The sequence below is a fragment of the Emydura macquarii genome, unplaced genomic scaffold (genome assembly GCF_026122565.2).
Source record: "Emydura macquarii macquarii isolate MOO-44397 ecotype Brisbane River unplaced genomic scaffold, CSIRO-AGI_Emac_v2 contig_691, whole genome shotgun sequence".
NCBI lineage: Eukaryota > Metazoa > Chordata > Testudines > Chelidae > Emydura > Emydura macquarii.
The window spans coordinates 16,012,953-16,085,041 of record NW_027130828.1 but is presented as its reverse complement, the minus strand read 5'-3'; the positions used below and the strand labels follow the sequence as shown (position 1 = coordinate 16,085,041).

General features: G+C 43.2%; 1 protein-coding gene across 1 annotated transcript; it reads right to left on the bottom strand.

Annotated features, from left to right (window-relative positions):
- Positions 1 to 40,557: 40,557 nt before the first annotated feature.
- On the bottom strand, positions 40,558 to 64,383 carry TNFSF15 (TNF superfamily member 15). The gene is made up of 4 exons (XM_067542157.1): positions 64,186 to 64,383; positions 51,931 to 51,982; positions 48,407 to 48,448; positions 40,558 to 45,395 (listed from the first exon to the last, which is right to left on the bottom strand). The coding sequence occupies exons 1-4, from the start codon at positions 64,381 to 64,383 to the stop codon at positions 44,968 to 44,970; spliced, it is 720 nt and encodes a 239-aa protein (XP_067398258.1). The 3' UTR covers positions 40,558 to 44,967.
- Positions 64,384 to 72,089: the final 7,706 nt, after the last annotated feature.

Here is a 72,089-nt window from a genome sequence, read left to right as displayed (position 1 = left end):
AGTTAATAGGTCTCCAAATGCAAATGTAAAAGGGGACTCATAACCGAATGGGTGTGTTTCTAGTGGGGTCCTGCAGGGATCAGTTCTTGGCCCTATTGCTATTTAATGTTTTTTAATGACCTGGAAGAAAACCTAAATCATCACCGATACATTTTGCACATGACACAAAAATTGAGGGAGTGGTAAATAATGAAGAGGACAGATCACTGGTATACAGTGACCTGGATGGCTTGGGTACAGTGGGTGAAAGCAATAATATGCTTTTTAATATGGCTAAATGTAAATATATACATCCACGGACAGAACATAGACCATACTTAGAGGACCATACTCTATCCTGGAGAGCAAAGACTCTGAAAAAGATTTGCTGGTTGGGGTGGATAATCAGCTGAACATGAGCTCCCAGTGCGATGCTGTGACTGAAAAGGCTAATGAAATCCTTGGATGCATAAACAGGGGAATCTTGAGTAGGAGTACAGAAGCTATTTTACTTCTGTATTTGGCCCTTGGTGCAACTGCTGCTGAAATATTGTGTCCAGTTCTGTGTTTTAATTCAAGAAAGATGTTGATAAATCGGAGTAAGTTCAGAGAAGAATCACAAGAATGATTATAAGGTATGTTTTCTAGTCTGTTAGTGATAGACACACTGGGAGCTCGTTATTTAGCTTAACAAAGAGAAGGCTATGGGTCGACTTGATCCTAGTTGACAAGTAAATACATGGACAACAAATATTTAATAGTAGGCTCTTCAGTCTAGCAGAAGAAGCTATAACATGATCCAATGGCTGGAAATTGAAGCTAGACAAATTCAGACTGGAAATGAGTGCATTTTTAACAGAGAAAGTAATTAACCATTGGAACAACTTATCAAGGACTGTGTTGGATACTCCATCATGGACTATTTTTAAATCAAGGTTGGATGTTTCTCTGAAAGATATGATCTAGGAATTATTTTGAGGAATTATTTTGAGGAAGTTGAATGCATGAAGTGTTAAGTAGATTTCCTGGGAAACTCTAGGGAAAGGTTAATGCAAATTCCCCAACTCCAGTTATGGAAATTCCCAGGCTTTTGAAACTACACTCTGAGGAGATGGTCTTTATATGCTGATTACCTATTATAGAAGGTTAAGATCACAGACCTGAGCTGTATAAAGAAATGGCTGTTCTGCCCGGCCTGTGTTCTGGTTCTGGATCTAAGTGAATTAACTTGTAACCATAGGGAAAATTCCCTTGTTGGTTTTGAATAACTAAAACCTGTCAGAGCCCTAGGCTGGAGGTGGGGGTGACCTCTGGCAAGCTTTTTAGCATGTGTATAGGTTCTTTTATTGTGTAACATATTTTCTCTGTAAGACTTTTACCTGAAGGATAAATGTGCTTGCTTAGAAGGAGTTCTGTAGTAACTTACAATGGTGGGTGAAAGCCTTCAAGAGAAAGCAAAGCACAGGTGCGGGTCTTTTGGGCAATCTGGCTTGCGGAGGATATCACAACATAAGGCAAGGAGCTGTGCAGCCTTAAAATCTCTGGTCAGAGGGAAGTGAGACAAGGATCTTCATGTCCAGGAGAAGTGACAGCTGGGAAATGGAAGCCTTTGTGTGGGTGCCCTCAAGGTACCATGGATGGTGAAATACAGGCATAGTTACCCTGAAACTGAGACAGTCAAAAGAGAGAGGAACGGGGAAATCTCCAGAAACAGAAAGATTTCTGATTTTCATTCTTTTATTTAAAATATCTGAAAATATTTATTTTTTTCATGAAAGATACTTAGCATTTTTCCACCTGCTCTGCCTTGGGAAATAGGTATCATATTCACTTTACTGATGGGGCAAATAGAGCTGCAGAGATGTTAAATGGCTTGCCCAAGATCATAACCTGTTTTAGGATTTAGCTCTCCTGACTTTCAGTCCTGCCCTACGGCCATCTTTCCCCCAAGGTTATTTATGGGAACACTTGGCAGCCGTGAGCACTGGCAGAAGGTGTGTTTGCACTTCCTTTTGTATTCTCAAACGCTAATAGAAAAGATTCAGTGAGTAATTAGTCATGGTGGAGTGGGATTTAGTAGCCAGAGGGCCTGGCAATGGGATACGCTACAGAAGCTTTTCCCCTGTAGATTAGAGCTGGTTGGGAATTTTCTGCAGAAACAGATTTTTGACAAAAAAACCAAAACCCAAAATAACTGATTAGTCAAAACCAAAATGTTACGTGGAAATGTATCAGATTCATAGATTCCAAGGCCTGAAGGGACCATTGTGATAATCTAGTCTGACCCCTGTATAACACGGGCTATAAAACGTCCCCCAAAAGAATTCCTAGATCTTTTAGAAAGACAACTAAACTTGATTTAAAAATGGTCAGTGATGGAGAATCCATCATGATGCTTGGTAAATTGTTCCAAGGTTAATTACCCTCACTCAGGGGCATAGCCAGAAGTGATTTTCGGGCAGGGCCTGTGATTGACTCAGGTGGGCTTGGGCCACTTCCTGTTTCCAGTCAAATGACCGAAGCAGGACGTTCAGGAAACAACCAGCCTGAGAAACTAAGCTGCCGGATGCCCCAATTAGCTTGCCAATTGGAGCTTCGGGCAGCTCAGTGATTCTCTGTCGGTCGCTTCCCGAACTCCCTGCTTCCAGCCACGTGACCGGAAGCGGGATGTTCGGGTAGCGACCAGCTGAAAGCTGCCTGACGTTCCAGGGTAGTTTAAGCAGAGCGTCGGCAGCAGAAGCAACAGATTGGGTGGACCTGCTTTCAAAGTGGGTGGGCTGTGGCCCACTCAGGCCCACCCATAGCTACACCCCTGCCCTCACTGTTAAAAAAACTTACCCTTTATTTCCAGTCCAGCTTCAACTTCCAGCCATTGGATCACGCTACAGCTTTCTCTACTTGATTGAAGAACCCTTTTTAAAAATGTGTTCCTCAGAGAGGAGGGAGAGAACCTTCTCTTTGTTAAGCCCAGTTTCCTGCCAGTTTGCTTGGTGGGCTGTGGGGGAGCCTGGATTTCCAGGGACTGCAGTCCTGGAGCAGCTTGCCCCGTGACTGGGGATCCTAGTACTTACTCCATGATGCAGAACCAGAAGCCCCAGATCTAGCCAGGTCTCTGCTCCAAACTCTACATCAGGGAAGCTGGAAGCCTTGATTTATCCCTGTGCAAGCCAGGGCTTTCAAGGCTTCAAGCTCTCTGTCAGTCAGAGAGAGGCATTTCCAGAAGCAGTGGAAAACAAGCTAGTATTTGTATTGGGTTTTCATTGAGAATATTCTCCTTTTGAATCTCTTCATGCCTTTTATTTCATGCCCCCCACTTGCTGATCTCACACTTCCTGGCACGAGGAGCGAGTTCCTTTTTTTTCTTTCTTCCCGGTTCTTTGTTTTCTAGCTGTTTCTTTGTGGTATGTTGGCTCCAGCCCAACACAACAACCACCTTTTGTCCAAGAGTGAGTAACAACACGCAAGACTCCTAAAGCCAGATCCTGAGTCACAAAGCTCATCTCCAAAATTTCCCATAATCCTGGGGGAGAGGGAGGAGTGGATCCAGAGTTTTGGGTTAGTCCCAAATTTCACTGAGATCCAAACTTGGAGCTCGTTCAAGTCCAGCTTCAATTTCTAATACAGGCATTTATGAGTGACTCCTCAGATTATCCCTGACTGGTAGGCATTATTATTACTGCTGTGGTAGCTACCTATTGCTATTACGGGTCCAGAGGCTCCCAGGCCCATTATGCTCAGCACCATCCAACACCCTGCCCTGAAGAATTATTACCCTCTTTTTACAGTGGCTATGCAGGAAGTCAGGGGCTGTATCAGGATTAGAACTCATGATTGCCCAGCTCTTAGCCTGGAGCTCAGTATTCCAGACCACATTAGATCTCACAGCTAGAACTAATAACAACTGGATGAAGAAGGCCCGGAAACATGTTACCTGACACCACTGTAATTGTGTTCATGTTTCATAGACGCATGCTAGTTGCCATTCCAATACCGCGATGTCCATGCATCAAGCAGTAACTCATTGCTGGGCCTGCGTTTGGGAGCCTACAGCCTGAGTGAGGATACTTTTCCCTCCTGTAGACATGTTGGCTGTGGAGTTTGCACATCATGGGCCGGATTATGCTATTGTTTAGAAGTAAAGCTAAAAGATGGTATTGTTTGAAGAGATCCACTTGCATGTTTTCTTCACTGGTGGGGCTGAGCTCGTACTTGCTTCCATCAAGTTTTGCTAAGGGGAACAGAATCAAGTTCATTGTGCGTTGTAGCCTGATTTTGGGTGTTTTAGTAATTTGAATGGGGTTATAGGCTTGCCAGTTGGTCTGATCAGAAGATAATGAGGTTCTTGTCCTGGAATCAGGCTCGAGAAGAGTTTTATAGGGACCCGAGGGTGCACTCGTGATATAGATATTCTATGGTATGCTTTGGATTAATATACTCACACCCTTCTTATACCCTGAGCAATATGGGTCCTCCTTCTAAGTCCAAACTTGGATTCTTCACCCCCAAATTATTAGGATACACTTATTCTATAAGCTGGCAGGTTTTTGCATATTAATGACATATCCACATCCTTTCCAGATGGTTCCAGACAGTTTGTTTATCTGACCATTGTTATTTCTGGCCCCTTTGTGGGTTCTGTGAAGTTTACTCGGGGCATAACCTGAGACTGACCCCCTGTTTTGATGCCTCCTGACTTATCTAGGGTAAAGGTTATAACCATCTATGTCTTACCCTTTAACTCATCATTAATTATCTGGCCAAAGATCCCAAACATATGCATGCTAACTGCCTTAGCTTTCATACAGGATATGGCCTGTAAGGTACCTTGCATTACAGCTACAATACTTTAAAATGAATCTATGATTCTATTATAATAAAACAACAATACTTAAATCTATAAGGAAAGATAGATATATATGTATAAAATATGCAAGCAAGCAGGCTAGTCCTATAGGCTACAGCATCCAGATACCAAAGCCCAAATTCTTGAGTTCCTTGCCTCATGCTTTTCTAGGTGACCTTTCTGCTCCTCTAATCCTGGGATAAGATGGGAGAGAGTTCAGCCTCTGCCATAAGTTACAGCAACTTAAGGTCAGCACTGATTTAGGTTGGCTTGAAACAGCTGCTGGTCCAGGATCACAAGGGTGCAATGTGCTCTGACCATGCCTCCCTCTCCCTATTGGCCACACACCTGACTACTTGTCCGCTCTGTGCCACTTGGGACTTCCCTCATGCAAGCCCAGGCGTCCACCAATGGCTTCACTGTGCCTGCACAGAGCAAAGCAGCCAGAAAGAGGACCACATATCTCTCCCCAAGAATTTGCTTTTCAGAAATACGGATGAGTCAACTCATTCCACTCCAAGAGGAACCCACAAAACCCTTATCATTTACCCGTACGGGGGCTGAAATCATTCCACCAGCTTTTACACACGTCTCTTGATATTTCTCATTGTTCTGAGTGACTGAGCTTCTGGGGCCAAAAGCAACAGTGTTACAGCATAGTGGAAAAACCAGTTCTTGTGGTATATCGGGCATGAACTTATGCACGAGGAAACAAACATTTCCTTAGAAGGCCTGTTCCTGTCCTGACAAGATTTCTGGAAGATTTAAGAGACTTGGTAATTATTTTTTTTTAAAATCAAGCTGTGGCTAACAGATCAGAAGTATTGGGACACTTATCACAACCAGACACATCTGCCGAGCCCTTTGAGATCCATCCATCTTTAGAGGTTGCATTTACCTTCTTCAGGAGAGTAGGTCCATCAACTAGCCTTGCTTTTTTCCTTCTGCCATTCATTCTACGGGCAGCTTGACACTTAAGCCTTTTATTTCTCTTAGGGTATATCTACACTGAAATCAAAGGTGTGATTGCAATCTGGGCAGGCATACCGCTAGCTTTAATCTAGCTAGCACAGCCAAATTTAGTGGTGAAGATGTGGCACCATGGATCCTGGCATGGGTTAGGAACATGAATATATACCCGGGGTTCTATGTGCTGCTGATATTTATTAGCCATGCTAGCTAAATAAAAGATAGTGATGGTATGCCTACCCAAGTTGCAATCCCACCTCTGATTTCAGTGTAGACAGATCTGTAGAAACAATCTTCATGAGCCAAATACTGCAGCCCTAGATCCCCTCTTATTCAGGGAAAACACCTGCTGAAGCACAAATTGGAGGGGCAAGGGGCAATCCTCTTGCTGCAAGAGGAGATCTCACTGATATCAACAGATGTTGCTTGCATACTACAGTGAGGAGATGGGGTTCCTGACGTTTTGCTTGCAAAAGGGCTGTGTGAGAATGGCAGCATTTGAGCCAATATGAACAGAAAAGGGAAGGCACCAACCACAAAAGCCTCCCTGCGCATTTAAAAATGACCCTGACCTCACTTGAGAACATTTCAAAGCAAAAACAAGAAACCAAAGTATTTAATCAGGCAAGTCCTCAGGGACAAGGGAAAAAACAACTAACGAAGGACCCAGACTGTTCTGCCAGGGCGATAGCTAAACAAGCCATAAGAGATGGTTTTTTGCATTCTAAGATTCAGACTCCCACACCCCAATAGCTCTCTTGTACCCTTGTCTGCTTATCCCTGGAATTGTCAGAGTTTGGCAGGGGTCCATTAAATTAAACTAAAAGGCACCACACTTAAAACTGATACAAGTATATGTATATATTTACACTCTGCGTGAAGTTCTGGACTCTGATTCATTTGTTTTGTTTTAACTTGTTAGGATGTAAATCAGAGCTGTTCTATTCACTCATCTCTTTTTATTTTTTTGGCAGTGGTTGGCTGAATTTATGTGTAGATTTACTGCATTAGGGGAAAAATATCTGACATATTCAAAGCACACTTTTGTGCCACAAACTGGACTTATAGAATCATAGAAGATTAGGGTTGGAAGGGACCTCAGGAGGTCCTCAAAGCAGGACCAAGCCCAAATAAATCGTCCCAGCCAGGGCTTTAAGTCGGGCCTTAAAAACCTCTATGGATGAAGACTCCATCACCTCCCTAGGTAACCCATTCCAGTGCTTCACCACCCTCCTAGTGAAAGAGTTTTTCCTAATATCCAGCCTAGACCTCCCCACTGCAACTTGAGACCATTGCTCCTTGTTCTGTCATCTGCCACCACTGAGAACAGCCTAGCTCCTTTCTCTTTGGAACCCCTCTTCAGGTAGTTAAAGGCTGCTATCAAATCCCCCTTCACTCTTTTCTTCTGCAGACTAAATAAACCCAGTTCCCCAGTGGCGTACCGAGGGGGAGGGGGGGCAAAAGGGGCCATGCCCCCGGGCGCCGGCCTGGAGAGGGGGTGCCATTTGGGCCCATGTGTGAGGTGGGGGGCAGCCACCACGCTGCTTGGGGCAGGAGCGGCTCTTGGCCAGGACGCTGGCCCCACATGGGAGAGGGACGGGGGTGAGGGGATGGGGAGAAGAGGTGGGGCCAGGAGTGGGGAGCAGCTGCCATGCTGCTTGGGGGGCAGGGCTGGTGCTGGAGCGCCTCCTGACCAGCCACTGTGAGTGTGTCGGGGGGGCGGGAGTGGGGCAGAATGGCTGGGCTGCCCTGGGCTGTGGAGGCCGCTGCACTCTGCATCTGCACGGCGGAGTGTCACTGGAGGCTCCCCAGCCGGACCCCAGAAGCACAGGTGTGTCCCCCGGCAAGGAGGGGGGGGGGGCACAAATGCCAGCATTGGTCCCTGGGTGCCAGAGACCAACAGTATGCCACTGCAGTTCCCTCAGCCTAATGGTACATTAGTAAGAGAAGGAGGAGATCCCATTGTTAGTGACAATTGTGCAAAGGATATAGGATTTAACCACTTCAATTTGTCACTGAAATGTCAGAAATGCATTGCATAAAGACATGCCTCCAGAGGTCCAGCTGGATATAATTCAAGGTGTTGTCTTACACACAGCAATACTAGCACGACAGCCCTAGAGAAAGATAAGAGAAATGGCTTATTGAAAATGAGTAAGCACAGGAGACAGAGATTTGGAGTGTGATCCCAATCTAAAGGAGCATTTAGCATTCCAAAGTTAGAGATTCTTGCTTGTAAAATGTAGCATGTAAAATTACAACCTCAGAGGGCAATTTGGGAAGGATGAATCTCAGAGGGTTGAAGTTTGGTTTGAAATAGCACCTTGGGTTTTAAATACAAATGGGGAGAAGCTACATTAAGATCTTGACTTGGATCATGGTTTCTGTGGTTCAATGGTTTTGATTCAGCGCATTTGAAAGAAAGGCACTCCTGACAAAATTCAGATTGGGATCTGGGTTCAGATATTTATTTCCTCCTGCCTACAATTTATGGGTAATTTGAATCCAGCTTTTGGTTTATAGCCTTTACATGACCCTCATGTGAACTTTCTGAGTCTCTTGTTTCTGCAGAATTGGTCTGGAAGATTTGTGAGAACAGGTGTTTGTGAGTGTGTGTGTGTGTGTGTGTGTTAGAAGAAGTTATTGGAAGCACCCACTTTTTTTTTATGACAATCATGAACTTTTGCTTCTGCTTCAAATTCTGGTTGAAACCAAGAATTTCAGAGAAAGAGAGAGAGAGAGAAGCTCATTAACAACCTTTTTGACTGTTAGAGAATGTTCTCTTCAGGTTGGTTTTGAGTTTTACACAAAGGAGGCTTGAGTACATCAGGGATTATTTGATCCCCAATGGTTTACCAGCATGGACCCAAGCCACATAAAGTGGATGTAGATCTGGATTTCAAACCTCAAAATTTGTGTGTGTTCCTATTTAGCCCATTATAAAAATAGGGACCGCTTGCAAAATTTGAACTCAAGTTACAGATCAACCTGTTGGTCCATCCGTCATGGGGTGTGTACCCTACACTGAGTCTGGCAAAGAAAGCGTTAACTGGAGCCAGGGAACAATTAGCGCACCTGAGAGAGGGAGCGGCAGACCCACTATAAAATGAGGCCCATCTGGTGAGGAAGCATGCGATCAAATTAAGGATGAGTGCCCTCTGAAAGGAAACTAATAAAGGAAAGACTCTAGGGAAGTAGAAGGAGCCTAAAGGGATATCAGCCCTTGGGATACTTTCCTCCAAAGACACCTCTGTCAGAAGACCAGGAAAGACTCTAGAAAGCAATAGGGGGGTAGTAAAGTGAGCTCCTGGGATGAGCCTGGACAAAAGGGCAAGGCCTCAGGCAGGCAGCCCAGGCTTTGGGTTTCTGGTGGAAAGCCTGGGGAGAGGCAGACAGGAGCTGGGCTTTCAGGGAGTGAAAGCCCTGGGAAGTGTTTCTCAGTATAAGAGCTAGAAAGAACTCTGCAGAGCGTGGGAAGGGGCGCAGAGTCTAGGGAGGAGTGAGTATGGGAAGGAGCTGGGGGAAAGGGCCTAGAGACAGACTGATTTTGGAAGTAGTCCGGGGAGGCAGCAAGGACTCTGAGGGAAAGACCTTAGCTGCTTGCTACAGGGTCCATGGGCTGGAACCCAGTCTAGAGGGAGGGCCTAGGTTCCCCTACTGGTAACTGAGGGAGGTGGCATGAAAGCCCCCTGATATAAAGGGTGTAAGGACCTTTGGCGGTAGGGTTGGTCTGAAGACCTGGCGTAAGGTCACTGCACTACAACTTTGTGGGACTGTTACCCCAGAGGGTCAAATGCTGAGAAGAGGCAGACCACGGCAAGGCCAAAGCAACTGTTGGCAATGGGTGCCAGAGGGGAAGCCTACTGAATCACACCCAGCCATGAAGGGGCATGCTAGTTGGTGAGTCCTTCCTCTATATCCTTCATCTGTTTGATCTAGCTAATTTGTCTAGTGCCCAGTTACGGTACTATCCTTTCAAATCCTACACCTTTACACTAAAGGTAAGTAAAGTGTGGATCTAGGCCTTTAGTTTAGACCACATCTCCAGGTCTTATTCCACTTACATTTGCCCAGGAGAATATTTTCTAGCAATCAAAAATCCCCAAGGAAAGTATTTTAAATGCACTGTTGAAACCATGTTTCTGATCTCACATTTTCCCTTTCCATCTGATTGCAGCTTTCTTTCTCTTCCTCAAAGATGTCTTGTGTTTCCATTGAGTAAAAAACAATTAGAAACAAGAAACTAATTAACAAAATAACAGCCCCTTTCATTTTAAATGAATGATTTGACAATAATTCAATGACATGGGCCTTGTCAGATCTGAGAACTAACCAGGAGCACAAAAGCAGGTTCTATAAAATTCCTAGTCAAGCACCAAACTAATGTAATTAGCTCAGCTATGCATTTTGTCACTGTCTTCCTAGTAGTTGCACATCCAATGCGAGCAGATAGGCTACCAAGGAATTGAATGAATGGTATAGTTTACTTCTCAGAACTAAGACACACTAGTTTCCGCAAAAAATAGGACTCGTAGAACTATAGTAGTTTTTCTCTTAGTTTTTATTATTCCTAACTGCTGCAGGATCATTTTAAATGTCCGAGAACATCTGACCAACAGATCTACTTAAATTCTTCCGTGTGGTGGGATTCAGTATCCTAACCATTTGTTTTCACACTAATCCAAAGCTTGCCACAATTGCCCTGGATGGAAGAAATCAAGGCTGGATCAGCGGCGGTAAATCAGTGTTGCTCCACTGCTTTCAAGTGTGACGTGCAGGCATAAGAGGCTCTATTTGGAAGATGATTCAACAGGTCTCTGTTCTGTGATGGAATTGGATAGGTGCCAGTCTCTCTCCTGTCATTTGTATTCTTTTTGATGAATGATTAATTCCTACATGGCATGAGCTTTGCAGCCGGAAGGGTGAGGCAATATGGGGCTTGACTACAAGTTTTGGTGCTCTGTCTGGATGGCACATGCATAGTTTTGCTCGTAGGTGTTAGTGGGTTTCTTTGAGGAAGCTTGCACTGGGGAAACTGAACAGATTACAGGGTGGGGTGCTCACAGCTACCTATGCACTTGTGTGTGTGGTTTCAGTCAGCACTTGACACTGTTTCTTTTCAGAAGGTGCTAAGGGTGAGACTAAAATTACCCAAATCATCCTTTTTTCTTTTCTTTTTTTTTTTTTTTTTAAATCAGGGTTATAGTTGGGTGAAATTTTTTAGATGAATAGTTTATTTGCTTAAAAAAAATGCAGTTTCAGGGCAACAAAATAATTTGGAATTGAGCCACCTAGGGTGCTGGCTTTTCTGGATCTAAGGCACTTAGCTCTCCCCACGCATGGTGCAGGGAACCTAGGCTTTGTGGAGTCCAGTGACTTTTTTTTCCCCAAGGTGTCTAAAAGTAAGGTGTTGCAATGTTGGGCATTGTGGTCTCAAAATTCCTTTAATGATCTCGGCTGTGGGTTCTATTCCTGGCTCAGTCAAGGACCCACTGTTGTGATCTTGAACAAGACATGCCTCTATCTGTGCCTCAGTTTCCCCTCCAACCTTTTTTCTATTTAGATTGTGACCAAGATCTTCAAAACTCATTACTGATTTGGGGGTATCTCAATATTTCGGGGCCCAACTAGCACTACCTTAAAGGGACCTGATCATCAAAGGGCAGGTGCTGATCACCTTCTGAAAAACAGGCCCCTTCACAGGTGTCCCAAATCTGGTACCCAAAATCTCAGGCATATGAACTTGCTGGTCGCTCATGCAAGCTCTTCAAAATAGGCTGTCACTGGGGGGATTTCTACACTGCAGCTGGAAGCACGCGTCTCAGCACTGTAGGCAGACTTGTGTTAGCTCCCCTTATGTTAGTGTGCTAAAAGTAGCAGAGTAGCTTGTGCTAGCTGGCAGAATACAAACTGGATCCCATGAACTTGAGCTGCCTTCTGTATTACCTCCCAGCCATGAGGCTCTTTTTTAGCATGCGAACTCCAGCATGTCTGCTTACGAGCACTAGAAAGCGCACTCCCAGCTGCAGTTACAGACCCTTCCTGTATGTTTGTACAGCACCTAGCACAACGAGTCCTGATTGTCACTGGGGCCTCTATAAGCTACTGTTCAGCAAGTAAGTTTGCACGAGCACTCTCTTCTTGGACTGGTCAGAGGCAGGTAGTTGACCCCAATATTTAGCTATGAGATCTTTATTTGTGACTGTTCCCATGAATTGTGCCCATTCTTGAAACGGGGGATGCCCGGGAGATGAGTTGGGACTGCCCGGCTGAGCTGACGTGTCCATGTGCATTCGATGAACCTCCTGGACACCTCACTGTGCTTGTGAGGTGGGTCTGACTGAAACAGCAATGTACATCCCAGATAGAAACAAAGGCCCAGACTTACTGCTGCTGATGCAGTGCAACATAAAGGTCCTAGCCAGCCGCCTTGTGGCTTACCCCGATGGTACTGCAGCCATCTCACCTCCCTTTGGGATTTCTATTGGGGGTGGATCGAGTCAGGTTGTTATGTGTGGACCCCCCTGGTCTCCTGCAGCAGGGGCAGCTGCTGTAGCGCTTCAGTGTCGATGGCATCAAAGCCAACGGGAGGGGTCCTCCCTTTGACGCAAGTAATCCACCTCTTCGAGAGGCGGTAGCTAGATCGAAGGGAGAAGTCTTCGGTCAGCCTAGCGCAGTCTGTGGGAGGATTAGGTCAGTTTAATTGCTCCCCTCAGGCGTGCGGATTTTCACTCCCCATAGCGACGTAGCTGGGTCAACCCAAACTTCAGTGCAAGACCAGGCCTCTGACGCTGAAGAGGGAGTATGCTGAATCCGGGCATTCCCTGCTCGTGCCTTCTTTAAGACTCGTTGGGCAGAATTGGCCCCCTGTCTGAGCAGAGGAGAGATCTCCCGTGCTTTTCTGAGATCAGCTTCCTCCCTTCAAGTGGACTTTGTGCCTGGAAGGCCCTACGCCTGGAACTTAATGAATCTGTTCCTGAGCCATGTGGTTACAGGGAGGCCTCCGATGTCCCTGTCTCATGCCCCACCTTGCTCACTCAGGGCCAGCACTCCCCTGAGTACGTTGTGCTGTAAGCTGCAGAGCATCCTGATGTAGACAGAAGGCAGCTGTTGGTGTAGCCCAGGAAGGGAGTTCACGGACAGGGAGAAGTGAGAGGCAGTGGCTCTGCAGACATGCAGAGGGCTGGGTGGGGCATTTGGTCTGTGTCACGTGGTGGACATGTGCGTCCGGCTCTATTGCCTGGCGTGGGGTTGCTGATGCCGCTTCTGGGCGGGGACTTGAATGGGGGGAAATGAGAGAGACAAGTTTTGGGCTCTCATCAATGTTCCTGAATGCTCTATGTGGCGTCTAATGAGCCAATACCTGTGTCTGTGAGCATGGTCATTCTGCATGTACTGTGTCAGGTACAGGACACCGCCGAGGGGAATCTTTGCCCACAGCTGCCATGGGCCAGAGGTCAGCTTGCTGGCTCTTCGGCTGGTAACTTCGGCTGTCACTACCTCTTCTTTGGTTTTCATCCCTTTCCTCTGTCAACCCATCCTGTGGGAAGCTTTTTGGCATCTATAGCCTTCTCATGGGGAAGAGAATGCTCCTCTCCAGAAGAGCATCCTCCTTCATCCTCCTCCTCTGCAGATTGGTGCTTGGGCCCCAGTTGATTCTGACAATACGCTCTGTGGCAACAGGTTGGAGGTTTGCAGGTAGAGAGGCACGCCTGAGTCGAGTTGGTTAGTCACGAATAAGTTATGGAGTCTGTTTTGTTGTCAATAAGTGATGCGGCAGGCAGGCAGAGTTGGGGGAAAAAGATCCTTATGGAGCATGCATCCAGGCCAGTGTTAAATATTGAGAAGTTTGTGTTTGTCTGGGAACAGCATGGCCAGCAGCTTGAATCCTGAGCTCCAGATGCACAATAAACTAGGTCCCTCCTGAAAAGTGACCCTCTTTCTCCAGTCCCATTCATCATACAGCAGGATCCCTTGACCTTCAGCATCTGGCTCCTTCAGAATGCTGCTCTTTGTCCTTTTCCACATCGAACACGTCTAATCCTGTGGCTGCAGTGGTGTCGGTCCCTGAGTCTGACCACCTGACTGACTGACAGTTTCACAGTGTCTAAGGCCGGAAAAGACCAAGGAACCATTAAATCATCTAATCTGACCTCCTATATGTCACAGGCCATTACATTTTGCCCCTGTATTGAGGCAAATAACTTGTCTGGCTAAGGCTTTGCTTCCAGAAAGATAGCCAGTCTTGATTTCAAGACTCCAAGAGATGGAGAATCCACCTCTTTGCTTCACAATTTGTTCCAATGGTTCCAGTGTTGTCCAACACTTTTAACTGTATTAAAAAATGTGTGCAGTGATGTCTAATTTGAATGTCTCTGGCTTCAGCTTCTATCCATTGGTTCTTGTTATGTCTTTCTCCACTAGATTAAAAGGCTTTTTAGTATCTGTTATTTTCTCTCCATGAAGGTACCTACAACATTATCAACTCACCTCTCAATCTTCTTTTTGATAAGCTAAATAGATGGAGCTCTTCAAGTTTTTCAGACCTTGCGTAACTTTTTGTGGCTTTCTTCTGCACCTTCTTCAATTTTTTAACACCCTTTTTAAAATTTGGACACCAGAATTGTGTGTGGTATTCCTGGATCAGTCCCACAAATGCCGTACATAGAGGTAAAATCACCTCCTCACTCCTACTTACCTGTTTATATATCCAAGGATCACATTTGACCTTATTACTACAGCATCACACTGGTAACTTTTTTTTTTAACTACATCCTTTTCAAAGTGAAAGCTGTCGAGGACACAGTCCCCTATTCTGCAGATATGTCCCAAAGTCCTTGTTCCTTGAGGTGTAACTTTGCATTTGGCTGTGTTAACATTTTGTGGGAATGGGCCCAGTTTATGAAATGACTCGGATCACACTGTATGTTTGTCCTGTCCTCCTCCGTTATTTATGGTTCTGCCAATCTTTGTCATCTGCCAGCTTTATCAACAGTGATTTTATGTTTCCAGATCACATGCTTTGGGCATGCGTCCCCACTAGAAACACCTCCATTCAGTGATGATTCCGCATTGACTACTTCTTTGAGATCTGTCCACAAGTCACTTCTTAATCCATTAATGTGTGCTTTATTGGTTTTGGATAGCGCTAATATTTTAAACAGAATGTTGCATGAGGCTAAGGCAAATACCTTATAAAAGTCTAAGCAACTTACATCTATGCAGTTACCTTTATCGACCAAATCTGCAATCTTGTCAGATCATTCTTTAACAAGGCCTATTTTCCACAAAACGGTTGACTTTTATTAATTATATTCCTATGTTATAATTCTTCATCAATTGAATCCCATGTCAGCTTTTGCAATATTTTGCCTGGGACTGATTGCGAGCTATAGCTAGCTGGATCATCCTGCTAGCCCTTTTTGAATATGGCTCAACGTTCGCACTCTTTTACGCCTCTGGAATTTCCCTGGAATTCCAAGACGTATTTAAAATGAACATCAGGTGGGCCAGAGATCCACTCAGCCAACTCTGTTAGGACTCTTAGGTGCAAGTTATCCAGGCCTGCCAATTTAAAACAGTTTGAGGCAGAGTGGCCTAGTGGATAGAACAGAGGTTGAGGTCTCAACGATCTGTTCCCTGCTAGCCTGCTGAGGAACGTTAGATAAGTCACTTCACCTTGCTGTGCCATCTGTAATAGGAGAATAATGATACTGACCTCCTTTGTAAAGCACTCTGAATTCTATGGATGAAAAGTGCAATGTGTAAGAGCTAGGTATTGTTATCCTTAGTAGATGTTGTTTAACATCCTCCTTAGTTATTAGGAATTAGTATAAACAATGCCCTGGAAAGTATGTTGTCATCATCGTGAGATACAAGTATCTCCTCCTGCTTCTTTCCAATGATTTAAGTGAAGGAAACCTTAAACAGCAAAGCAGCCAACACTCACATAACAAGTGAGGGAAGTCCAGATGTTATTACTACCGTCATAACTGGGTAAGTGTCTGTCCAGAAATACAATACACTGTAGTCGTCATGCTGATATAATGAGGACAAAAACACAGATATCATGATGAAACGATAAATTCCCCCAGAAAGTCAGTTAATTAGATTCAATATTGCATGACTTACGCTTCCCACTAACTATGGGAATTGCTGATTGCTGTGTATAGGTTTCTGTCCAGGAACCAATATATAACTGGCTTCATATTGAGTGAAGAGAAAACTTGGATAACAGCGGTGACAAAAATTTTCCTTGGAAATTTGTCTTATTTCTACTTATGTCAAGTCAAATATAAACTAATAAATAAGGCTGTTCTCAAAGAAATTACAGATAATACACATGCCAGTGCCTCCCAAAGAAAAAAACCCCAAAACAATAGAACCCTCTAAAACAAACATGGCACACATTCAATGGATTAAAAGATGGCTAATTGATCGGTCTCAAAATATAATTGTCAATGGGGAATCACAGCTCTAGGACCCCAAACTAGCTTGGATTTCTGTCTGAGCTGTAATCACACTTTATGATTGCAGTGTAGACATACCCCCAGAGAAATCCGCTGGAATTGTCTGACCATCCTGATCATATGGGATAGGTTCAGCCAATCAGGTGATACAGCAATTGACAAACATATAGAAGGCAAGGTACCGTAGAGCATATGTTGTCACTCAGGCCTAGACTTCACTTAACACATAGGTCAACACAGCTATGGCATTCATTCCTGAACACCATAGTTATGCTGACTTGACCCTCTCTGTGGACACAGCTAGGTCAATGGATGAATGCTTCCATCACTCAGGGGGTAGAGTTCCTAGTGATGGAGAAACTGCTTCTGTAAGTGTAGTCTGTGTCTACACTATGGGATTAAAGCAGCAAACCATGGCACAATAGCTATGCTGCTATAATGTCCATAGTGTAGAAATGACCTTAAACATACACAATACACCAAATAACCGTACAAATGTGTAAGAATGCAGATATCATTGGTCAGGAAATCAACACTGAAGCACTAATTGGAAGAAATGGGTTTTGAGCTAGTTTGATTCCTTTCAGTAGGGGTCAGTGATAACAAGACACCAGATACTCATTACAAATGGTGTTTTGTGAAGGCTAGCGAATGATGTTTAATTTGGGTAGCTGCAATTTTTTCAGCTATGATCTGATCAATGCCTCTGCGAACTCTTTTTTTCCCCTCAGTTCAGCTGGTTGAAAAGTGGGAACAGAAAATTTCAAAATGTCAAACTTTGCAGGGTATGAAAAGGACTCAATTTCTATTTCTTTCTGAAGCATTTTTATTGACTTTTTTTAATTGATACAAATTTCTAAATTGTGTTCAAAATAATTTTTGCTTGCCAAAACATGCAGTAAGTGAAAATTGTATCTGAACTCCTCAATTAGTTTTGTTTTCCCCTCAAAATGCTGCAATACGTTATGCTGCTCCCAAGTTCTGCATGTCATCTTCTTCAGCAGAAGTTCAATTCCAAAAATTCAGTAATTTCGTCCATTTTGAAATGGCATGCTTCCCAGCTCTCTCTAATAGATCTCGTTGTTACACGCTCAGGACTCTCTGCTGAAAGTTCTACATCTGACAAATTAAAGTGAGTCACTTTCTGGACTCTTGCCAGTGCTGTTTGGAGGGGGAGAAAAGAATAAAACAGAAAAATTCCCTATCTCCTGATGGAATGCCAAGATTTGCAGTGTTCACATAGTTATTCAATGTCATTTGGATGTTGTAATACATTTAGCAGCCACACCTCCTTCCTTGAGATGAGGATCTCAAGTCAGTTCGAGGGTAATTTCTTTGGGACAGGGACTTTATTTTTGTTGGGTGTTTTCACAGCCCCTAGCAAAATGGGGTCATGATCCATGCTGCCTTGGAGGCAGTACTAAAATATAAATAATAACAATAATTAACAAATGCATTGAATAGAGCTGGTTGAAATTGTTTGACTGACAAAAACAATTCCTAACAAAATATGGAATTGCATTGAAATCAATCTTTTTAATAGGAAAATGTAGTTTTCAACATTTAAAAAAAAAAAGTTAACCGGAAAATCCAAACTGAAACACCTCTGCATCTGACGAAGTGAGCTGAGCCTCACGAAAGCTTGTGCCTGCTAATATTAAATTTGTTAGTCTTTAAAGTGCCACAGAACTCTCGTTGTTTTTACTTTGTTTGTAAGAGGTACTTCGACATTTTGAAATGAAACTTATTGTTTCATCCGAAAATATTAATTTTTTTCACTTCAATCTTTTCAAATACAATTTTTTGTTCCATTTTGATACTTGGATTTGTCGCTCCATTTCAAGATGACAAAATAAATGTCAAAATACTGGAATTTTCTGTGAGATGGAAATTACATTTTCTGAGTTGTTGATGAACTAAACATTCCAGTCCTATCTATGAGAGATGCAAGTATTGATACCATTACAAATAATAGAAAATTAGGGTTGGACAGGACCTCAGAAGGTCCATCTAGTCCAACCCCCACGATTTTTTAAAAGAAAAAAGAAAAATCCTGTGCAAAAATGTTACCAATCCTTTCCCTTTTTTTTTTCCCCCCTCTAAAATCTGAACATTTTAAATATTTTACTCAGTAAATATAGGGAGAAAAAATTCACAAAAAATTCATTGATGATCTCTCTGTTTTATTTTTTCCAAAGTTGCGGGGGAGGGGGGGAGAAATAATCAACTGGTTCTAGTTTTTGTAAAAATAACACTGAGGTGAAATGACTTACAGGATATGACTTTGAGCATCTGTGATGGTAGAGGAAGGATAGAATCTAGCTCTTCTGAAAACCTCTTCTGTTCCTGGACCACAACACAATTTCTTCAGTATTCTCCAGTACTGCTCATGGCTTTAGGGTGTGAGTTTGAAGAAAAAGCAAATGTCAGTCTTTCAGGGAGAGAAGAGGAGAAGGTGAAGCCTTTTATTGAACCAACTTCTGTTTGTGAAAAAGAAAAGTGCCACTGAGTTCTTCAGGTCTGGGAAAGATAATCAGTGTCACAGCTCAATACAAGGTGGAACTGATTCAACATAAGGAATTAGCACGTTGCAAGAAACCATTCAAAATGAAATGAGCAATTAACACCTGCTATCATAGACCAACGGCGAGTTAGTAAGTTACAGAGTGTAATAAGAGACCAAACAGGTGTCTCTATTGAGTCCATGATTTATGGTGTGTAGCAGAACTCTGTGGAGCTTCAAAGCTTGTCTCTTTCACCAATAGAAGTTGGGTCAATAAAAAATATTACCTCACCCACCTTGTCTCTCCCATATCCTGAGACTACAGGCCTTATCTACGCTACAGAGTGTTGCCGATGATCAAAAAGTGCTAGAATTACAATGTTTGTGCCTGTTCACGCAGCACTCATTTTGTTGCCAAAGCACGTCCACAGTTGGTGCTCTGGCCTGTACAAACAATACAAGAAAGCAATACACTGTAGGCAGCTATCCAACTGTGCAACTCACCACTTTCTGCAGCTGGGAGTTGTGGGAAGGCAGAGAGGATCACAGCGCATCATGGATGCGGGCTCAACGTCCCATGATGCAGTGTTTTCCGTCCTGTCATTCCAGGGGTTTCTGACTGCGTTTCGCAGCGTTTTTCAACAGACCCTGTGTACTGTGCACCTATCATCTTTGTCTGGAAGGATGGATCATGCACTGCTCTCCACTGTTGTGGTCAGTGTTCTGAACACATCGCGGCTGGTCGCGCAGTATATCAGGAGCTCCCAACCGGAACAGGAATCCGAGGGGCCTGACCTGCTGTTTGCCATGGAAAGAAACAACAGCGGATTACTTTTGGCATTCATAGAGCAGCTGTACATGGTGCACTGCCGCTTTTGGGCACATCAAACAAGCACTGAATAGTGGGATCACATCGTTATGCAGGTCTGGGACTTTCAAATGCGCAAAGCCACCTTCATGGAACTGTGTGTGGAGCTCGCCCCTGCCCTGCAGCACAAGGACAACCAAATGAGAGCTGCCCTGTTGGTGGAGAAGCACATGGTGATGGAAGCTGGGAACTCTAGATAGCTATCAGTCGGTTGCGAATCAGTTGGAGTCAGGAAGTCCACCGGTGGGAGTGCGTTATCGCAAGCGTGCATGGCCATTCATTGTGTTCTGCTACGAAGGACTGAGTCTTGGAAATGTGTGATAAATAGTGGATGGCTTTGCAGTGATGAGATTCACTAACTCTGTTGGGACGATAGATGGCATGGAATTTTGGCCCCGGATCATCTCACAATGGGGTACATCAATAGAAAGGGATACTTCTGTATGGTACTGCAGGCGTTTGAGGATCACCATGGGCTTTTCACTGACGTCCTAGCTGGGTGGTCAAGAAAGGTGCATGACACATGCATCTTCAGGAACACTGGCCTGTACATAAAGTTGCAAGCAGGAATTTTCTTTCCAGACCAAAATATTGCAATGGAGGATATTGAAATTTCTATAGTGACCCTGGGAAACCCAGCTTACCCCTTATTCCCATGGCTCATGAAGCCTTATACAGGCAATCTGGACAGCAGCAAGGAGCACTTCAATAACAGCCTGAGCAGGTGCCAAATGACCGTGGAACGTGCACGCTGGTGATGCCTTTATGGCAGGTTAGATCTAAATGATGAAAATATTCCCATGGTTATTGCTGCCTGCTGTGTGCTCCATAATATTTGTGAAGCTAATGATGAAAAGTTTCCCCCTGGGTGGAGCGCAGAGATGGATTGCCTAGCAGCTGACTTTGAGCAACCAGATGTCAGAGCTATTAAAGGGGCACAATGGGGACCAGTCGAATAAGGGAGGTCTTGAGGAACCATTTTGACAATGAGCACCAGCAAGGTGTCTTTGAAAACAGCACAGTGCCATGCTCTGACTGCTAGTCAGCTTGCACGAACTTTTGGATGATTCCTGACCGTGATTTGTAATTTGCAAATGATCCAGTTACTACTGTGTATCATTTTAAGCAGCAACTGCCATGGGTAGGAGACAAAGATTGCTTATCTTTCAGAGCCTATCTTTATTAAATAACAATTAACACACAACACTGGAATGGAAGGGAGAAAGCAGTGAGGGGTGCAGTGTGGGCTCTCGGTTGTGTGTAACTCTAGCTATCATTTTGGAAGCTGTCTGAAGGGGTGGAATGAACAGAATACCAAGACAGACCGGGAGGTTGGAAGGAAAGTGTGGTTGGAGTTTGGGAAGGGCATGGAAAGCAGTTCTTTATTAGCTGCGAGGAGGAGTATGTGTGTGGGGGGGGAGTGAGCATTCAGTCTGCAGCATTTTTAGGGACTTTAACAGTTCTGTTTGCTCCTCCATGGCTTTTATTATCCACTCCTGAGCTGCTAACACTTGCTCCTGGTTTTCCCTCCTCTCCTGCCTATCTATTTTTGAATTTTCATTTCCATTCTGTCTCCATGCCCTGTTTCCCCCCCCGCCCTGCCCCCCACCTCTGAAGATTGGAACAGTTCTTGAAATATGTCCTCTTTGCTTCTCCATGGTTACTTTCTTCTCAATCAGAGGTGCCCTGCTGGTCTATAAGGGGGTACCCCTCAAGACCACATCGGTAGAAGCACAAGAAACAGTCAACAGAAGCATGATTGTTAGTGCATTAACAGCATGACTCATTACAGTAAAATATACCTCTTTCTCACTGTACGTTGGCAAGCACACAACTTGGCGAAAGCCCTAAACATGGTGAGTTCCTCCCTTAAATGAGGAGGGGCCCCTCAAGATGTGGTAAAGGGTCATGCTGGTTGTTAAGAGGATCACAGCAGATAGCTCTGGACGAAATTGTAAATTCTGACACCATTTTCCACAGGGAGGCGTTGTAGAAGCTGATATCTCACTCCTGAGAGTAAGCAGGGATGCTAGGGTGCATCTCCTCCATGCAAGCAGCTTCAGACAGGGTCCATATGCTGCTTGCATGTATGCCACTTTGGTCCCTGCACAAGTTATTGCTGATTGGCACAGGAAAGTTTCCTACAATGAGGGGGAGGAACAAAGCAGCTATCAAGGAACCGCCAGCAAAAGATTAGCAAGTACCTCCAAGAAAGTTTTTTTTTTTTTTTTTAGAGATCTCTCTGGAGGAGTCCCATGAAATCTGCGTATTAACACACTTTTTTGCTGCACTGCCTAGCTGAACAGGGGAATGGGAAGTACACGCAAACACAGCTAATCTTTTATGCATTTCTATCCCTTCGACCAAACTGTAAAATGCAACAAAGCAAAGTTACCTCTGGTAACTGCTGAGTAGCATCAGCTCAAAAAAATCACTTACCAGAGCTCCCTTCTCCTGCATCCTGTGTGTCAGAGCTGGAGTGCTGGGACTTGCTCAAGCCCCCCAGGGTCACAAAGAGGTCCTGGCTCCCCACAGCACTGAACAACCCTGTACCCTGCTCCGGATCATCCTCCAACTCAGCTTCCTCGTCCACAAGCTCTTCCTTGGTGATGAGCCCAGTGTTCTGCTGTCTCCAGCCCCATGGAGGTATTCATGGATCTCTTGGTGGTGGAGGCGGGGCTTCCTCCAAGGATGGCTTCCAGCTCTTTATAGAAGTGGCATGTCTTTTGATCTGCACTAGAGAGAGAGTTTGACTCCCTTGCCTTCTGGTACACCTACCACAGCTCCTTGATTTTTAGCACAGCACGTCCCATTCAAAGCACTTCTCCACCATGTCACAAGGAATCTGACCTTAGGTATTGAAGTTCCTATGGCTGGAGCAAAGCTGGGACTGCCCAGCCTCCTCTCTCCGTGCGCTCCAAGTGGGAGAAAATTTGCTGCGGGGAGCCGCCATGGTTGGCTGGGAAAATGAGATGTGAACTCTCCACGCCGAGCAAACAAGAAGTGAAATTTCTTAAGTTCCTGGCCTTCAAAGGGGAAGGGGCAGATGGCTGTAGGGCAGTGGAGTTCAAACTGCTGACCAGAGCGGTCAGGATGGGCACTGTGGGACACCTCCTGGAGGCAATTTACCACGACATAACAAAGCGTGGTTCTACACTGATGCTTTGTTGCAAAAAAACTCTACACTTCTCATCGAGGTGGCTTTATTTTGTTGCCAAATTAGGGGAATTGGGTCGGCTGTGGGGGCATTGTAGTGGGTACACCACCATTGTTTTGGCACAAAAAGCTGACTTTGGTCGACAAAACTCTGTAGTGTAGGCGAGGCGTAACACAGCTACAACAACATGCAAACAACCTCTGATGGTGTTTAGAAGAACCTTTCTTTAGGGACTGATTAAGCATGTTGCTGGCTCCTTGAAGCATCTAGTGCTGCCTACTGTGGGTATAACAATTCCTCTATTCCCATGGAAATATTTTGATGAGAATAAGCAGAGTGCTTATGTAATGAGACCTGTCTGCCCAAAACACTAAATCTATGAAGCCCAGGTTTTCTTGTGGGATTTCCAGTATTTCCTGTTTTTGAATGTGGCAGCATAAGAATCATGGCATTTCAGTAGTTGTATCTGTTAAGACAGGCATGTGAAAAAAGCACCAAAAAGATTTGGCTTCATTTTGAAATTCTGTGTAGTTTTATTTGCAGCTCAACTTGTTTGTCCATTCCTAGGAACTGGGAAAAAAGCAGTTGTTTGTTAAGGAAGGATGGTTATAAAGCAGTAGCCGGGGACTGAGCAGATTTGGGTTCAGTTTTGGCTCTCAGGGTGTGTGTATGATGTTGACCATACCAAAGCTGAGCAAATAAACTGGGTTTTGTTTGGTTTTTTCAGTCTCTTAGCAACTTTGAAAGATTGGGAGGTGGAAAGAATCATTTGAGTTAGACTGAGAAATTTCAGAGAATCAAAAAGCTAAAAAAGCTACCGTCCGACTAAACGTTTTGTTTGCATGTTGAGTGTTTTAAAACGCAAAGTCACTTTGAACCGAAAAATCGTTACATTTTGTTTTTAAAAAATGTTGAAACCAAACACTTTGTTTTATTTTTTCTGGAACAATCTGTTCAGCAAAGCCAACCCACACACAATATGCTGGTGTTGCCAAACCTACATTTTTTTTTTAATCCCAGAAATAGTTTGGATAAAAAAATGTCGCCCAGCTGTAGGCCAAACCCCATTTAACCTCTGTCTCAGTCCCCATCTGTAAAATGGGAACAGCCAATCCCTATCCACTGAGATACTTCCTGTATCTGGAGTGTCTATTAGCCCCTCTTAACCTTTTCTAACTTCTTATCTTTTATTTAACCTTAACTCTACACCTCTTTCACCCTTAGGCATACACCCCTTTATACAATTAGTTTCCCCTGGACATGAGTAGTTGTGGATGTTTGGTTTTGTTAGAAGAGGGGTAGACTGGAAAAGAGTTGTGTGGTGAAAGGCCGTGAGGGAAAGCAGATATTTCTGGGGCCTGCTATAAGAGCAGAGTTATGGTTGTGGTGCAGGGTCTGTGGTGTACAGTCGTTATGGTTCTAGTAAGGTGTGTGCCTTCAGGTGAAGGAGCAGAGGTTGTGTACTGTTGTCTTAAGTTTTAATTTCCTTGCTTTTGTGTGTGTGTGTGTGTGTGTGTGTGTGTGTGTGCGCGCGCGTGTGGCCGGCCACCCAAACTGCTTCACAACAATGGTTTCTCTGAATGGATTTCCTAGGATGGTGTTTTTATGCTTACCTGCGGGTGTGGGGTGGACAGAAGATGTTATCCACCAGAAGCAGTGTATGAATCCTTGTTCACCAGCAACTGTTAGCATAAAATCTAACAAAAGTCCTGAATCTTTCCCAAGCTGCCTTAGATTGCTCATCCCTGTCTATCCTGCTCGGCTCTTTGCGTGTCCAGTATGAGACCCATACGTTTTCTCTCTCTGAGTAGTGCTCAGAAAAAGATTCTTTCAGTCAGCCCCTATTGCATGTTCCTCCTGCTGTCCAATAGCACACCGGCCATAGCAGAAACTAAAATGGAGAAGGTTTTATTTGCAGCTCAGGCTCATCAATCAAGTCGACAGGTCACCAGGCCTAAGGTGGGTCAGAGACCTGAAGAAGGGCTCTGTCATGCGAATGCATGTCTCTCCCACCAACAGAAGTTGGTCCAATAAAAGATCACCTCACCCACCTTGTGTCGCTAATATTCTGTGTTGGTTCATTTACAATGCCCCCCCAAACAGCACACAATTAGTTCTAATCCGAATAATGGCTAAAAATTACTTTCAATCCAATATTTTCCCCCTCCCCCCAAGCCATCCATCGCACCAATTCTACTAAGGGCTCATCTCTCTGCCAACTTTTGTGGGGATGTTTTTTGTTTTTAAGACAGATCTGTCATTTCGGAGAAGCAGGCCTGCTGAGGAAAGACTTTTTCCAGATCCCAAATTCAAAGACTTCCCATTAAGAAGGTTTAAAAATATCAAACCAAAATTACATAGAAATTTCAAAGAGCATTAAAAACTAACCCTGTGTGAAATTTCATGGGGAAAATAGGAATTTATGCCTCATCATCAGGCCCCTTTAGGATTACATACTAGCTATGAAGCTGCTACCACGTGCCTCCATCATAATAGAAGGGGTATCTTTGTATCAGGCTGGTAGAGAAGGTCTGGATTCTAGTCATGGCTCTGCCATTGGACTTACTGTGCCATTGGACTTAGCTGTTGTGTACCTGTTTGTACAACTGGCACAATGTTAATTTACATACAGCAGCTCAGTATTGTCAGGAGGGATATTCAGCCAATAATCAGACAGGTTTTTGAACAAGCGAAGTAATAAGTGCTAGCGCCATTCCAGTATACTGGTTATAACAGTACATCATTGGATGTTGTCTTAGACAGTCATTTTTGTTGTCATCTAGACTCTGCAATGGAATTACAGCTTTATTATATGCAGTTGGCACTACATTACTCTCTCTGCACATTCAAGGACCTGTGATAGATGATATGAAAACTCAGATCAATAACAGTAAATCAGACCACCCAACTAGATGATGATGCTGTTTAAAAATGGCCAATGGCCAATATTCAGTCAAGAAACTGAAACAGCTTAAAATATCTAAGAAACTGAAAGCAATATTCATCATCACTCCTGTGACTTGAGTGGCAGCTGCAGGTGGTTTTGTGATAGGCGGGGGAGTAGCCAGTGAATTTCCAACCTTTTAAAAATGCTAGATACTTGGTTTTGTGTGTGGTGTTTGTGTTTGGATGCAAAATTCACTAAACATAAGGCTTTTTGCCTTTTTAATCCAGCCAGAGACAGATGACAGCTCAAGAACCAGAGATGGTTAAGAGCAGTCAAGGAACTGGATTAATATTAACTGAAGAAACCAAGGTGAATCATGTTAGCTGAAGGTGTTATCCTATACAATGAGAATCTAGCAGCTAGAAAAAACAATTGCTCAGTGCTTGCCTCTTCCCTGCCCCCACTGCCCCATCCCTCCTGAAATGCTTCCAGAAGCAAATGAGTTTCCTTTCTTAGAAGAGGAGACTGGACTCTGAATTCCAGTTTGGCAGATGGACACAGTCAGACATGAACACACAGGGAGACAGGCAGACAGACACTAACATAGACACAGAGAGATGCAGATGTTTTCATTCCTATCATAGGGCTGTGGTTTCAACATTAGCTGCTTATATTGCAGCCATGAAATAGTGGTACTTGTTGTCACTGTCCTAAGCGACTCATGACTGTGAGTGCCAATCTCATGTCAGACTGTCTGAAACAGGGCAGATGGTGAAATATTCTCTAATCAGATTTCACCAAGCCATTAACAAATGTGAACTCCTGGATCACTATATTAGTCTGACCATGGAGTCATGGGCAGTCTTATTAGGCTTTCGGGCCTATCTTACCACACAGAAAACTGGACTTTGTGCTACTGGTCTCTATGCCAAATATCACATCACATTAGGTTGCTCCCAACCCCAAAGGGTCAATCACTTACACCAACGTCAATGGATACCCTTGATTTCACACCAAAGACAATGCAGGCAGCAATTTCTCTAGTAAAGTAACTAAAGGTTTATTAGCTAAGAAAAAGAAATGTTATTGAGAGGTTAAAGCAGGTAAAATATATTAACAGGTGAGTCTAAGTTTGTAACTCCAAACTGATAGCAGAGATGTAATCTGCTAGTTTCCCATAAATCTTACATGGTTACCCATAATAACTTAGGGGATCTCTGTCTTGCATCTGGAATGCTTCCCTGTGCATGTCCAAATAGTTCAGAGATATAGGATCATTCCCTGGATCCATTCTTATAGCTCCTTCCCATGGAAAGTGATCTGGCAAGTGTTTTCATTCACAGCGTGGGCTTCTGCTTTGTTGATTAAATGCATGCTGAGTCTGTGAATTTCCATGGTTGAACACAATAACCCATGCTTTGAAGTTAGTAACCTTCTTCATTTACATTGCCAAGGTTCCAATCCTGTTTGATGGGTAAACGTAATTACTGGGATATATGCTATGTCAATTGTAATGTAACAACACACAACCATCCTTCATTAGTTTACATAAAGTTTACCTATCAAGTAAATTCTCATCTTTAACCCTGGATCAAAAGTGTGTGTTGGTATTATTAAATACAGGGATATACATAATGTAATGCGATAGGATACAGATAAGCACAAACAATACCTATTAATACGTAAGTGGATGAGTCAGTGCAGACTAGTACATTTAACATTTTGATAGTCACACACAGGTGAATTGGCTTATGGCGCTGAGCTGCTGGCCTGTCAGCGTCACACTTGTACCCATTATTCAAACAACAAATCTCTTCATGTGAAAACAGCCTCAGAACTTTACAGTCAGGGTCCCCACAGATTTCAGCATCATTCCTGACTTGCCCCCTACATGGGAGGTGGGGAGCACAATCAATGGAGAATCTGTACACAAGCTTTATCTGTGCCAGGGGATGCCTTCAGCAGTGCGAGTCCTGCTCGACGTAAAGCCTTGTTGTTTTAGCAGGGAGACATAAAAGGCCTTGGCCTCACTGAGGATCAGCCCCTTGATATCACAAGCTGAGGAGAGTGGAATACTTTCTCACCTAGTTCTGTAAAATACTGTGGCTCTGTAGACACAAGAATAAACCTCCATACTGAAAGATTTCTCTAATATTTTCACAGCTGTGGCAATGCAGAAAATTGTGGACCTAGGTTTACATTTGGATTCAGAATTTAGGGGTAGGAGGGCTTAGTGGAGAGTGTATGTTGCAAAGAGATTTAATGGATCTCCAGAGATACTGGAATACGGTGAGGTGGCCCAGTTTATAAAGTATGAGGGATTTGCTTTTCAGTTAATAGGGAGACATGGCTGAGGAGCAAGTCCCACATTGCCATTGCTAGAGAGGTGTGTGTGTGTGTGTGTGTGTGTGTGTGAATTCCAAAGAGTGTGAAGCCAGCACCAGCGGGGTTCTTCTGACTAGTTCATTATCTTATGTTGTGGCAGTTCATTATGAATTTGAAGAATGGTTCAATAACTTTGGTGCTGCAATGGGACTTGGAAAACCTAGGTTCTTGACAGTCCTCTGTTCCTATGCAAATATGTGGATGCCAATAAGCATAATGCTTTGTTTGAAGGTTATCTCAATGTGAGACACCTCTGGCCAGAAAACTGGGAGATCTTGGAAGCTCTGGTCTCTTTGTAGAATCTCACTTCCCCTTTTGTAAATGGAACACCTCCCTGCCTCACAAGTGTTGTGAGGATAAATGCATTAAGGATCAGAGATTCATAGTGGTAATGGGGGCTGGAAGGACATGTAGATACTTTACACAGACAGTCAGCTCCTTTTCTAGATAGCAAGTCCTTCATGAAGGATTTTAATTTTCTGTGAATCCATTTATTATTAATCAATATTTGCCAGATAGTTTGGATGAATAAAATGGAACCTCAGGTGTTGGCCACAAATCACTAACATCAGCTCTTTTCAATTAGCACTGTGATTGGTCACCTAAATCACATGGTGTTGTTTTATTTTCCCTGACTGGATGAATGAAACACTTCAAACACAAGGATGACAAAAAGCGAATAATGAGCAATACATTTTCCAGTGTGTGTTTCTGAATTAATAAATATTCATGCTAAAATTCTTGACTCTTCCAAGATTCATGGTGATACCCAGCAGTCATTTCAGTAATCTCAGCTGCTGAATAATATGATGCCAAGAAATAAACCGAATGAAACTCAGTGTTTTAATTTCCAAAATATTGGTGGATTAGTCAGCTCCACTAAAAATCTTGTGAGTATTACAGGTGAAAACATGAATATAAATACTGGGATACAGCATCCACACAAAGTCTTTCTGTGCCAAGACATTTATGGAAAACAATGTGCAAACCTGACCTGATTTGCGGTCTACTTTGCATCTTTTGGCTGAAAATGGGCAAAGTTTTCCTGCAACTCAGCTAAGTAGGGAGCTTACAATAGTAAATTTCACATGCGATGTTAGAGTGTAGACAGTTCCAGTGCGTGGGATTTTTGGGGTAATCCTGCACATTTCCTATCTGGCTCAGCCTTGTAGAGAGATGGTGGCTATGTCAGACAGTGATTGTAGTAGAAAGTAAAAGCCTGAAACAAAAGGCCTAACATAACAGGCCAGGTATAAGGCCTGAGACCTAGTGGAATAGGCCAAGACAAAAGGCCTAAGATGAAAGAATGGTCAAGTCTGTTATAAAGCCAAGTTAGCAGGAGTCAAGCTGTGAATTTACGATCTCACAGAAACCGGCAAGAAGTAAGCTGATACTGCAAACACATTTCAAAAACAGTAATAGGTGTAAGAGTCTAAAAATAGATGTCAGAGGCAGAAGGTGCCAGGACATCCTAACACCAAAGAGATAACAAGGGTTACCTGACCTGCTCCAATGACACTTTAATGAATAGAAATGTCTTCTTAATATAATGAATAGAGATGTTTTGCCTGAACCAGCCAATGCAAAGGTATTGGTAATAGTGGACTACACCAAGAAGGTGGCAACTACCTACATCAAAGAGGCAGAACAAAACTGTCTGTAACAGTGTATAAAAGAGGAAGTCGGAGGGAACGACTTTGTCCGGCCGAGGGGATAACGAAGAGTCCTGCCGTTAACATAGCCGTTCCATTGCAAAAGGGCACTCATGTTTTAAGTGTACTTGTAAGTTATAGGTCGCTTATCATTTTGCTCCCCTGCAACAAACCTGTCTGGGTGCCTTCATTGCTCAGTGGATCTGTGGTTGTGTCGATTCATTTGATCGTGAGCGCTGTCTCGGTTCCTACGCAAAAGCTACGATAACACATACATGGGGATACACGCACACAGATAACAACTGACGAGCACTAAACACCAACTGATAACAGTGATTACTTTCTGACTTGGTTCCAAATACGTGGGGAGTAGTATGTTCTGACAGGAAACAAGTTAAATTCTAGCTTTCTGTGCTAGCGTCGCCTAATTGCCTATAATAACGTGGACCAACATGAAAGGGGATGAGGAGGAAGGAAATGAAAACAATTAATTGTCATTAAAGAGCAGGCTGTGGAAGCCCATAATGGAAAAAATGAGAACACAAGAACTAGCTTGGGTGTACTGTATTTTATTTCTGTGTGTCATACGTTGGAATGAATGGAGTGTCAGGGGACGCTTGTTTATTTTAAATAAAGCCAAAGCAGGAAATGGTTTGAATACCATGGTTTTGATGGGTATTATTTGATAAAGGTCTGGAGGCAATTATCAACAGGAGTAGAGTGGCCTAATCTGCAGATCCTTTGTTCTGGGTTCAGTTAGAGTCTGGTTCAGCACCTTGGAGTGAGTTCAAGCAACCTTGGGGCTACAGTAATTTATGCCAGGCTTCCCACGACCTCCATGGGAATTACTAGGTGGTTCTGGTAATCACAGAGAGTCAGAGGGCAGACATTCTCCAGCTGTACTCCTACACTGGGTGGGACTGGTGAGTAGGTTGTGGATGACAGAGCAGATACACTGGTTTACACACCACCTGGGGAGGTGGATGTCCAAGATGGCCAGATCCATTGGTTTCTCTCTGGACTGCTGTGCTCTTTTGTGTCTAATGCAGGGGCTTGTGTACTGACTATATTAGAATCATAGAATATTAGGGTTGGAAGGGACCTCAGGAGGTCATCTAGTCCAACCCCCTGCTCAAAGCAGGACTAACCTCAGCTATATCATCCCAGCCAGGGCTTTGTCAAGCCTCAGCTTAAAAACCTCTTCCATGGTTAATTCATTAATATACACACCCTCACACACATTTAGCTTAAATGATGAGGATCCAGAATTTTCAGTCTTCTGCATCAGAATCCTGCACGATCCAGGAATTGCACTAAATCAGAAGTTAGCTCCAACATGTTGTGGCTACATCACCATTTTCAGCTGGGAGATCTACACCGTCATTTCCAGTTGCCAGCCTCCACAGCCACAACCACCATACTGCCTATAGATCATGCCAAGGACAAAACGTCTCCTTTCAGACCAGTGCAGTTACAACTTTGATGTGTTTGGCCCATACTATTAATACATATCTTATCTGAGCAATTGAGGTTCTTGCAGCTGGTACACTATGGTACTCTTCTAGGAGGAAGTTACTTGGAAATTCCTAAAGGTTAATTGCATACCATTTAGGACAATAATACTCAGACTGAGGATCGAAAGCTGCAAATGACTCTTTGATGTACCTCCTGTGGCTCTTTGCAGCACATGATATTAAAACACGGTGTGATTTAATTATTAGCCAATCAGGATGCTTTTACTAAATTATTAACCAATTGTAGTTGGTAAAATAATACTTGGTCAGTCGTTTTGCTGAGAGAATATATATATATATATATATATATATATATATATATATATATATAAATATAAATAATAAATGACCCAATGAATTCAAACTACTGTGGCTCGTTTGGGAGATGTTGATTGCTGATTTGGCTCCTGAATCACTGAGGTCTGAGTATCACTGATTTAGGATAATAGAAAAGTATTTATGGAAGGGACTTCAAGAGGTCATCTAGTCCATCCTCCCCAGGAAGGATTAAATATAGCTAGACCATCCCCGACAGATGTCTGTCTAACATGCTCTTAAAAACTTCCAGAAATGGGGATTCCACAACTTCCCTAGGTAACCTATTCCAGTACTTAACCATCCTTGCACTTAGAAACCTTTTCCTAATATCTAACCTAAATCTCCCTTGTTTCTAATTGAACTGATTACTTCTTGTCCTGCCCTCGATGGACCTAGAGAGCAATTCATCACCTTCCTCTTTTTAACAACCTTTTACATATTTGAAGACTGTGACATCTCCCTCCCCATCTTCTCTTCTTCAGACTGAACGTGCCTGATTTTTTTCAATCTTTCATTGCCAATCAGGTTTTCTAAACCCATCATCACTATTGTTGCTCTCCTCTGGTCTCTCTCCCATCTACTCATATCTTTCCTCATGTGTGGTGCCCAAAATTAGACCCAGTTACTCCAGCTGAGGTCTACCCAGTGCCAAGTAGAGTGGACCAATTACCTCCCATATCCTACATGCAACACTCCTGTTAATACATTCCAGGAGGCTATTTGCCTTTTCTATAACAACATGTTGCTGACTCATATTTAGTTTGTGATTTTCTATACCCTCCAAATCCTCTTCTGCAGTGCCACTGCCTTGCCAGTACTCTCCCACTTTGTATTTGTGCATTTGAATGTTTGTTTTTCTTAAGTGTAACACTTGTCCTACCCATGCGTCATATTTTTTGGTTTTAAAGAAAATATCTAATGTGCCCTTTACTATGTGTCTCCTAAAAACAATCAACTGGCTAGGAGTTTTTTTCAACACTACTGATCTGATCTCTTCTTTAAAAAGAACTGTAAGTACTATTTTTTAACAACAAACGTTAGACCAGATTCTCAGCTGGTCTTAATTAGCACAGCTCCAGTGACTTCAGTGGGGTTACTCGTATGCTTAGTTAAGCACATAGCTTTGCTGAAAAGGGATGAGATTACTCTCATGCTTAAAGTTAACAAAGTGATTGTTTGGCTGAATTCGGGTCCCAAAACAAGTCAGAAGCAAGTCAGAAGCTCTCTTTGTATGCATCCAGTCAGAACAGCTTGAATTCTGAATATCAAATACTCAGAACAGAAGTGTTTGTGAATGAGCGACAAGACCAAAGGTCCAAAGCTACAGACAGTTGCATGGGAGTAAGTTTAAGTAAACTAAGAGATGGTGCAGTGGTGGCTTGATTATAGTCTATAAGGACTTACATGGAGACCAAAACTTCGATAACGGTCTCTTTGGTCCAATAGACAAAGGTGTAACATGATCCAAAGGCAGGAAGTTGAAGCTAGACAGGGTCAGACTAGAAATAAGATGCAAGTTTTTAACAGTGAGTTATTACTGGAATAATTTATCAAGGGTTGTGGTGGCAATTTTAAACATGATTGATTCCCCCTTCCCACCCTTTCTTCCCTCCCCCCATCACCCACCCAAAGACATGCTCTCATTCAAACAGAAAATAATGTAGGGAAGTTCTATGGCCTGTGTTACGCAGGAGGTCAGGTGAGGTGATCACAGTGGTCCCTTCTGGATTTTTTATCTTAGTCCATTAATTTAATGTACATGAGCATTTGTGCCCTGAAAAGCTGCACACAACTCCAGTTCTTCCTTACTGACTTTAATAGGAGTGAGTTGTATCCTGTGTGTAAAGAACTGGCCCCATGGTATTGTTGTCCGTTTGTCCATCCCAGAAGGATGAAGAGATTAATTGACTGTACTCAACTTCACGTCTGTCTCTCTAGGGACTCTAGCTTCTTAGCTGGTGTAAATTGTCCATTGACTTTGATGGAGCTATGATAATTCACTCCAGTGGGGGGGTGACTGTCCCAAGGTATTTGAAACCTGCTCCTTAGATTCTTAAGCCATCCACTGCAGTGAAGTTTAGATGCTCTGTTGATTGTTGATTAAATAATTCAGTAACAATGGGGAATAACCTTACAGGTAGAAAATCCCACCCATTGCTCTATTATTCTTACCAGAATTGTTTCATATCTTCCTGCTTTAGGCCCAAATAGTCCCTTTGATTTACCTGTGGAATTCCCACTTCCTGTTCTTAAAATAACTAAATTGTTGGTGAGATGATTTATGGATGTGTGATGCTTTCGGAACTCAACAATTCCTCTTTGAAAGAGCATGACAAATAGGTCAATGTTTTTCTTATCCAATACTGCCAGGAACCAGTGGGAGTGGTGGATCAGAGTCAAGAAAGTGTAGTTGGATAACAGGAACATTTTGTGAATATCTATCTGGTTTCTACTAGAGTTTGGAATGGTGTTTCCAAGAGATATCATGGAATCCCCATCATCTGAGTCATTAAAAGACAAATCACTGAAAAATATTGTTTATGGAGCAATCATGTATTGGCAATGAATGGTCTAGGTGGCCTACCAAGTTTCTTCCACCTCTCATTTCTGCATTCATGTAGAACTGTGTCTCTAATTTCCAGTCAAGGACAATATTTGATGTCAGTCAGAGCCATACACATGCATCTATAAGACTTCCCTCTGTGGGTCATCACATCAGCAGGAGTTGAAGCTCTGTCCCCTAGCTCCATAAGCACAGCTGAAAAGTTAACTATTAGGTGCCAGCGATTAGCAAGCGGGTATCCTTTAATATTGCCCACTGTAGGCTGGTGGCACGGTCCAGCCGGGGGTATCGCGACCCTTCCTCGGGCCCAGGCTCCGAGGAAGACCACAGTGCCTTTGTCAAGGGAAATAAGCTCCCAGTTTATGAGTCTGTAGCCCTGGCCCCCAGGTGGGGCGGGCTTCCCTGGCACTCTGTAGCCCCCTGGCCCTCTTGTAGGGCAGGGCTGGTAAGGCGTCCATGACCCCCGGCCTTCCAACAGGCAGGGTGGGTCAGTAGTTTATTGCCCCTAGCCCTCAGGCAGGGTGGGGCAGGCAATAGAGTCTTTAGCCCCCGGCTCACAAGTGGGGCTGGAAAGTACAAAGGTCCTGTGACCCCTGGCCCTCAAACAGGGCGGGGATGGTGAGTAATCTGGTGCCCCCAGCCCTCAAGTAGGCGGGGCAGGTACTGTCTACAGTCCCCAGCCCTCAAGTCGGCAGGACTGGCAAAGTAGTCCGTAGCCCCCGGCCCTCAAGCGGGCAGGACAGGTACGCAGGTTACAGCTCCTGGCCCTCAAGCCGGGCAGGGCTGGTGCGGCAATCAATAGCCCCCAGCCCTTAAGTGGGAGGGGCAGTTACAGTGGCCTATAGCCCCCGGCCTTACAGTCAGGTGGGGCTGGCAAAGCTCGGGGTCCTCTGGCCAGCGGTGCAGAGGACGTCGTGCACTCCCGGGGTGGTTAGGGAAGGGGGGAGGGGGATGCAGGCCCACTCGACTCAACTGCATCCCAGCCCAGGGTCCATCAGTGGCGAAACACTTTGCCACTGAGTTAGCAGGGATCCAGCCGCAACACACTGATGGACTCAGTCACACTCAGCCACTCTTTAGTTAGCTGTCCCTGGGCTACTTCCTCCCACCCAATCCCCAGGTAGCTGCATCCGCTGGTCTTCCTCCGGGTCGCTGGGGTAGTCGGCAAGTGGGCATCTGGACAGTCTTTCCCCATTGACCAGTGGCAAGTTTAGAAACTCCTCGGGGTCATCCGTGGAGGGTAGTTCCTCCAGGTAACAGGGCCCTAGGGGTTCCTCCAGTCCACGAGGTTCAGTCCTCTCCGGTGTGTCCTCCACGTCAGGCAGCTCCTCCAAGTCAGGGCCGGCCTCAGTGGGTTTCTCCCACCCAGCGGGCTCGGGTAGCTGCTCCCAGTCACTCGGGCCCGGCAATTCGGGCAGGCTTTGGAGGCTCTGGTAGATGGGGCGGTTGCGCCAAACAGCCACAGGGCCTGGGTCAGGCCTAGAACGCAGCTTCTGGGAAGACATGTCTGCCTCTGGCAGCAGCTTCCCCTGACTGAGCTGCTGGGCCTGCCTTTTATACTTCCCGCCCTGGCTCCGCCCCTCTGCTTCTGGGTGGCTGGGCCTGCAGGGCCTGGTTCTGTCTAGCAGGGGTGTCGTGACCCTTCCTCGGGCCCAGGCTCCGAGGAAGGCCACAACGCCTTGTTACACCCACTAAAGGAAGACAAAGGCACCCTTGGCCAATGCACTACAGTATTTTGCCCCAGCCTCTCTGATTTCAGGGCACTGGTATTCCTACCTTACTGGGAAGGTAAAAACATCAATGTGGCTACAGTTACTACAGTGCTGTGAGATATGATTCAGTCGACTGTTGAAAAACAAATGAACAATTCAAAGAACTTCAGGGACCCACACATTTATTGTGTGACTACTTCCACAATGGGACTTTATTTCTATTGAGGGCTTCACAGAATTTTAAAAGGTAACAAAATGAAAAAATGATTCTGCATTGGATCTGGTCAAACTACTTGTTACAAATCGTATTAATTGAGTTTAGCCCCAGTTATTCTAGTGACTCGTTCACAATCAGACCTGATGATCTTGGGCCATAGTCACTGTATTTCCAATCTCAAGCTTTCAAAACTCATGAGACAGGGTACCAAACTTCATGTGATTAGTTTAAAGATCATGAAATAATAATAATAATTAATAATAATAAGGGTTCCTTTTATTCTAACACGTTCTAGCTTGTGCCTTTAGGTCACCCTCACTTCACATTTTCAAGCTTTTCTCTGCAGCCAGGAGGGCTAGAAATTTAGGGTTTGTCTATTCAGGGACACTTAAAGTTAATCTGAATTAACTTTTAAAGTAGAATGGTTAAACTATGTTAATCTCCTGGGTGGATGCTCTTATTCAGAATTAAATTGGCCCTAATTCATTAGTTTAATTCATTTTGGAAGGAGTTTAATGCAGTTTGTTTAATCCACTTTTAAAAAACTAGTTCGGATTAAGTTTCTTGAGTGTCCCTGTGTAGAAAATTCCCCCTTTCTCCCTTTAAATTGCATGAAAATCTTACCTGCCATCTCTTAATTCCACCATCTGTGGTTTTAAGAAAAACCGCTAAATATAGTAAGATTGGTGATAAAATCTGACCTCATCATTTATGACTTATAGTAAAATTCACCTTGTTGAAAGACAGCACAAGCTCTATACACAACCTAATAACCCATTAAAACTTCAGAAGAGGGTTTAAATGGAACTGAATTGGTGCCTAAGGCCTTCTGGTGTTCCTCTGCACAGGGGTGAATTTCACCATCACTGAATTGTTTGGATGAATACTTTTCAGACTGGAGGTTGCTCACGAAATCTTCACTTTCAGTATTCACCAGTCATGTTGTACAGTTTATATAGTTTTTGCTCTCCAACTGGGGTGACTTACGTGCCTGAGAAAAGAGAATAGTGAATAATAATGTATGGCCATTGGGAATTATGAGTGCTAAAACCGAGGAAAACTTTAGTATTCACCATCATTTGCATGACTGCATTATGTTGCTCAAAGACTTTGGAATAACAATGATTCTGCGAATAAAATTCCATTCTTTTATTCTTGGAAAAGGTAACAAAAAAGGCTTTAAAAAAACTATTCAAGCCACTGTAAATTGTATCATATTGCATATATCAGAGCCACAATTTCTTAAAAGAAATAGCTGGTAAATATGATGGATCTAAAGATCAATTTTATATCACATTATTATTACAATTACATAAAAACTAGGTCATAATACCAGTTAGTACATACAGTATTAATACATAGATTGTGTGCACTTTCAGGCAGTTTGCTGATGTTTTAATATAAAAGTTTTTAAGATCCATGAAAGCACACAGTTTGGTGAGCACTAAAATGACGGGCTCTGAGATGTTAGCATAGCTTTTACAATGCTGCAAGAGTAAACAGAAATTCAATCTCCTGATTTACAGTATATTACGCAGTGTATAACTTGCTTGTTCCATAATGCCTTTCGTGGTATTCCCAAACCCTTAGCAACAATGAGTTACAAATTGATGAGTTAGAAACAGATGATGTGTAGCCAAATGTGGTGGCCATCTAGCATTCAGCAGCAATTCACAGATTGTCTTAGACAGTAGAGGCCAGGTCTTTTGAAGTGCCTGGCATGTTTGGTGCACATTAGGTGCTGAACTCCTCTGAAAATCTGGACCATCTGTGTCACTATGGGACACAGTGCTGAGCACTTTGGAAAATGTGTCTCTTATTTAGGTGCCTAGGTGGCTTTTTGGAAAATCTGGCCCCATTTGTTGTTGCTGAACAATGAATATCCAACCTCAGGGCTCAATCCTGCAAGGAGCTTAGGACTCCTCAGACCATGTTAAAGATGGTGGGAATTGATGATATTCAGAAATGCAGCCTGACACTGAAAGAGTAAACTAAGAAGCTGTTTAAATGAGTGGTAATATTGACTATGACCCTGGGGCTGTCCCCTACCCTTCTCAAAAATTGCCAAGGGATTTCCCCACTGGGCAGCAACTGAGGTGGGGCTGAGTAGAGCTTGGTCAACCAACTCATCCAGTGATGGTTGACTGCAGTCCTGCAGCTGTGAAATGCCACTTCTCCTGCAGGGAATTTCCTGCCCTACTGGGTGAATTCCACGGAATAACATTGATTCTTGTTGCCAGTTTTTGACCTGAGCCGCTAGTCAAAGTTTGGGGCCCGGTGGATGTTCATTTGGAAGTAGAAATTGATGGTGTCTAGTATTTTTAGAGTCTTGTTTATTTACAAGGAATGTACAAAGTCCTGCTTCTACAAATACAGCAGGAACCAATCAACAGTTTCTTAGCTTATAGTCCCAAGCATCTTTAGTCAACATACCCTCAAAGGTGTCTCTAGCTTTTTCCTGGGTCACATTATGATCAAAGATTACAGCAGATCGTGGGAGGTGATTATTCCCCTCTATTCGGCATTGGTGAGGCCGCATTTGGAGTATTGTGTCCAGTTTTGGGCCCCCCACTACAAAAAGGATGTGGACAAGTTGGAGAGAGTCCAGCGGAGGGCAAGAAAAATGATTAGGGGGCTGGAGCACAAGACTTATGAGGAGAGGCTGAGGGAACTAGGTTTATTTAGTCTGCAGAAGAGAAGAATGAGGGGAGATTGGATAGCGGCCTTTAACTACCTGAAAGGGGGTTCCAGGGAGGATGGAGCGAGGCTGTTCTCAGTGGTGGCAGATGACAGAACAAGGAGCAACGGTCTCAAATTGCAGTGGGGGAGGTCTAGGTTGGACATTAGAAAAAAGTTTTTCACTAGGAGGGTGGTGAAGCACTGGAATGGGTTACCTAGAGAGGTGGTGGAATCTCCATCTTTAGAGGTTTTTAAGCTGTGTCTTGACAAAGCCCTGGCTGGGATTATTTAGCTGAGGTTAGTCCTGCTTTGAGCAGGGGGTTGGACTAGATACCTCCTGAGGTCCCTTCCAACTCTTGATTCTATACTCGTTGGCTTTCTTGCCTCTGCCTCTCTCTCCGTATCCTGTATTCTCCCTTCCCTCACTCTACCTCCTTAACCAAAACAATACTCAGCAAAAGCCCCCCACCCCCGTTCAGTCCGAAAACTCTTAGGTGGGTTCACCTTTGTTTCGTGATTAGCTTATGCTGATAGTTATGCTCATTGAGGAGTGTGTTAACACCCAGTCCTATAGATGTTTGTGATGCATGGAGCTGTCAGTATCTCTCAGCATAACATTGTAATAAAACACCTTCCTTCCCTTCAAGGCAGGTTTGGTCTGAAAGATCCGGGACTGTATATAGACACTGCTCAGTCAGTGGTTTAATAGTTTTCTATTTAATCCTTTGGAGGGAATGAATTTAGTGCTGGTGAAAGGCACTGGTCTGATAGAACTGGAGACCGATGTCCTCAAAAAATGGCAGTAGCAGGGCTAGTTGCTGTCAGAGAGCTCCCCCAATTTGCCACAACACTGGTGTAGAAAGACCATATCTAGCAATAAGGGATGATTCTTTCTCCATGGCTCCCTCAGCCCTGGGCTATTCTATTGAGGCTGCCAATCATATAACCAACATCTTAAGAACGTCACAGTGGATGAAACCCAACGTAAAAATGTTTTCCCTTTGAAAAGACTTCTCAAGGACTATCCTTAGTTCAACCAGAGCTATGGATGAACAGAGGACCCTAGCAACCATTTCTGGAAAAGATGTTTTGGTTTCAAAGGCAAGAAAATTTTAGAAAGCCTGGAAATCAAAAATGACATGCCCAGTGGAAGAAAGGTTTCTTATCTCTGCTGGTGATAGAGAGAGAAAGCTTCCATATTGTCAGAGGAAACACACATAAAATTGGCCAGGATGAGAGAAGAAAACCAAAAATGTGAGACTGTTACCATTACATTCAAGGAGTCTAATTCATTGTTCAGGATAAAAACTGGGCTAAAATTGCCCAGAAGAGCTTCGCTCTGCTGCCTCCATCGAAACGTCTGACCCTCTCTTTTGGCTGAAGCTTTCATATGAAAGCTTTATATCCAAGGTATATCTATGTACTTTAAAGCCAGCTATGGTTAAAGCAAAGATTTGCTTTTAGGCAGGTAACTGATCCAAAAGGTGGTTCATATAAATAAATCTTCCCCATGTGCTAAGCAAAAAGATGCTAACAGGATAAGAAACCCAGAAAAATCTGCTCATGACCATCCCTCTCTCTCCTTCCAGCTCTGACTTCATAAAGATTCTTACATTTCGAAAGACAGAAGCAGCATGTGAATTTTAGTTGTCCAGTGTTTGTCAGGTAACAAATTAGAGGTCTTTCTTGTATTGAGTTCTCTCTTGTTGGGCACCTTTGTCTTTGGGGGCATGTTTTGTTCTTTCAATGCACTTTAAAATCATAATCACCAAAACCTTTGTATGTTACAAAAGGTTGCTTTTTCTTATATAGGATCGACATGGTTTCTTCATATTAGTGAGCACAAGTGAACAATTCAGATAGCTGAGTAGCCAATGGCGGCTGCATTTTCACACAGTAAATTAGCTCAGAATTACAGTTGCATATAGTTTATTTGTAATTTTATTATAAAACTATGGAAACAATAAGCCAAGTCTAATCTACTTTGAAGGAAACAGCTTGTAGTATAAGACAATACAGTCATTTATATGTAAATATATTACTATAGCAAAATGCTATACTGGTCTCTAACACCCACATCGGGCAAATATTTGTGACATTTAGAGTCTGATTCTTTTAAAGAATGACATTTCTCCTTAGTTCTCTTTTGAAATGATGGGCCAGCCAGGATGTTAAGTAAACAAAGCATGTTGTAGGTTGGAGGGAGACACTGTCAAGGTGAAAAATCAAATTTCATTAAAAAAATGGTCCGTTGCTAATAACACATAATTGATTTAATGCCTTGATCCTTCCATCTGATCTGTGCAGGCACTTCCTTATACCAATGCAGACTCCCATTGCAATCAGGGAACTGCCTAAGAGAATTGCATTGCAGGATCATGGTCTAAATCATTTTAAAAACATAATTTCTTTTTCACCATTTGTGTCTGTTGTTTCCTGTATGCATTTCACTCAATGGTCTAGTCTCTTTCATTTTCTGCCTGTCAGCCCCAATCCTGCAAATATTTAGTCACGTGCTTGGCATTAAGCATGTGAGTAGCCTCGTTAATTTTAGTGGGATAACTCATGCATTTATAGTTAAGCGCAGGTAAGTGCCTGCAGGATGGGGGCCATAGTCAGTTTCATTCTCTGTTGCTGGTGCATTAGAACAATGCTGATGTGTGTGTTTCCAAAATTGCAAGGGGATTATTTAAATTAGAAGAAAAAATATTTCCATTGAATCAGAAAATCTTTTATGAGAACATTATTGCTCATATTGAGTTTTGTATAAAAACAAAAAACAAAAAAAAAACTTTTACAAACTTCAAAGTTTCAGCTTAAGCTACTTGACAGTGTCTCAAAGTTTCAATCAACTTTTTAAACTTTGTGTCCCATTGTACTATTTACATGCCTTTTGCAACCATTCTTAAATGCCTGGGTCTGATGATCCTCTCAATTTCACTGGTTTTGCAGTGATTTACTCCACTGGTTTCAGTGGAGTTACTCCTGATATACACCAGTGGAAGTGAGATCAGAATCTGTTTCTTTTTATACATACTGGTCACCATCATTGTTACAGAAGCACAAATAACAGAGAAAGTTTCCACTGGAAATTATGTGCACAGGTTAATATGCCAGCGCCGCTTTAAAACAAGTGACGCAAGAAAAATCACTTACGTATGTAAATGTGTTAGCATGAAGAGGAATTGCGTCTGAAAGCCTATACTAATTGGGCTATAAACACAGATATCTGAAAAATAAACATTGGTTTGTTATGTGGATAACTGGGCAAGGAGGACTGCAGCAGGTAATTTTTTGGACTGTGAAATATACAATAAATATTCAGTGGAAAGAAATTGTGTGTTTCTCGTGTGAGGAAAGACTTTTTATTGTTCTAGAACTTCCTAGAACATGAACAGAATATACGTCTTTCTATATCTATATTGATGTATCTATATATAAATATCTCCCATAGGACTCTGCCTTTTTTATATGCCTTGTACTGTATGTTCCACTCCTTTCTGCTAACTCATTTTACTATGATTTAGTGCACCAGACATTAAGTAATGATGACTTGATTATACATATACATAAAAAAAATCAAGTGTAGAAATCTACTGGGACTGCATCATGATCAAAGAATATGTTCCACCAGCCTATCATAGGAACAAAGAGCTCCATGGGCTTCTATAACTGTCATGGGACTGCTTGAATTTTGCCTTTCACCCTCCTTCATGGATAATCCAAATACATGTCTCAGAAGTGCTAATATCAGGCTGTTGAAAATTACCTGGCCTGGATAGGTGCCCTGTGATGAGAGTTTCTTAGCCTAACAGTGGTATCTTCCTTGGGTCTAACCCACAATGAGGCAGCTAGGAGGAGAAAAGCAGGAGGCAAAAAGAAAAGAGACCAAGTTTGAAAGAAAAAAAAACCCACTTGGAAACAGGGAGCATGGCAATATCCAGACTCTTGTGGGGCATGGTTGATGCTTCTTAATTGTTTTAGGGTGCATCAATATCATGATGATAGATGCCTTATAGGATATATATTAGGAAAGCCAGGAGATAGGGTGTTTGGAAGGAGGAGAGAGCTGTGGGAGAGTCCTTCTCTTACAAAGTGGTTTGCAGAAGGAAAAAGATGGAGAATCCTTGCAATTAACCAAAAGCACAGCCAGTTTTTCAGTACTAATGTGCTTGTTCAGAGAGCCATGGAGGCAATGCTCAGACCACGGTGCTGTCTCATAATTTTGTCTCCTTCCATGTGTTTCTTGCCCTGACTGCCCCTCTTGTCTCAACTTGCCTCTGCTCTTTTCTCTTCCTCCCCTACACTGAACTCCTGTAGAGCCTATTAATTTTGTCAGATCAAGCGGCTGCATGTGTTAATGTGACAAAAAACTTATCTCCTGCTAGAAAGAGGAATGCCATGGAGAGAACAGCCTGGCTTCCATGTCAGTGTAGCTACACCGCCTATAAAAATGACTTTAAGTTTGAACTTGTCTTCTAAACCTAATCAGGATCACTAGAATTCCCTGTCTGATGTGTGAGATTCCCATGATTGGTTTATGAGATGTGTGCACTGGCATTAGAGGGAAAATATTTCTCAGCTAGATTTAGCAATACGGAATCCAGCAAAGTACTATGAGTTCATATATAATGCAGACTCACTTTCAGTGGTCACATGTGGAAAGACTTGTTGAAAGTTAAGGAAGTTCCAGTCAGAGAGAGTGCGGTCTGGCTGCAAAATACATTCTTTTGGTACTTTACGTGACTGAGCTTGAGTCCTAATAAAGCTTCAGTCTATCAGAACATGACTTGAATCATCATCAGTTAATTGTTTATCATGGGGTGCAGGGAAAGCCAGGGAATTTCCCTGAGAGAGGGTATGATCTAGAAGAATGAGCAAGAGACTGGAAGTGGAAAGTTCCTGAAGTTTTGCTCCCGGCTACACCTCCTACTCCCCTGTTGTCTTGACATTGAGCCAGTTCTCTTTGTAGAGGAACCACTGAGTTCTAGCCAGCCTGGGGCCTAGAAAAAGTGAGAGCAGCCTTTCTTTTCAGAAACCTCTGCAGTAGTGATCATGTGGGAGTCATGGCCATCTTGGAAGTAAAAAATAAATTTGTTTTCAATTTTGTGAGAATCTCTGAAATTTTGTGGTTTCTTTCTTCAAAAAGCTACACACAAAAAACAAAAACAAACAAAAAATCACTGCTGAGGGAACATAACTCATTTTCACAATGGTCCTAATTCTGTGTGACAACACTGATATGCTGTACAGCAGGCTGAAAGTTTTCAAAATTTGAAATTTTGCTGACATTTTTGCTCAAAATTTCAATTAAAAATTCTCAATTCCCCCTCCACCCCAGATTTTTCCCCCATCCCAGTTTTCAACCTGTTCTAGTATTAGGACTTTTTTTCATAATGAAATGTATTTTTACACTGAAACATTAACATTTTTGAGCATCCCAGTGTAAAAATGGACCACCCATTAGAAATGCTATGAAAAGAGCCATTTCTGGGCAGCAAATTGGCCCAGAAACAACATTGCAAACAATTCCCTGCAAAATATTTTGGGACAGACAAAAAAAAAAAAAAAAGAAGTAGTGTGGTTTTTTGTTTGTTTGTTTTGCAAACTGCAAGAAATAATTTTCATCTGTGTCACAGGGCAGTTGTAAGGTACTCATTAAACAGTTAATGATTATACAGTGCCCTGAAGATTTAAATTTCTACATTAGTACAAAGTGCAGAGCAAATCTATTTTTAAGCAAGTACCAAGAATCAATTGCCTCCTTAAAGGGGGATCTGAAGAAAGGTCAAACGAAATTACATTGGAACCTCGGGGACAGTTTAAAGTGGTTGCTTAAGACAAGGAGGTTCCTTACGGGAGGTGGAATATAGGCTTTGTTGATTTTTTTAAGGTTATGGTTGCCCCCTTACCTATAAACTGTCTATCCCCCACGTGTAGGCATTCAAGAAGGTCCTAGCTTTAGCATGTGACTGTATTTTTCTGTGCTCTGATCCTTATATTTTCTCTGTGCTTTGGTGTGGTGTGATGTATTTGGTATGGCTTCAAACTTCCTTCTCCCCAGGATAAACTAAATGATGGGCCCCACAGCCACACAGGTGAATGAGAGTACAGGTAATGAAATGCTTGGCTGTTGGACACCCTGATCCTGCACTCACTGAGGTCATTGTCAAAACTCCCATGGGACTTTAGGGGTGCAGTTGATTCAGGACCCTAAAAAGGAGCAGCCCCTTATTGACTGCTGTCAGAAGCCTACAGTAAAAAAGCCCCAAAGAATGTTTTGTGTTCTTTTGTGTAATCCACCCATTGGATATCACTAACATTGACCATCAGCCTGTCCCCCTCTTCCATGAAAAGCACTGCCCCCAAGTAAACAGGTTGGAACCAGTTGCTTCCCATTGCACCCAGAGTCTTGGTGGCAGTCAGTAGCTGGGTAGGTTCAGGGTAACTATCCGTGACTTTAGTGATGATCTGAGTTACGGAAGCTGGGTTATTGTCACTTGGCGTGGGCCCTCGGAAAGTGACCTGCGAGTAGACATAGTAATCCCCTGCCTTTGGTATCACCAGTGACTTGTTGGTATAATTCATGTTGTTCTTGGTAAATGCTAAGCCGTGCTCATGTTCCCATTGGAGAACTGGAAACTGGTCTCCCAGAGGGGGTGAAACATCTTGTTTCTTAACTGAGGACATAAAGGAGAAAGAAAAGAAATCAGTTAATTCACCCATTCAAGCAAGATATGTGGTGGTGACCATAACACAGTCCTTCAAAAGGAAACAGCCAGGCCAGCACATTCTCTTTGTTAGGGCTCACTCTGATTTGTACTGTTGTAGTGGACAGAGTCCCCACCTGAAACCAGAGCCCCACTGTGTTAAGCTGTTTTCATACACATTGTAAGAGACAGTGTCTGCCCCAAAGAACTTAGGGTGTAGCTAGACCAGGCGAACAAAGGGTAGGAGAAAGGGAATATTATTACTCCCATTTTACATATGGAAAACTGAGGCATAGGACAATTATGGCCAGATTTTTTAACATGACTAGTCATTTTGGGTGCCCAACTTGAGACTCTGTAAAGGCACCTAATTTTCAGAGAACGGACGCTGAGGCCCCTTTGAAGTGTCTCAGTTTGAGTACCCAGGAATTGAGCTACTCAGCATCATTAGTCACCTTTGAAAATTGTGGCTGATGTCGTGCAGTAAGCCTCTGGCAAATTGAGGATAAAACCCAGTTCTCCTGAATCCTAGGCCAGTACTTACGCGCAAGACAATCCTTCCTCAGGGTATAGCCTTGACACATCGGAGGGGGAAATTCACTCCAGCATGTAGAGGAATTTCCCCCCCACGGAGGAAATGCACCATTTCACACCATTTTCAGGCCTATATCAACATGTCATCCTAAAATGCACACAACTCTGGGGCAGCTGTGTGAATGATTACAGCAACTGTACATAGTGGTTCAGGGCAGTGATCAAGAAAAACACCACATCCCATGGACCTCTCAGTCTTGCTGGACTTTAATTACCCTAACTGGCATTTAGCACAGACAGACCTCGAGAAAAAGTGATGTGGAATCTCTTCTGACCACAAATGATCAGAATCTTGGTGTTTATCTAATCCAAAAAGGTGGCAATTCCAACTGCAAACATTGTCCCACAGACGCTATAATACTGGGGGCGGGTCCAGCACTGCCCCCAGCCCAACTGTCCTGAGCCCACCTCCAGCCCCATGGACTTCATTGGGTACATCGACACAGCAATCAGAAACCTGTGGCACTGACTCTCACAGCTCCGGGTCAACTCCTGTTGGCTTCACTGGAAGCAGTGGATGCTCAGCACAGGTCAGGGTGGGTATGGCTACACAACCTACAGAAGCAAGCCTCCCAGCCCAGATGGGCAGGTGGGCTAACAGGGCATCTGCTACAGGCTTCAGAACCCAAGCTCCAGCCCAAGTCTCAACTTCAACACGCTGTCTACACAGCTCTTTGTGGAGCGCTAGTGTGAGTCCTGCTAGTTCAAGTCTGAGCTGGGTTGGGAGGCTCGCTGCCCCAGCCTGCGTAGACCTACCCGATCAGGTGTGAAACCTCACTTCCAGAACATTGCAACAGCTATTGGGTAGGTATATATATATAATCCACAGGAGGGGAATGGGCCGTAATGCCTTGTGCATTCCCTGAGCAATGTAACAGTAGGCTGGCTTGCAGTGACCTCTGCAAAAATGGATTGTGAGTTTTAGTCAGTGTAACTTTTCTCCAGAAGAAAGCAAAGTACACAAATGTGCGGGGGAAGACAAGGATTGCAATAGTGGATGGAGGGGAACAAAGTGGTTCTCAGGGCTCTGATTTTGGCTGCAGCTGAGCTCTGTTTGGTGCAGAGACTGAGGTTTGAGGAAGCAAATGGCTGTATGCTACCTTCACACTTCACCAGGGCTTCCAGGGGGGGGGTTCAAACCCTGGTGTAAATTAGAGCAGCCTTAGGCCTGCTCTAATTTGCAGCAGCTTGCAATAGCTCCCTGCTCCCGGGCCAATTCAGGAGCCGGGGAGGCTGGAGTACAGTGGTCTCTGTGTGCAGCTTCCTCCCGCCCCGGGCATGGCCCCTACACTGGAGTGTGTTACATCCCCCTCTGCTTGTATTTTGGACAAATTTAAATGCTGCTCTGTGCTACCGTAGCTGCTCAAAGCAGCCTCACTGGAACCCAGCCTCTAGCTTGAGCCCAAATGTCTACATGGCACTTTGTAACCCCGTAGCCCAAGCCCTGTGTGCCTGAGTCCATTGACCCAGAGCTGTGAGAGTCAGTGCCACAGGTTTCTGATTGCTGTGTAGATGTACCCAATGAAGTCCATGGGACTGGAGGCGGGCTCAGGACAGTTGTGCTGGGGGCAAGGCTGGGCACACCTGTTAAGCAGGTGTAACCGGAAGCACCCTTCAGTTTGCTCCCTCAGCCTTTCATATTGCTTTTGGCACACCCACTCCTGCCCTGGAGAAAAGCATAACACCTGCAGGTGCCTCCCCCGCCCCTGCGTCGCTCAGACTCACGAGAGCCACAACAAAGCCTAATTCTCTTCTTGCTCAGATCAGGGGTGATTCTACTGAAGTCTGGAGTTACACTGGTATCAACAGGGCAGAAATCAAGAGAATCAAGACTTCGATGGTTATGGAATATTAAGGGCCTGGTTCCCCCGTCCCTTAAACTGCTCTAGCACCATTGACTGGTGGCTGTGGAGTTACCCTGCTTCAAATCAGGGTAAGACTCCAACCAGGTCCTTCATGTTTAAAGTACCCATTAAGTACAGCAGAAGAGTAAAATACCAGCCATTGATTTAAGCGCCAAGGTAATTCCAGCCGTTGCTAACAGCCACCAGCCTGAGCGTTCATTTCATAAGCAGCCCTTTAACATCAAAAGAGACGCTTTTCATCAAGTGCCCAGCTTTGCAGACACACTGCACAAACACAGGGCCAAATCCTAGGCTGGTGTAAAGCAGCATAGCTCAGTAAAGCTAAGTCAAGTGACACCTGCTTCAGATCTGGCCCAAAGAGTGTAAACAGCCAATGATTTTCTTTCCCCTACGTTTCCTGCCTTGCAACGTCTGACTGTCAGATTCCATTAGGCATGTGTGTTTACGAGACGAGCTTCTATGCAGTGCAATCTTAAGTCACAACACCCTAGGGGGTGTTAAACAGTTGAACAGTTAAATTACCTGTCAGGTGTGCTCTTGGCTTTTCTGCACTGGATATTAAATCTGTAATTAAAAAACAAAACAAAAAACATTTGCAGGCATCTGATTGATTCCTCACAGAGAGAATCTGTACAGTCCCTTTTCATTTCCACCTTGGTTTGTTTTACGAGTTATTTGTCTAGGCAATTTTCCTCCCCCCCTTTTTTGTGGCAGAGGGCAGGGATAGAGCTTTGGATGCAGCTGATAGAATCACTGACCAAGCACAAGGGCTTGTCACTTGCACTGCAATGCTCGTGAGAATTTGGTAAATCCCCCAAATCCAATCACAGCAGTTTTTCCAAAAACAGACAAACAAAAAAACTCACCAACCCCCCCGCACCCACACACACACACTGGAAAGCAAAGCAAAAGCCACCTCTTTTAATTAAATTTCAACATGCACCAGGGCATCTTTTATCTTTCTGCGATTTCAGTACTAATATCGTAAGATTGTTCTCCAAAAGCCACAGGGCAGGTTTATCCCTGTGCCAATGCAAAGAGGAGGCAGTCAGCACATCCCTTATTCAGGGCCCACCGCACCAACCCAGCCACTCCCCCTCTTATGCCATCTTTCTATCTCCTGTCCCCCATCCTCAAGCCGGCCTGTGCTCTGCCACAGACGCACCCTCTCCTACTTCCTTCCCTCCTCACCTTGCCTCCGGTCCACACCTCTCTCCTCCAGCCCAGCTCTTGCCCATGATCCTCCCGGAGACTCCCTGTACAGGGATTTGGGGGACCATTGCTGAGGAGGCAATGCAGGGCTGCTCTATAAACCTCCTATGGTGAAAGGGGTGGGGAGAATGGTGGACTTCAGCTTCTTTGTACCAGCTACACGGGCACAAAACGGAGCCCGGGGCACCTGTGAATCTGGCCCACAGAGCACGAGTTTGCTTTCACATGAAATTACCTTTTCCCTGTACAGAGTGCTAAATGTAGCATTAATTGCCACAGCAGACACCGCACAGGGAAGTGGATTCAGATATAGATCCTTATCTACCAGGAGCCTTGCTCGTCATTTATGTTTTATATTTACTCAAACCTTCACTGTGGGCCCAGACCGTCAGCTCTTACCCTGTCCAGACTTCCAGGGACTTTGATGGGTGTTCACCACGGGAGGATTTAGCCCATAGCATCACAGAGGAGAAGAGATGGAAAAGACAGTCCCAGATCCCGGGATGCATCTGAGCTGTGCTCAGGAGGGGGTTGGCAAAGGTGGCTTTAAGCCACATTTACACCCCTGCCCCCAATTCTGGTTCCTTGTGGCTGCTGGGCTATTCCCTTCTGTGGCGTAGAGTAGCAACAGGGCTGATTTGTACCTGGTTGCCCACCCCAGCATCTAGGCATCACTGGAGGAGAAGGGAGGGAGGTGGAGAAGTGTCCCCAGATATGTCCCCCTATACTGGCAGGCGATATGGAGTTAGCATAGAAGCTGCCAGATAATTCCCTTGCGCAGCTCTCAGCTTGCCAGGCATGATGACTTTCAGGCTGGGTTGCACTGTAGAGCAATATGAAACCCCTTTAGTAGGGCAACAAACTGGCCCATCATTGTTAGGCCATCTGCCCCTCCTCCTTCAGACGGTTCTTTTGGGAGATCTGATTTTCCAGTAGCACAAGTGATAGGGCTTCTACCCCTTCCCGGATGAGACTGATCTATCGCATAACCGATCTCAGTGTCAGGAAGTGTCTCCTGACATTCAGCCTGAATTTGCTTCCTTGTACTTTAATCTCCTTTGGCTTCTGGTTACACCCTTTTGCACCACACTAAGCAATCCCTTTTCCTCTCGAGGAACCTGTTCTGGCCCCACTGTGGCTCCTATACACTATTTTGTATGGTGTACAGGGCCCATAAAGGAGCTGTGATGGGCTGGGGGAAAAGTCCTCCTGTGCAGAAGCAGCATAGGCCTGAGAGATGTTCACTTCAAAGCCCAATTCTAGAAGACATGCTGGGGTACAGCTGGGTCAGGAAGGGGCGTGTTGTGATACTTCTCGAGGGTACTCCACAGTGTAAGGCGCCTCACTACCCCTTTGCCCTGAGCGTGAGGAAGGCTTGTCTGTGGGTCAGTTCCCCAGCACCTCTAGTCTCTGGCAACTCCTTGCAGGCCTCTGCAGGCCCACTTCTCTCTTTACAGGTTAACAAGAGGCACCCTTCAACTTCCAAGCACCTCCCTGCATGCTGGAGTGCCCAGCCCTGAGCCGCTGACATTCCCAGACTCTCTGTTCCAAAGGAACAGTACCCGCCTGGTCCCAGCTTACCAGCGACCCCGCTTAACACACAGCGCGTAGCTTGGCTTAGCGACAGAGCAAGAGTAAGTTTATTTAACAAAGGGACACGATTCAAATGCTGGCAAGCAGAAATAGTGGGGGGAAAAGGGTTACCCAGACGCACTGCTCTTGGCGCTACAAACCATTCCGGGCTACCGCATTTCAGGAAAGATATGGACATATCAGAGAAAGTCCAGAGAAGAGCAACAAAAATGATTAAAGGTCTAAAACACATGACCTATGAGGCAAGACTGAAAGAAGTGGGTTTGTTTAGCCTGGAGAAGAGAAGACTGAGAGGGGACAGGATAACAGCTTTCAAGTGCATAAAAGGTTGTTACAAGGAGGAGGGAGAAAAATTGTTGTTCTCAACCTCTGAGGACAGGACAAGAAGCAATGGGCTTAAACTGCAGCAAGGGAGGTTTAGGTTGGACATTAGGAAAAACTTCCTAACTGTCGGGGTGGTTAATGACTGGAATAAATTGCTTAAGGAGGTTGTGGAATCTCCATCATTGGAGATTTTTAAGAGCAGGTTAGACAAACCCCTGTCAGGGATGGTCTAGATGTTACTTAGTCCTGCCATGAGTGCAGAGGACTGGACTAGATGACCGCTCGAGGTCCCTTCCAGCCCTATGAGTCTATGATTCTATAACTCATAGGCAGCCAATCAGGCCAGCAGAAAGCTGGCAGAAAGCTACTTTTGCCCCACCCTCCTGTGCTTTTTGTGTGGCTTTTCTCCAAATCTGTTCCCAGGAGCATTGAATGTGCTCAGAAGTTTCTGTTTATGGGTCATATCTCTCTAAACACCCTCCCACACCCCTGTGTAGTGTATTTATATTGTTCCCCGTTCCGGGGTGGGGAGGAGAGAAGTTTCAAGGTCGTCATTACACATGAGCATCGGAATCCCTTGGAATCCTTAGTTGTTAATGGAGAAGGGAGGTGTCGCTGCTTTATAGCACTGGGAAAGTGCATTTCAGTATAGAAGAGAGAGAAGGTGGTGAAGCAATATCTTTCATTGAACCAACTTCTGTTGGTGAGAGACAAGCTTTTGAAGTATTACCTCACCCGTCCTGTTTCGAGTATCCTGGGACTGACCCAGCTACAACAGCTCTGCATTTCACTATTGCTCCTACATTGTTGCAATGCATTTAGCTGTTTGAGGAATTTGTGAGAGCAGGCACCACCCTCATTAGACACCAGAGTGAACAGAAGCTTTTATCGCAGAAGGAAAGGACTGGCAAACTTACTAATAGACGATGTCTGTTGCTTTAGGAATCTAGATGTGCTTTCATCTGCAACCTGTGAATAGATTCACAAGCGGTTAGCATTCAGTTGAATGAGATAAGACAGATCATGGAGAGCCGAGGCCCTCCTGTATATGTAACATTTGCATCCAAAGATTGTATCAAAGCCCCTGACAATTGCATCAGGAGACAGAAGAGGCAGCAGCAGCACTTGTTTACATCTGAACTGAACCTTGCATGCTGAAGAACAGCAGCTTTCGTTGGTGGTGCAAGGACCTTCTCCCCTGCCGCTCCTGCTGGTTTGAAACTGCCTTCCAATATCCCTCTGCCTCGCAGACGGCTAGATTCCCAGGACTGGCTGATCTGTGCTCAGCACAGGACCGGGTGGGAGAATGGTGGCTTCAAAACACATTCGTGCTTCCCTGACTCCCAGCTCAACCAGAGGCTGAAATGGTCCATGGAATAACGCAGAACGGCCTACGCCACCCAGAGCATTCAACTGGGGACAGTTCTGCCAGCCAGGGCCTGTGAGTCACCGCTCAGTCCAGCTCCACTCCCTCCTGTCCCCAGCCCATCATTGGATATCCCCTTCACCTCAGGGAGGGGAGCAAATCATGCAGAGTTGAAACAATGCACACAGGTGAGAGCTGGGAGCCAGGAACTGCCCCTGACTCTTTCTTCTCTGAAAGCCCAGTGGGCCTGACCTCAGCTGGTGTCAGACCTCCCCTGAATGGGGGTACATTGATATACAGCGAGTGAGGATCTGGCCCATTATATCTCCCTTACTTCTGTACCTTGTAATTTATCTCGCCTCTCCTCTTTATTATGGGAATCTGTAATTTCATCCTTTGGCACTCTAAGGCTTTGCGCAGAGAGTTTTTATGAAAGATAAATCAGTAATGGAACAGATCCCAGAACTCTAACTGGCAGAGAACTAATCTCGCAAGTAAACAAACGCTTGACAGAGGAAAGGTCAGCTTTGTTTTTTCAAATCGTTTCCTAAGTCATTATCTATACGTGAGATCCAGAGTAACTGTGACCGCCTGTAAATATTGCAACATAACGTTGATTGGGTCACTGCCAAACACAAAAGACATTTATGCAAAGCAACAGGAAGGGAGGGAGGATGCCACTTGCCCAGTCAGATGCCTGCCAGTGGTGCTACTTTTCTGATTCAGACCCACAGAGCGCATGCATTCTTTGCTTCTTTTTGGCCAGATTCCCAGGTGATTTTAGATCAGCATAGTTTCAAAGCCGACGGAGCTAGGCTGATTGAGGATCTGGCCTATAGTTTGTGTGTGTGCATAAACAGGGTTGCCAACTGTCAGTAAATGTATGGACAGTCCAGTAAAAAAACGTACAATTTTAACACTGTCCATAAACCTGTAAATAAATGAAATTGTCTGTGAAATTGGGTAGAAATAAAACATCTTGTATTTTGGCATTGTCATCGTTCAGAATCACTTCTTGTATCATAAAACTACACTGACCATGATTTTATCAATTTCCTGTTTTCTGTTATTGCATACGCCCAAAGAACCCGATTGTTCAATTCACTGCAGGTAAAACAACTGCGTAATTCCTAATTCCTGTGTACAGAATATCACGAGTGAGTACACACTTTTGAGACATATTGTTTATGGTATTTTTAGTGTCAGTAAAAAAAAAAATCAACTTCATATCTTCATGTCAGTAAAAACTCAAATGCAAGGTTGGCAACCCATACATCGGTTTCAATGGCGCTCTGCTGATTAACTCCAGCTGAAGATTTGGCCAATGACAATTACTAATAGAATAACAGTGATGATATTTAATGTGATTATACATATATTATCCAGCTTGGATTATTTCATGCACACACAACATTAACCGTTTATGGGGGAAGAGGACACACAGTGCATGTCAACATGGTCTAGATAATACTTAGTCCTGCCTTGAGTGCAGGGAACTGGACTAGAAGACCTCTCGAGGTCCCTCCCAGTCTTACACTTTATGATTCTATGGGCAAGAGGAGAACAAAGGGCTGTTACCTTTGCGGCAGACTGACAATATCCTGAATGAACTTTACTGAATTAAGTTAAACCTTATTGAATTAGTTTTAATAGTTTTGGGGTCCATTGTCTTAAAAATGCAATTGTGTCTGTGTTATTGTGGAATTGTATTTATTACGTTCTCTAGGAGACTGACTAATGCAATGTCTGGAAGATATTAGGAACTTCAAAGGGCTTTTTGGATCAACCCCTGTGAGTTGGACTCCCTAGGCAGTACCTGGAATGTAAATGACCCACCTCTAATCCATCCTTTTGAAGCTATAGCTTGGGGAGGGAAAGCTACTGTATATTTATTTCCTGCTCTAGGAAACTTCCAGATCAAAGACTCCTAAACTGGCTTGACTGAACATGTTATGAGTGTGCTAGTTCTGAGCTGAGGCCATAATGAATTTAAGAGCACAGAGGAAATCCATTGGGTGGGCTGTTAAAGGACTGCTCCTGCCAGAGACCGTATTGGAGTTGGGGTGATGTCCACTAAGCTTATTAGCATTGGTGCAGGGTTTGTTTGTTTTTTTGTTATTGTTTTTAATGTTTTCTCTATAGTGCTTTTTACCTTAAGAATAAAATAGGTTCGTATTAAAAAGAACGGTATGGCAACTTATAACTGTTGACAATCACTCTATCGGTCCCTGAAGAGAAAGGAAGCACGTGTGCTAGGGCAGCCTGTCTCTGCTGAGAATAACAGAGTGAGGGCAGGGAATTGTGCAACTAGGAAATACCCGGCTCAGCAAGGAGTGACATGACTGCCAAACAAAAGACAGCAGCTGAGGAGCTGGAAGCCTGAGAGTGGGTGCACTTGCTGGACCACTGAGGGGAAATACAGGTACAGTTGCCCTGAACTGTGACCACCGTAACCAGGATTTGAACCTGCTACACCGAGGCTTGAGATTTTAAAACTGATGCCCAGTGCTGAGGGGAGAGCATAGCCTATAGTATATAGGAGACAGTTATGCCACTTATAAAATGGTGATTTCCCAATATTTAAATTACTTTTAAAAAAATCTGGAGAAAATTAAAAAATTGCAACAGAAAATTCCATCCCTTCCCCAGCTACACCTCTTCCTCCACCATGTCTCCTCAGCAGAACAGCATGATCTAAAAGACCCCCCTGGAAGATGCACAGTCTTCAGGATAGGAAGGAAACAGGAAGAAAACTGTTAGTCATATGGACGTAGAAGTGTTTGAGATCAGGCAGCTGCTCAGTACTAAATATTAAATGCCCTTCTGCAAGGGTTTGCCAGATTGCTGGGATGTTTGAATACAATCGTAATTTCTGATGCAGTGTACAGCATCGTGAATGTGTCATTTTCCTGGAGGGACTTTACAAGGCCATAGTGTGGGAATTCCCTTGGGGACAGTCCTCCCTCATGGGACATTAACTACAGTTGTAATCACTGAATTTTCAGCGTAGTTACACATGTTATAACAAAGCTGTGTGAGGCCCCAATTCAGCAAGAGACTTCAGCAGATACCTAACTTTACGCACGTGGACAGCTCTATTTATTGACTTCAGTGGGACTACATGCTTAAAGTTAGTTCCCTGCTTACATAGTTTGCTGCAGAACCTTACTTAATTGGAAACGTAAAGGTTTAATTAGAGCTGATAGTTTCCATGGAAAGTTTTGACTTTTTGTCAAAAACGTAAAATGTATTTTGGACAAAAACTGAGAAAACAAAAAATTTGCTGACAGCCAAAATATGTTTGGCTTAAAATCAAAACAATTTCTATTTCAGGCCAAAAGTTTTAGTTTTTCTCGGGAAGGAAAAAAACCAATGTTTTTTTTTAAGAAAACATACTTCAATGAAAACATTTATTTTGTTGAAAACCCAATTTTCCAAATGAAATAAAAAAGTTTTGATAGAAATTTTTCACCCAGTCCCAGTTTGCAACTTACTATCAGAAAGTTCCTAAATGGGACCTCCAATGCAGTGCCCCCAAGCCTGGAAAAATTTAGTTCTGAACTTTGTAAATTGGACCCATGGAGTTGTGAATAAGGAGAAGAGAAACAGTGGAGTCTAGTGGACAGAACATTCATTTGGGACTCAGGAAACCTAAATTCTATTCCTGGCTCTGGCAGTGGCCTGCTGGGTGACCTTGGGCATGTCACTGCCCTTATTTCTGCCTCAGTTTCCCTCTCTGTGAAATAGGAATAATAATGATACTGACTTGCTTTGAAATCATATGACAAAAAGTGCTAGTTATTGTTAATAGTTTGTGCATGTGTATAATATGCATATGCTGCATAGTAAAGATCCATTAACTTTTATTTAAATAGCATTTTTCAGTCCATGTTATCATACAGTAAGGAGGTGCCATTTATAGACCCTATAATAAAATGCTTTTAAAAATTAGTCCCTTTAAAAATATACTGGAGAGTTTTCTTATTCCCCATTCTTGATTAGGTTGATATTTTTCAAACGTTCTTGACATCACCCTTAACCGTGCTAACACTAAAGTATGTGGAAAACTCCCCCATTGATTACAATGGGAACAGAGTTACGCCAACCTTGATCGCTTCTGAGTTTGAAGCACCCCAGAGTTTGAAGACAAGGATATCCTGAAATGGCAGCTTTACTACCCGTGAAATCTGCGGTATGCAAAAAGGTGCCACAGGCTTTCAATTCCAAGAGCGGCCAGAAGTCCCACTTATGAACATTTAATATGGCACCAAAAGAAAACAGCTAAAGATCCCCCTCCCACACATTTTGCCTTCTTGTGCCTTTTGAATGGGGGTGTCCACATTACGAAGCTGAATGCAGCAACATAGTTTGGAACTGTGTGGTTCTAAAGATTAATAGGCAACACTATTCAGGTCACATCTGTCTGCCTTGTTCTTTACCCAAGAAGAGAGAAAGCCTTCTTAGGGGGCCAGATTCAGTGTGTGTGCATATGTGTAATCATAGGTATGTAGGGCTGGAAGGGACCTCAGGAAACCATCAAGTCCAGCCCCCTGTGCTGAGACAAGATCACATATCCTTCTAGGCCGTCCCTGGAAGGTGTTTGTCTAACCTGTTTTTTAAAGACCTCCAATGATGGGGATTCCACAATCTCCCTTGAAAGCCTTTTCCAGAGTTTAACTATCCTTATATTTAGAAAGTTTTGCCTAAAATCTAACCTAAATCTCCCTTGCTGAAGGGTAAGCCCATTACTTCTTGTTCTACCTTCAGTGGACGTGGAGAACAATTGATCACAGTCCTCTTTATAACAGCCCTTAACATATCTAAAGGCTGTTATCAAGTCCCTCCTGAGCCTTCTCTTCTCAAGACTAAATATGTGGTTTTTATCCTTTCCTCAAAGGTCTAGTTTTCTAAACCTTTTATAATTTCTGTTGCTCTCCTCTGGACTCTGCAGTTTGTCCACGTCTTTCCTGAAGTGTGGGACCCAGAACTGGACACAGTGTACCAGCTGAGGCCTCATCAGTGCTGAGTAGAGCAGGACAATTACCTCCTGTCTCTTACATACAACACTCTTGTTAATAAACACCACAATGATATTGGCCTTTTTTTGCAACTGAATCACATTGTTGACTTATATTCCGTTTGTGATCCACTATAACCCATAGTTCCTTTTCAGCAATACTACTCCCTAGCCAGGTATTCTCCATTTTCCTGCTATGAATTTTATTTTTCCTTCCTAAGTATGGTAGTTTGCCCTTGTCAATTGAATTGAATTTCATCTTGTTGACTTCATACCAATTCTCCAATTTGTCCAGGTTGTTTCAATTTCTAATCCTGTTCTTCAAAGTGCTTGCAACTCCTTCCAGCTTGGTGTCATCTGCAAATTGTATAAGTGTACTCTCCACTCCATTTTCCAAGTCATTACTGTAAATATTGAATAGCACCAGACCCAGGAATGACCCCCTGTGGGACCCCACTAGGTACACCCTTCCAGTTGGACAGCGAACCATTGATGATTATTCTTTGAGTACGTCTTTCAACCAGTAGTGCACCCACCTTATAGTAATTTCATCTAGACCATTTTCCCCTAGAATATCATGAAGGACTGTCTCAAAAGCCTTACTAATCTAGATATATCACACCTACTGTTTCCCTCTTCTCCACTAGGCCAGTAACCCTGTCAAAGAAGGATCTTAGGTTTTGTTTGGCATGATTTGTTCTTGACAAATCCATGCTGGCTATTCCTTATAACCCTATTATCCTCCAGGTGCCTACAAACTGATTGTTTAATAATTTGTTCAAGTATTTTTTCAGATACTGACTACTTAGGCTGTCTGGCCTATAATTCCCCTGGTCCTCTTGGTTTCCCTTTTAAAGATAAGTGCTATATTTGCCCTTCTCCAGTCTTCTGGGACCTCACCCATTTTCCAGGAGTTCTTGAAGGTAATTGTTAAACGGTTCTGAAATTGCTTCAGCTAGTTCCTTAAGTGTCCTAAGATGGATTTCATCATGCCCTGCCAACTTGAATACATCTAACTTACCTGAATTTTCTTTAACCCGTTCTTTCCCTATTTTGGTTTGCATTCCTTCACTCTTGTTGGTAATATTAATTCTGCTGAGTATCTAGATACCATTAAACTTTTCAGTGAAGACTGTAGCAAAATAGGCAGATTTCTTGATGTCATCAGTTATTAGCTCTCTTTCTCCTCTAAATAAAAGACCTACACTTTCCTTGCTTCTAATATACTTAAAGAACTTCCTCTTACTGCCTTTTATGCCCTTTCTAGTTGTAACGCATTTTGTGCCTTTGCCTTCCTGATTTTATTCCTATGTGTTTGGGCTCTTCTTTTATATTCCTTAGCAATTCGTTCATGTTTCCACTTTTTGTAGGATTCCTTTTTGATTTTGGGGTCATTAGAGAGCTTCTGATGGAATCATATTGGTCCCTTTCTCCACTTTGTGGAGCAAAAATTGTCCCCAATACTTTCCAAGAACTTATTGGAGAGTTTGTGTTTTGCCATATAACTTTTCCAAAAGTTGTCTGTGGAGTTAAAGTCCCCCATTACTATTAGGTCTCGTGTTTTGGATATTTCTGTTTGTTCCAGAAATGCCACATCCACCTTCTCTTCCTGAAATGATATAGGAACCAAATTGATTCAGTGTAATTTCCAGGTCTGGAATATCGCCGAAACCTGACCTATGTTTTAAGTGCCTTATCCAACTCCCAGGAAAGCCAATAAAGACTCATTGACTTTCATGGGGGTTGGATCAGGCCCTAAGGGAAATGCACAATATCTGCATAAAATCCCGAGTCATTACTATCCAGTCAGGCAGTGGTGGTAATGCAGATAGAGTTTGGGAGGTGAATACCACACCTCTGGAGCCAGAATGTGGGCTTCTCAGCCCACCCACAGCTGTTCCTCCACCCATGTACTAGGGTAGCTGCTTTGGTCTTCCTCAGACACTTGAGCAGTTATGTTGAGGTCTTTGCCTTTGCATATAAACGTGGTTCCTGTCAGCTCCTCTTCTGACCCTCATCGATGGCTTCCATGCTGGCAGGCGCAGATCTGGCATGGAGAGATCCATTCCACAATCGGGGGCTATGGGGGTTCCTCTGCATTGCTGCAGCCCGCTCCCACAGTTGCAATGTAAGTTCAAAGTGGTCTGCAGACCCTTGTGCTAGACTTCTCCATGGGGATGAACTTCCCTCTAAACTTGATCCCACCAGCTTCAGGATGTCTTTGACCCACCCCACTAATCCCACTACCCTCAATGGGAGTCAAGTGCCCAGGGCAACAATTACAACTGTTGCTGTCTGTTAACAGATGATTAACTGAGCAGACTGATAAGGCAGGGACTGGCACATTCCTATCAGCTGTGTCACCCCAACGGCCGGATCTCTGGCAGGAGCTACGTGCTAAAAGTTATATTCTAAATTAAGTTGAGTAACCGGAATTTAGGTGCGGAAACAAATGTGCTGTTGAAGCCGTCACAGCGCTAAGGCAAATCAGTACAGCTGCTTCAGAATTAAAGAAGTATCTGTTATTTTGAAAAGGGGAGTTTGGTGAGGGTGGAAACTGCCCAGGTGAGCAGCTCTGGAGTGTGAACCCCGGCGTTATACACAGACCAGGTGTAATACAACAAGGAAAGGAGAATTTCCGGTTTGCCTGTGTTGTCCCAATCACGTGTGCCAGCCCTGCTCTAGCCGGGAAAAGCTACATCTAAAGGGGGTAGGCAGGGGTCTCACTCCCCTGTGTGAGGAATGAGGTCAAACCACCATCTACCCCTCAGTCCTTTTCTTCTCTGCTGAGACTGCTAATTATGATGGTGGATGGATGGTGTGACGAAAAGATGTCCTTAATCAGTACAATTCACATTTATTAAAAGACCAATAGGAATCTTCGTAGACAGGCTGAGGAGGGCTTTAAACTAGGTTCGATGCGGGATGGGGATCTAACCCTGGATGTAAGTGAGGAAGTGGAACACCAGGAGGAAACAGAAGGAGGAGGGTGCAACAGGGGAGGCCTCCTGAATTGCACTGAGAAAGTCGGGCAGTCGGCCAGTTATCTCAAGTGCCTGTACACAAACGCAAGAAGCCTGGGAAACACGCAGGAGGAATTGGAAGTCCTGGCACAGTCATGGAACTGTGATATGATTGGAATAACCGAGACTTGGTGGGGTAACTCACACAACTGGAGCACTGTCATGGAGGGGTATAAACTGTTCAGGAAGGACAGGCAGGGGAGAAAGGGTGGAGGAGTTGCACTGTATGTAAGAGAGCTCTATGATTACTCTGAGCTCTAGTATGATACTGGAGATAAGCCGTGGATGTGATATACCTTGACTTTAGCAAAGCTTTTGATACAGTCTCCCACAGTATTCTTATCAGCAACTTAAAGACGTATGGATTGAATGAATGGACTATAAAATGGATAGAGAACTGGCTAGATCATTGGGCTCAACGGGTAGTGATCAATGGCTCAATGTCTAGCTGGCAGCCAGTAACAAGCGGAGTGCCCCAGGGGTCGGTCCTGGGGCCGGTTTTATTCAACATCTTCATTAATGATCTGGAGGATAGGGTAGATTACACCCTCAGCAAGTTTGCAGATGACACTAAGCTAGGGGGAGTGGTAGATACTCTGGAAAGTGGGGATAGGATACAGAGTGACTAGATAAATTGGAGGATTGGGCCAAAAGAAATCTGATGAGGTTCAACAAGGACAAATGCAGAGTCCTGCACTTAAGATGGAAGAATCCCATGCACAGCTACTGACTGGCTAGGCAGCAGTTCTGCAAAAAAGGACCTGTGAGTTACAGTGGATAAGAAGCTGGATATGAGTCAGCAGTGTGCCCTGGTTGCCAAGAAGGCTAATAGCATATTGAGCTGCATTAGTAGGAGCATTGCCAGCAGATCGCGGGAAGTGGTTATTCCCCTCTATTCAGCATTGGTGAGGCTGCATGTGGAGTATTGTGTCTAGTTTTGGGCCCTCCACTACAAAAAGGATGTGGAGAAGTTGGAGAGAGTCCAGCGAAGGGCAACAAAAATGATTAGTGGGCTGGAGCACAAGACTTATGAGGAGAGCTGAGGGAACTAGGCTTGTTTAGTCTGCAAAAGAGAAGAATGAGGGGGGATTTGATAGCAACCTTTAACTACCTGAAAGGGGGTTCCAGGGAGGATGGAGATAGGCTGTTCTCAATGGTAGTAGATGACAGAACAAGGAGCAATGGTTTTAAGTTGCAGTGGGGGAGGTCTAGGTTGGATATTAAGAAAAAGGTTTTCACTAGGAGGATGGTGAAGCACTGGAATGGGTTACCTAGGGCGGTGGCGGAATCTCCATCTTTAGAGGTTTTTAAGCAGCGGTTTGAGAAAGCCCTGGCTGGGATGATTTAGTTGGGGTTGGTCCTGCTTTGAGCAGGGGGTTGGACTAGATGACCTCCTGAGGTCCCTTCCAACCCTAATCTTCTATGATTCTATGAATGAATTAGATCAAAAGGGATTTTTTGGGGGGGCGGGGGAAGGTGGCAAATGTTTAGAAAAGAAAAGACTTTAACTGAGAGCCCACCTTCCTGATAGTATTCCCACTGGAATGAATGGAGTTACTCCTCTGCATAATGGCTATAGAGCAGGGCCCGTAGTGCGAGCCCTAGTTCAGGTCAGAGCGCTGACTTTCAGAGGCATAAGAAGAAAGTTACGAAGGACAATCAAACACCCCCATAACTATTTCACAGTTCCTAGTCACTGCTGACTGACTCTGTTATCAATGGAGCGAGTGGAAGGTTTACTGAGTGCAGTAAATCATTTAGCAATATTATATTCCACCCACTCCACTTGGCAGAGAGACAGATGGCAAGTTTCCATCTACGATGATTTTATTTTTGCCTCCTGGGATTTTCACGTACTGTACCTCATTCAATCCTAACAGCCAGTTGTCAGTGTAATATCAGAGATATGCACTAATTTCCTTACGTCTATGTATAAATATCATAATATTGTTTACAATCCTTAATGCTTACAAAGCATTTTCCATCTGAAGATCTCAGCATTCAGCAGCATTACTTCATTAACCCTTACAACACACCTGTGAGCCAAGTAAGTATTAATCCCATTGGACAGATTATTATTTCAATTGTGGTAGCATGTGTAGAGGTCCCGGCCAGGGTCTGGATCCCATTGTGCTAGGTGCTGTACAGACAGAGGGAAGGACACAGTCCCTGCTCTGACAGGCTGATAGCATAGGTACTAAACCCTTACCCTGCAGTAAACTCTGCACAGATGCCAGGAGCCCACCCATTCAGAATTTAGTGCAAGGTGTCGTGCTAAAGTATTACAGTAGTGGGCACTATAGAAACCTCTATAGAAGACGGAGAGAGGCACTAAGGGGTTAAGTGCCTTGCCAAAGTCACGTGGCCACATTGTGAGTCAATGTGAAAGCTGGGAAGAGAACTTCTGAATTAAGAGCTGTGTGTTTTTAAGCAGTCTCTGAATACAAACATGCACTCACACGTGTGGATAGAAATATGAAATCTTCCATAAGCATTCATCTAAGCAACCAGCAAACATAGCTTAGTGACTAAAGCGGGTCTAGGATGAATGTTATATTTGACACCCTGGAGAGATTGTAAAGTCTTTGACCAAGAACTGTAAGTATTGGAAGTGAGCCCCTTGCTCAGATTTCAATGTGTGTTTGTACATACAACTATGCATGTCAAAGAGTGTAAAAACCTACTGGCGATACATTTGCCAAACTAGACATAAGGTTTGAATTGAGCCTATTACTGCCTCTCGGTTGCTGTTGCTTACAGTATTCATTCCATTGCAGTTTGGTTCATACAAATTAGCAAATAGTGAATTTCAGGCATAAAGCTGATATTTCTTAAGATCTGGTTCTTGCAAACATTCACACATATGCTTACTTTTAAGCACATAGATAATACCATTGACCTCCCTGACATCAGTGAGAATATGCACCTGCTTAAAGTTAGGCACAAGCTGCACTGTATGCCAGTAGCCCGGGGTTTAAAGACACATACCTACAAATGTATGAATGTGGAGATAGATGTCCAGCTGTTTAGTAAAGATGGACCTGAAACTGCACCCTGAATCCAATGCCCCTGAATTTTGGGAATCTTTTGATTGGAGTTCAGATGAGGATTTGAATGCTGGGCTTACGGTCATTCTTAATAATTAGCCCAAACTGGAAACCCATATGTAAACATCCCAAATCTCAAGGAAATTTGAATCCACGTGTGACTCTGGAGCCAAAATGGATAGCTTTGACCTATCTGATATACCCATAAATTTGTGTATTTGACACAAACGCAACCCACACATAGAGGTGTATATACACTAATGCCAGTTAGCAGGTGGCTGCTGAAATCATATCCTTTCACCCTGTGCTGGGAGAGGAGAGAGCTCTCAGCTTGAAGCAGGAAAAGGAGGTGGTTGGCCAGATCCCCAGCTGAATTCAATGGCACAACCAGCAATTTACACCAGCTGCTGACCTGGACCATAGAGTTCTCTTCAGTCTGTCAGTTAGGACTTAATATTGTTCCTGGTCCTCTGACTCTATTAAGATCAAAGAAATAAAATGGAAGAAAATCTGCCTATTAAAAAACTGATTTCTTCTTTCCTCACCATGTGCATGAAAGAACGAAAGAAACAGAAAGTGTGTTTAACGTTCTTCCTTTAAATAGCAGATCCATAAAACAAGAAGCCACAAACTTTTTCTCCAAACCCAAATATTTAAAGAAACTCTCCTCTTTTTTCTCAATCTTTCCTTAAGCTCACTGAGAAATGGCATTTCCTTACCTGAGCTGGGCCAGGTTTATGGGCTCTGAGATTTCCAACCAGGAGATAGGCTGTAGGCAATGCAAGGACTAGAACAGACAGCAAGCAAAAAACCACAGCGCAGCGTATTTTCTTCAGATCCTCCCTGACACCCATCCCGGAGTCTTGATTGGTCATAGGAACTGCTTCCTCCAGGGATATTTCAGCAGTGTGTTGCATGCCTGTGACTGGCTTGTGCATTTCTTTCTCTGAATGGAATCTGGAAAGAGGAAAAACTCTTCTGCTTGCTGTCCTGGATGGAGACCCCCATTAAATAAGAGCTCACTTGAGTGTGGGATGGCTTCCCCCCCCACACACACATGCACCCTCCCTCCCAAGGAATGCACCGCCTACAGTAGAAACCCAGTGCAGGGAGATAGAGAACACCACTTTTGCTGAGCTTGTAGAGGTGCACGGACTATGCTTGTGTCTGTTTTTTCCTCCCTTTACAGAAGGAAGTTAGGAAAGTCCCAGGGGGTGGGACCAGGATAAATGAAGCTGGAGGGCTGGATCAGCTTAAAAGCTTTTCCACCCAGCGAAAGGAATACGAAAGCAATGGGAGTGAAAGTGAGAGATGAGAGAGATCAGCACAGAAATAACACACTGTGCTCAAAATTACAGAGTACACACACTTCATTAAGGATAGTAACAGCATGCAACCCTGGGGGGAGGGGACAAGTGTCCTGTGATTGTTTAGGGAGGGGGTAAAGTGACTCTGTTAATGGGCCCGATCCTGAGAAGTGCTTTGGTGGGAATGGAAGGTGAGTTGTACCCAACCAGAAATGCTCAAGCAACCACTCACAGGATCAGGCCCAAGCCAAAGAACTGATCTGGATTCCTGCCTGGTTCTCAGGTGACACCAAGCTTCTTTGCAGGTTGGAAAAATGTTCTGCTTGTTTTCAGTGTTTGTTGGATTCTTTCCAGTGCAAATTCCCTGGAACCTGTTTTCACTGGCTAGGAAGGGAAAGGAGAAGAGTAGTGTCTCTGCTATACACTGGATACTTGAGGGTCATCTTAGTTTATAGGTGGGCTGATATTTTGAGGTCAGCTGAAAGGGCTACAGGCCCAGTCCTGGGTGAACGGGAGTTTAGTGGTTGACCTCAGTGGGAGCAAATCAGGCTCCTAGCTAATAAATAACCCCAATAAAATTAGCTGGAAAATAATAATATCAGGCCACATGGTGTGATTTAAACACAGTCCCACATGGGGTGAAGGGGGTGGTGGAGTATTGCCTCACAGGGAGACCCAGGAAGTATTCAGGAGCCATAATCCCTCTCCAGATTTTCTGCAATATAGAAGGAATTGCACATGCGCTATCTTCCTTTGGGAGGGCACATCTGTTCTGGGCTGTGTGCCCATCCTTCCTTTCTATATTGGCATGACTTGTCAGCACATTCTTTCTTAATGGGACTGCCCCTGTGACTGATCCCTGTATGCAAACACAGAGCAAGCCTGCTGATCTCCTCCCTCTCACTACAGGCATCCAGGCATGATTTAGAGACAATAGGTAGGAGGAGAGAGAAGGAAGATGCATATTAGCAGCTACTGCAAGGGCCTGATCCTGATAAGTGCTGTGTACCTGTAGTTCTCATTGAATTCCGTGCTCATCCCTTCTAGATGGAGAGCTTGCATGGAGGTAGAAAACAGTGATATATCAGAGGCTCTCTTTTTAAATGTTGGTCTTTCTGAATTTAGTGCACTAAAATTCTCAAAGTGCCAGTGCCAGTGCTATATTATGCCGTAACTGAGGCTCTAAAATTATGAGTTATTACTATTTAAGAATTGCCCAGACACCAAGACCTTATAGAAAAAATAGAACGGAGGGCTAAAAGAATGAATACCCAAGGTCTAACAGCTAGATTTCTTCAATAGGAAGCTCATAGTTGCTTCAGCCTTTCGCAATAATGTATCACTCGTGTAGCTAAAGAGACTTCTCCTTTTTTTCCTGTATGTGAAAAAGTAAAGGAATTAAAAGTCCTAATAATATCAAACATTGATGTTACATGATGTGCCAGATACAGTAGTAAAACAGGGAACTTGATGGAATCTAATATTATAATTAAAATGTGTATAAAAAGGAAGTAAATTCTAAGTGATAAAGCTTTGGGCAAAATATATAGACTTTAGTGACAGGCTTTTCCTTATGTTAGCTAAAAAAGGGGTTGCGTTCATATTCATTTCTTTTAGCTTAAATGATAAAGTGAAAAAGTGAGGCTAATGTTTGCAATCAAGCATGCTTATGTTATCGAGCTAGTGAAATACACCTGTGCTGCTGAACAAGGTACTAAATAAAAGGAAATGAAACCAAATATGTGTTTATAAGGATGCTTGACCACAGAGTAGAACAGTTAGAAGTGTAATTTTTGGTTAATAATGCACAAGCTCAGCCAAGTCAGGATTGCTAACCCTCCAGGTCCTGGAGTCTCCAGGATTTAAAAATTAACCTTCAATTAAAGATTATGTCACGTGATGGAAACCTCCAGGAATACGGCCAACCAAAATTGGCAACCCTACAAGCCATACATACCAAAGTCCCACCATTGCTATTAAAACAAGGGAAACTGCTTCAGCTGTTCTGGCCTGCTGGAGAATAATAGTTCTTGAAGACACTTTGCATTGTATAATGAATTGTCAAAACAAGTTTAAAAAATAGCAAAGAATGTGGAGGAATTTTATATAAATTATATGAACTTTAAACTGGACATTTCAGCAGATAGTGGAGTGTTGACAGAGAACCTGGAACTTGAGCAAACATAACTTATAAGAACTGAAAAATTGATGTCTCGCTCCCTGATTGGATGGTGCGAGAGGACAACTTTCATTTTGGTTGGACCTTTTGAATCTTCAGAAGAAGTATAGGTCACCATCTGACTTGTCACCTCCAAGAAGTGGAATCAAGTTGGATGACCCAGCAGAAATAGGATAAAATTGCCTGTCTTCTTCAGCAGATTGCTTTCTCAAAGCTGAAAACACCTGGGAGAGAGAAGACTGAGGTCCTGGGCCGGCCATCTTTGAATCCTTGTGGTGACACCAACTATTTATCTTGGATAGGAACCTTCAATTTGTTTCTTTCTATTTTTCAGCAATTTGGGTTGTCCAGCCAGCATGGTCCCTGGACGATCAAGAAGATAAAGGAGCACTCAAGGAAGATAGCTCTATTGCGGAGAAATTAAATGAATTCTTTGCGTCAGTCTTCACGGCTGAAGATGTGAGAGAAATTCCCAAACCTGAGCCATTCTTTTTAGGTGACAAATCTGTCCCAGAATGAGGTATCGCTAGAGGAGGTTTGGGAACAAATTGATAAATTAAACAGTAATAAATCACCACGACCAGATGGTATTCACCCAAGAATTCTGAAGGAACTCAAATGTGAAATTGTAGAACTACTAATTGTGGTATGTAAAATATCATTTAAATCAACCTCCGTACCAGATGATTGGAGGATATCTAATGTGATACCAATTTTTAAAAAAGGCTCCAGAGGTGATCCCGGCAATTACAGGCCAGTAAGACTAACTTCAGTTCCAGGCAAATTGGTTGAAACTGTAGTAAAGAACAGAATTATCAGTCACATAGATGAATATGATTTGTTGGGGAAGAGTCAACATGATTTTTCTAAAGGGAAATCATGCCTCTCCAAACTACTAGGATCCTTTGAGGGGGTTAAGAAATATGTGGAAAAGGTTGATCCAGTGGATATAGTGTACTTAGATTTTTATAAAGCCTTTGACAATGTCCCTCTCCAAAGGCTCTTAAGCAAAGTAAAAGGTCATGGGATAAGAGGGAAGGTCCTCTCCTGGATCAGTAACTGGTTAAAAGATAGGAAATAAAGCATAGGAATAAATGGTCAGTTTTCAGAATGGAGAGAGGTAAATAGTGGTGTCCCCCAGGAGTCTATACTGAGATGAGTACTGTTCAACATATTCATAAATGTTCTGGAAAAACGGGCAAACAGTGAGGTGGCAAAATTTGCAGATGATACAAATCTACTCAAGATGGTTAAGACAAAAGCAGCCTGTGAAGAGTTACAAAGAGGGTCTCACAAAACTGGATGACTGGGCAACAAAATGGCAGGTGAAACATAATCCTAACTATACATATAAAATGATGGGCTCTAAGTTAGCTGTTACCACTCAAGAAAAAGATCTTGGAGTCACTGTGGATAGATAGTTCTCTGAAAACATCCACTCAATGTGCAGCAACAATCAAAAAAACTAACAGAATGTTAGGAATCATTAGGAAAGGGATAGATAATATAACAGAAAATATCATATTGCCTCTTTATAAATCCATGGTATGCCGACATCTTGAATACTGTGTGCACATCTAGTCCCCCTATGCCCCATCTCAAAAAAGATATATTGGAATTGGAAAAGGTACAGAAAAAGGCAACTAAAATGATTAGGGGCATGGAAAAGCTTCCATATGAGGAAAGATTAATAAGACTGGGACTTTTCAGCTTCGAATAGAGATGATAAGGGGGGATATGATAGAGGTCTATAAAATCATGACTGGTGTGGAGAAAGTAACTAAGAAAGTGTTATTTACTCCTTCTCATAACACAAGAACTAGGGATCACCAAATGAAATTAATAGGCAGCAGGTTTAAAACAAAAAAAGAAAGTATTTCTTCACACAAAGCATAGTCAACCTGTAGAATTCTTTGCCAGAGGATGTTGTGAAGGCCAAGACTATAATGGGGTTTAAAAAAGAACTAGATAAGTTCAAGGAGGAGAGGTCCATCAGTGGCTATTAGCCAGGATAGGTAGGGATTGCTGTTTGCCAGAGGCTGGGAATGGCCAACGGGATGGATCACGTGATGATTACCTGTTCTATGCATTCCCTCTGAAGCACGTGGCATCCTGTTGGAAGACAGGATACTGGGCTAGATGGACCATTGGTCTGACCCAATATGGCTGTTCTTATGTTCATTAGCACACTGGGAAAAGACTATAGTTGTGTCTGTTCTTCACTCCACCTGTTTGCAGTGTCAACGCCTGCTCTGAACAATAACTGCGCTGAAAGCTGATGGACGAACAAGATCTTATGGTAAGTAACACGCAGACTTCCTCTGGGGTGATGACCCAAATCAGTCAATTGACTACTTTCTGAAACTGAGTACCTAAGAAACCTGAGTACCTGAGTAAGGAAATGTAAGTGTTTGTGTGTGTACTGTGAAGATTGTCACAGACCTCATGTGTGTGTCTTTGTTTTGTAACAGGTTCCAATCAAGATAATTCTAAAGTTACTTTTGTTAATTTAACGTTATAGAACTGTACTTGTGTGTAGTTTATTGTTTCATTCTGCCTTTCAAGTTATAGGCACACTCAATCTGTATAGTCTGTCATAAATGTAGGAGTTTATTTTAGATAGATAGGAAAATTAGTCAGATCCTGGGGCTAATATCATTCACTGGGAAATGGGTGACAAGGGTTGACAACTACGGATCTGTTGTGTAGGAGATCTCGGTGAACAGGCATGTAAGTAACTGACCAGATTGTCTTGTGATCTACCTTTGGATTGTTTTTCCTCTGTTGTGTTAGCAACACAGGAGTTGATAATCAACTGTCCCTATTCTGAGGGACTCTTAGTCAAAAATCTAAACAAAGTCACCTTCCCAATATAGTAATTGAATGTGTTATTTTCTGTTGTGGTTGTGTGATTTGATTCTGAAAACCTGAATGCTTGGATCAACCAATTTTCTAATTTGTTAGCCAAATCATAGTCCAATACTATTTTTGTCTTCCTGTATCCTATACTATTAGTTGCTGTTGTTAAGGATATTTAATAAAACTCTATAAAACCAAATTAAATTCTTGATTCCTTTTCTTCAGTGAGGAATTGAAATTAAAAAGAGACTAAGAAATGTGTTATGGGTAATCAGTTAAGCAATTGTTTAACTAAGATTTGTTTTATATTCTCTTGCAATTAACGGCTGGACATATGGGTGAGGTTTTGATTTTAAGGCAGGGGGGGGGAAAGAAAAACAAGAGGAAAGGGAAACAAGAAAGTGAAGACAATGTATTTCTTTTGTTTAATTTTAAATATTTTGTATCTCCCTTAAAAGAAGGTAACATAAACAGTACTGGACAAATATCATCATAACAGAAAAAAAAATTATGTCTTAGTTACATCCGAAGACTTTTGAAACATCATTAGCAGAGATAGTTGAAAAAATATTTTGCAAATTTTATTTTATATATACACCAAAAGATTTTTCACTACATTTGAACTTTTTCACAATTGATCACTTTTTGGAAAGAAAAAAAAAATTGTGGCCATTTTTTCCCCAAGATTTTTCCTCACATTTTGGTGTGAAAATTCCACTTTTTCCTATTTGTACAGTGCTTTTTTTTCTGATTGTGTCTCTCCTCTCCTACTGGAAAAAAAGTTAAAAAATGAAAAAGTGAGAAGAAAAAAACCCAACATTTTTGTTGACTTTTTTACTCTCCTTTTTTCCCAGTAGGAAAATAAAATGTGCAGGGGAAGGTTTAAAGAGTGAGAGAAAATGGGATTGTTCAAATACTCTGTTGAAAAAATGTGTCTCAAAATTTCATTGAAAAACAAAACACTTGTCATCAGAACCTATTTTTCAATTAATAAAGTTCTGGTGATAAAATTTCAACCAGCTCTACTCATTAGCAATTTGTGGAAGTCAAGATTATAATTCACCCAGTTACAAGGAATCCTGTGCAGCCCTTTATACTGTATAAAACTGAAAATCCTACTTTGTACAGAATACATCCTTTAGGTTCTAATTCTGCACTGAGAAATGCACAGTCTGTCTGCTTCCCTCTCGGTGCAGGATCAGCGCCTTAGAGACTGAAGAAAGAGGAAAAGAAACCTCTATGAGTGGGTTGAATGAGGCGTTACAGCAGAAAAGTAAAAGAAGAAAACGGGATTAGAAAAAAAGGTGGGATGCAGTATGATCTAAGACAGTGGTTTTCAAACTTTTTAGGCTTTCCAAATAATGTAATTTACCTCGTACGCCTATCTGAGATAGGGTCATAATATACCTATGAAAACAGGGAGGGGGGAAGTCTGTAATGGATAACATGATGCAATACAACTCACAAGTCCTGGAGTGTGTCATCCCAGATATGGCTACAATTATTATGATTATTTATTTATTATTGATCTTTTACTATTGTAACAAACACTTTTATTATATATACTTTTGCTTTGGATAAAAATAGTCCCTCAAACAAGTTTCTAGTTGCTGTAAACATTAAATTGAAAGTTTTCATTTTATTGTAAATAACTAAAATGAATAAAGCCTTTGTGCTGATCTCAATCACTCACAATTGTCATAACCCAGGATAGCCTGTTCGTGATTAAGCATTTAAAAATGGCAATCATGTATTTTTGATGGTGATAAAAAGGTACAAAAAAGAGACAGAGAAAAGAGCATTATCCATGCATTTCTACAGCTGACCTGGGTAATACGAGAATATATTATTGGCATTTTAAATTTCTTGGTGACTAATATGTAGTATTTACTGATGTTAATTAATAATAATAATAACAATAATAATAAAATGCTTACTTATCAGTATGTTGGATGCCCTTGCTTTTTAGCACATAAATCACTGATGTCAGGGAAAATTGAAGAGTGCTTCAGTCTCAAGTCATTTTTGGCATTTAGTCTCTGACGGTACTTGGTCTTCATTGCCGTGAGTGCAGAGAATCCAGTCTTGCAAAGTTGTGTTGTGGAGAAGGACATCAGAAACTCGACAGCTCATTTTGACAGGTCCGGGCAATCTTTCATCCTTTGCTCCCAAAAGTCTGCCAAAGGTTTGCATGCAAACTCTAATTTAAGCCCAGCATCAGATGAGAGATCTAAGCGTTTCTCCTGCTCATGTACTGACAGATGAGGGATTGGGAGAA

Bases quoted from the DNA above. Each gene is read 5' to 3' on its own strand.
- TNFSF15 (XM_067542157.1), bottom strand. From the start codon at position 64,383: ATGCAACACACTGCTGAAATATCCCTGGAGGAAGCAGTTCCTATGACC. The intron at 51,983-64,185 runs GTAAGGAAATGC...ATCTATTCACAG, and splicing joins ATAAACCTGGCCCAGCTCAG to GTTGCAGATGAAAGCACATC. The intron at 48,449-51,930 runs GTAAGTTTGCCA...TTTTAATTACAG, and splicing joins GCAACAGACATCGTCTATTA to ATTTAATATCCAGTGCAGAA.